The sequence below is a fragment of the Sus scrofa genome, chromosome X (genome assembly GCF_000003025.6).
Source record: "Sus scrofa isolate TJ Tabasco breed Duroc chromosome X, Sscrofa11.1, whole genome shotgun sequence".
Taxonomy (NCBI): Eukaryota; Metazoa; Chordata; class Mammalia; order Artiodactyla; family Suidae; genus Sus; species Sus scrofa.
This window is the reverse complement of record NC_010461.5, coordinates 30,578,806-30,650,894: the sequence shown is the minus strand read 5'-3', so window position 1 is coordinate 30,650,894 and position 72,089 is coordinate 30,578,806. Positions and strand designations below refer to the sequence as shown.

Sequence of the window (72,089 nt, the reverse complement as noted above, 5' to 3'; positions counted from 1 at the left end):
TTGTTCACACCATAACTTCCCTCAGCTCTTGGAATTCAACTCTTGGCAGAAAAATAGGCCTAAAATGTTCTTTGGGGAGTCAGAGAGAAGGAGCCAAAAAGGACTAATGCTGATATTTGCAATAAAGTTTGAAGAATTTGATAAATGTTCCATTTATCCTAAACTAACCTTTTCACAGTCTTATATGAAAATCCCTTCATAATAAGAGATTTTATTTTTTATATTATTTTTTTTTAGGTCCACACCCGCGTCATATGGAGGTTCCCAGGCTAGGTAGGGGTGGAATCGGAGCTACAGCTGCCAGCCTATGCCACAGCCACAGCCACGCCGGATCCTTAACCCACTGAGTGAGCCCAGGGATCAAATGTGCAACCTCATAGTTACTAGTCGGATTCATTTCCACTGAGCCATGATGAGAACTCTTATAATAATAGATTTTGAAGGTAATTATATATGTTTGCCTAGACCTGGCCCCATAGCATGGACAGAGCCAAGTCTCTACTTAATGACTTTGCTATACACACATACACACACACACACACATTCATAAATATATACACATATCAAAACATATGCATATATTTATAAATATGCACATATAGATACACACACATTCATAAACATACACACATGCAACACATTCATAAACATACATACATACAAACAAACATGCGCTCACACACAGAAACCCTGCACTAATGCTTACATATCTTGAATACGCCGGATCTTCTAGGTAAAATGGAGAAAGAAATGCCCATGATGTTTTTAGCATAAAATTTATAATGAGACAGCTGCATGCGAATCATTGAAACTAGAACACACCCTCACACCATGCACAAAAATAAACCCAAAATGGCTGAAAGACTTAAATATAAGACAAGACACCATCAAACTCCTAGAAGAGAACATAGGCAAAACATTCTCTGACATTAACCTTATGAATATTTTCTCAGGTCAGTCTCCCAAAGCAACAGCAATAAAAGCAAAAATAAACCATTGGGACCTAATCAAACTGACAAGCTTTTGCACAGCAAAGGAAACCAAACAGAAAACAAAAAGACAACTTACAGAATGGGAGAAAATAGTGTCAAATGATGTGACTGACAAGGGCTTAATCTCTAGAATCTACATGCAACTTATACAACTCAACAGCAAAAAAGCCAACAAGCCAATGGGAAAAGGGGCAAAAGACACTTTTCCAAGGAAGATATACAGATGGCCAACAGGCACATGAAAAAATGCTCAACATCACCTATTGTTAGAGAAATGCAAGTCAAAACTACCATGAGATACCACCTCAGACCATTCAGAATGGCCATCATTAATAAGTCTACAAATAACACATGATGGAGGGGACGTAGAGAAAAGGGAACCCTCCTGCACTGTTGGTGGGAATATAAGCTGGTACAGCCACTATGGAGAACAGTTTGGAGGTACCTTAGAAAACTATACATAGAACTTTCTTATGATCCCGCAATCCCACTCTTGGGCACATACCTGGACAAAATATTCCTTAAAAAAGACACATGCACCCGCATGTTCATTGCAGCTCTATTCACAATAGCCAAGACATGGAAACAACCCAAATGTCCATCGACAGATGACTGGATTAGGAAGATGTGGTATGTATACACAATGGAATACTACTCAGGCATAAAAAAGAATGAAATAATGCCATTTGCAGCAACATGGATGGAACTAGGACTCTCACACTGAGTGAAATGAGCCAGAAAGACAAAGACAAATACCATATGATATCACTTATAACTGGAATCTAATATATGGCACAAATGAACCTTTCCACAGAAAAGAAAATCATGGACTTGGAGAATAGACTTGTGGTTGCCAAGGGGGAGAGGGAAGGAGCGGGGTGGTTGGGGAGCTTGGGGTCAATAGATACAAACTATTGCCTTTGGAATGGATTAGCAATGAGATCCTGCTGTGTAGCACTGGGAACTATGTCTAGTCACTTATGATGGAGCATGATAATGTGAGAAAATAGAATGTGTACATGTATGTATAACTGGGTCACCATGCTGTACAGTAGAAAAAAATCGTATTGGGGAAATAACTGTTTAAAAAATAATAATAACAAATGTTGGCTGAGCCATTTACTTTGTAATCTTGGGAAACTTGCATGACCTCTTGGGGCTTTGACTTCCTCATTTGTAAAGTGGGAATAATCATCTCAGCTACAGTACTCGGCTATTTCAAGACTAAAATAAACAAATAGATGTAAAAAAAAATTATAATGAGGAATTTCTACTGTCTCACCATTGAGATAAGGAACATGATGAACTAATGACAGCTAATTTGTTTTCCTATAGCAGGAGGGAAGCCCCAGACCTCAGATCCTGCAACAAGCATTGTTTTAAAAGAATGCCATGCCATATCCTCTCCCACTTAATCTATGTGAGCCATACACATTGGCATTTGTTTAGTTTCTTAAATGCTGTATCTTCTTCCTTCCTGATTCAAGACTTTGTCATTGTTGTTCCTTTCTCTCACCTAGTTAACTGGTACTCTTCTTCCAAGTTCCAGAGAAATAGCTGTTCCTTATGGAAATTCTAACTGGAACAAGTGATAGGTGAGCTTTTCCTTTTATAGTCTTTTATAACCTCGAGTCTATTTCTTTTATTGTGCTTATCAAAGTTACAATTATAAATTTACTTTTATGAATATTTAATGAAAGGTTGTGTCCCAAACTAGACTGTAAGCTAAGAAAGCAAGAGCTACCTAATTTATATAAAATTTTCTTGGAGTTCCCATCGTGGCACAGTGGTTAATAAATCCGACTAGGAACCATGAGGTCGCAGGTTCGATCCCTGGCCTTGCTCAGTGGCTTAAGGATCCAGCGTTGCCGTGAGCTGTGGTGTATGTCGCAGACGTGGCTCGGATCCCCCATTGCTGTGGCCGTGGCATAGGCTGGTGGCTACAGCTCCGATTAGACCCCTAGCCTGGGAACCTCCATGTGCCGCAGGATCAGCCCTAGAAAAGGCAAAAAGACAAAAAAATAATAATAATAAAAATAAAATAAAATTTTCTCCCCTGCACCTAATAGAATGACTAGCACATACATAGCAGATGAACAATAAGTATTTGTGGATTTGATGGAAGATTATCCTTTAAGATCAGAAAGCACTAAGCATCATTTCTTTGTACTGGAATGCATTCAGCTATAAAAAAGATGGCCAAATATGGCTCCAAATGTCAAGAAAATGTACTGGTTTACATAGAAAGTCCTCATGTGGGATGAATTTCAAGGAAGGTTTGATTCAGTAGATCAATAGGGTCTTTAAGAACTCTGATCCTTTTCATCTCTTTCCTTCTGCAGCATTATCTTAGACCTCCCCTCCATGGTCACACGATGGCTGCCCAAAACTCCAAAGGTTACATGCTTTAACGTCCATATTCAGAAGAAAAAGTAACTGCCACAGTAAAAGAAAGAAATCTACATGTTTCCAGTAACTGGTCGGGCGTATATCATACATACAGCACTGCACCAATGGCAGTGGCTAAAGAGAATGGAATATGCTGACTGATCTAAGCAAATTCAGCCTAACCTCTTGGCACTAGTGATCTCATAAATAGGTGGATACCTGAGAGAATATCTTGGTAGTCTGAAGAAAAACAGAGAGATAGATGAGTAGACATTGCATAAACTAAAATGTGCCATCATGATGTTATGTAACTGTGAGGTACATACCGGGTTACAGCACAGTAAAAGGGTTACAGAAAAGTGATAAGGGACCTCATGGAGTGTTATGGACTCAATTGTGTTCCTCTGCCCCAGAATTATATGTTGAAAGCTTAACCCTCCAGTAATTCAGAATGTGACTGTATTTGAAAATAGGGTCTTTAAAAGGGTCATTAAAATGGGACCATTAGGTTGGGTCCTAATCCAATGTGACCGGTGTCAATGTAAGAAGAGGATATTAGGGAGTTCCCATTGTGGCCCAACTAGTATCCATGAGGATGTAGGTTCAATCCCTGGCATTGCTCAGTGGGTTAAGGATCCGGTGTTGCCATGAGCTGTGGTGTAGGTCGCAGATACAACTCACATTCCACGTTGCTGTGGCTGTGGTATGGGCCAGTGGCTGCAGCTCCAATTTGACCCCTAGACTGAGAATTTCCATATGCTGTTGGTGCAGACATAAAAAGAAAAAAAAAGAAGAGGCTATTAGGACGCAAACAACACTGACAGAGGAATGACGATCTGAGGTCACAGCAACAAGGTGTACATCTTCAAACCAAGGAGAGAGGCCTCAGAAGAAAAACCAACCCCCAACACCTTGAACTAGACTCTGGAATTGTGAGAAAATATATTTTTGTCATTTCAGCTTCCCAGTCTGTGGAATTTTATAGCATTGCTAGAAAACTAATACATGGGGTAACATAATTTCCAAATTAACCAGCCAACTACCATAGAACATAGTGAAAGTATAGTGATAACACAGGTAACACAGATATCATTCATGGGTGTCATACATTAACATGACTTTTCATTGGACTCAACTTTCCTCCATTTACACACAGCTTTCTATGAAACTCTCATGCAAGAGAGTTTATAAACTCTCATATCAGAGTTTTAAGATATTCAAATTCCTGCTCTTTTTATACTCAGGCTTTTATATTACTACTTGTTTATAATCAGGTTTACATGATCCTCCTAGAAGATTTAACATAAGAATCTATATGTTTCTGGAGTTCCCATCGTGGTACAGTGGTTAATGAATCCGACTAGGAACCATGAGGTTGTGGGTTTGATCCCTAGCCTTGCACAGTGGGGTTAAGGATTCAGCATTGCCGTGAGCTGTGCTGTAGGTCACAGACATGGCTTGGATTTGGCATTGCTGTGGCTCTGGCGTAGGCTGGCAGCTGAAGCTCCAATTAGACACCTAGCCTGGGAACCTCCATATGCCATGGGTGCGGCCCTAGAAAAGACAAAAAGACAAAGGAAAAAAAAGAATCTATATGTTTCTACTTAAAAGATGTTTATAAATAGTAGATACTTGTCTCTTGAACATAACAGAATAAAAGCATGTTCACATTACCTAATCAGCAAGAGAAAGCAAGGTCTTCCTAAAAAGGTCTCCCTAAAAATTACCCATTGACTCAGCATCCCAGGGTTCTGGAAAGCCATTAGCCTCACAGTATAACTCTAAAGACTGTTGTCATAAATCCTTCTCTTCGGCAGATGTTCCCACTTTAACCATGTAACTGTTAGTAAATGTGAACTAACAACTATGTATTAACATTTTCCAACAGTTGGAGAATGACAGACAAATTAAGGACCCTGCATCTACATAGAGGCCAGAGGGGTTATTACAGAGTCCTCTAGATCAGAAGAGGAAGCAACTAGGACATAAACCTATTAGTCCTTGAAAGAGTTGAAACCCAAATCTTCTGTTTTCCCTGTCTTAATTTAGGATTCCTATATCAGATATGAACATAGTGCCAAAAACTCAGCTGTGCTATAATTTCAGATTTATGTATTTTTAGAGTTCATTTTAATTCCTGTTATGATCTTCCATCCACTACCATGCTGGTTATACTCCATTTGCCCTACCAGAGCCATTGTCACCTCTCCCCTGGAGAGAGGTTTTGTGCCCCCAGGTTTGGTTTTGTGCCCTCAGGAGGCTGACTTCTACAGGCTACATGTCCCACACTCCCAAGTTCTTGGGGCTTCCAAGTGGTTTTGACCAATGGAATGAGAAAGCAGATGGTAGTCAGTTCCCCAAATTCACATTTGTGCTGCTGGGCAGGATACAGGAACTTTTTGCTCTGCCGGCTATGCTTTCTGCCCTACTGGACTATAGAGCAATCTAGGAATTCTCAGTTAAGGTGATATCAGGCAGGCTGGTACAAGGCAGGTGGAAAGTAGTATTTCCAAATGTTAACAACCATTTTAGCTGAATCAGTTCTTACCAGATGAATGTCAGCCTTAGTTTTTCTCTAAGCCATAGTTCTCCCAGTGACAGTGAGTGTGAGGTCTCTGCCAGACTCTCCTGTGGACTACCTGAGGCACACTGACCTCACAGAATTACAACCCAATATTATTTTTTTGGCTGAGCCCACAACATGTGAAAGCTCTAGGACCAGGGACTGAACTCATGCCAAGGCAGCGAATGGAGCCACAGCAGTAACAATGCTGGGTCCTTAACCCTCTGAGCCACAGAGGAACTCCCAACAACTCAATATTTCTTAAAAGAGAACTAGAAAAAACTTTGATTCCGTAACTTTAATAAACATCTTAACTACTTGGAACCTCAATTTCTTCAACTAAAAGTGAAGATGGTACATACCTCATTGGATCTCTCTAAAGGTAAGTAAATTCAGCATATGTAATATGCTCAGTAATGTGAATGACACCTAGTTTAAGGATGGCACTGGAGCAACCAGTCTATGATCTAAAAGAGGCAAAGTGACATACATACATACATCTCCATACACACGGAGGTGTGTGTGTGTGTGTATACACACACACACATATATATATATATATATATATATATATATATATATGTTTAAATCAATACTTTGAATTTGTAATCAACATGAGCAAGTATACACTTGATATAGCAATATAGAAATCATTACTTTTCAAAATAATTTGAAATACTTTCTCTCATTTTATTCTGTTTGAATTTACTTTTTCCATGGAAAAGCCAGGATGGATCCATCCCATCTTTGTTACAAGATACAATTTTGTAAGGTTCTAATTTCAACCTTACCCCAGCAAAACCCTACCCACTCTCAACAGGTGCAATTTTGCTGGCTGGTTTTTCTCCTCCTAAATCAGAAAATAAACTACTTTCCTTTAGATTTTGAAAATGTTTGAAATAGGCAAGAAAAATATTTTTATTTTTTATTTTATTGAAATGAACCATCTGGCCACTTTATCCTATTCTATATCTAACAACCCAAGTTACTATAATATGTATTTATTGGATTCTTTATTTGTGAAAGTTGTGTGGTAACTATAAATTGCCATGAGTAGCCAGAAACTGCTTTTAACTGTTTCTTTTCCTGTTTTAAGTAATAAAAATCATCTTTAAGAACTAGAATTAAGAACAGATATGTGTATACGTATGACTGATTCACTTTGTTGTATAGCAGAAATTATCACAGCAGAAAAATCTTGTAAATCAACTATACTTCAATAAAACTTTAAAAAGAACTAGAATTAAGAAATTTACATGAAAATTAGATCATCAATTAAGAAATCTTAATTCTGCCATTAACTTATATCATGATCACCAACAATTTAATCAGTTTCCTCACCGGCTAAATGTAGGACTGGGATAGGTGATCCTTAAGGAACTCTTCCAGTTCAATTATTATATTTTGGTATTTCTAAGGTATTTTCAGCATAAAATAGCACCTAATATGAATTCAGCAATTATATCTTGGGCCATATGCATTTAATAATTATAGAAATTCTACTTTGAAGATAAGAAAGAAAACTATGAAGTCTATCTTACAGGCAGTTAGTAGGAGTCATAGCTTGAAATGTACATTTTGAATTCAAATCCTATAATTCAGTCAGTATTATCTTATTTTTATAATGATTTTCCTGAATAAGTTGAAAGCTTGAATGACTGAAAAAAAAAATTCACAAGCAATCAGTCAGCCAGTAAGTAGATAAGCAACAATTCTAGCAAATTTGAAAGACTGATAAGTGTTCAAAATGTGTCAGTTAAGAAATGTGGAGATATTTTCAATCCATTTATAAACAAACTATAAATATAACTGCATTTCTACAGAAGAGAACAATAACAGCTACAAGAAAGAACACCCTTCTTCTGCTTCAGTGGAACCAGAGACTGTTTTACTCCAAGGAAATATCAAGGGTGTGGCACCTGCTGCCTATTTTTCTTGCGTACTTCTTTGGCAAGTGTTTTTGTTTAGTGCTTATGGAATGCAATGGATGGTTAGCTCATAACCTGCAAATCATTCCTTATATATTATTCTTTAGAGTCCATAGATTGTTTTCTGAATAGATTAAACCAGTTTCCTAAAATTTACATAAGAACAGTGACTCTGAAATTTCTAATGGTGGAAGTTCCAAAAAGATTCACAAGCTAGGAGGATCTTTAATTGTAAGTAAAAAAGACTAGGAAATATAAAATAACTGATGAATAGCTATAAATTTAATATATACTTTAATTTAGTAAAAGGAAACAGCAACAGCCATCTCTGTGGCTGCATTATGAGGATGAAGGGAATTGTATTGACAAAACTGTTTTTCTTAAATGTGAGAAGATATTGCTCTTTGCTAGCTATTAATCTCATCAAGTCTTTACAAGAAATACTTTTTCTGAGGCAGTGATGACATTTTCTTTCATACCATGCAATCCTTTTCTATGTAGGGTGCTGTAAAAAATAATCGTTGGGGGATAAAGAACTTGAACTTCACTTCTATTTACTGATGCAGAAGCATCAGTAAATAGAAATGTCAGTAATTAGAATCAGTAAATAGAAATGACACATCAGTTCTATTTGAATACAGCCTGATGTCAGTTCTTCTGAGTCATTGAAATTAAATCTCAAAGTACTTCTTTCCCTGGATAGAGCAATAGAAAAAATCCACCACCAATGATTAAGATAAAATTTTACAGCCAGTGCTGTAGTGTCAGGTCCCTTGACAATTAGGCATTTCAAAACTGTTATATCTACTATTTTCAGATGACATGGTATCATAAACAGAAAACCCTGAAGATTCCACACACACAAAAAAAAAGTAGACCAAATAAATGAATTCAGCAAAGTAGCAGGATACAAAATCAACACACAAAAAAGTGAGTTGCATTTCTATACACTAAAAAAGAATAATTTGAAAAGGAAATTAAGAAAACAATTCCAAAAAAAAAAAAAAAAAAAAAAAAAAAAAGAAAACAATTCCATTTACAATAGCATCAAAAAATATAAAATACTTAGGAATAAACCTAGCCAAGGAGTTGAAAGATTTGTACACTGAAAATTATAAAACACTGTTGAAATGAATTAAAAAGAAACAAGGAAATGAAAGATATCCTATGTTTGTGGATTGTAATTTTTAATACTGTTAAGATGTCTATACAATCCAAAGTGATTTACTGACTCAATGCAATCTCTATAAAAATCTCAACAGTAATTTTTTTGCAGAAATAGAAAAAAAATCCTAAAATTTTTACAGAGTCACAAAGGAACCTAACTAACCAAAACTATCTTAAGAAAGAGGAACAAAGTTGTAGGCACCATACTTCCTGATTTCCAAATATATTACAAAGCTGTAGTAATAAAGACAGCAGTGTGATACCATCATAAAGACAGCTAATGAAATAGAACAAAGATCTCAGTAAAAAACCCTCATGTATATTGTCAAATGATCTCCAGCAAGGGTGCTAAGATCACTCCATGGGGAAAGACAGTCTCTTCTACAAATGGTGTTAGGGAAAGTGGATATCTATGTGCAAAAAAAAAAAGAAAAAGAAAAAAGAAAGAAAGAAAAGGAAAATGGAGTCTTACCTTACACCATACACAAAAACTGAAAAATTGAATCAAGATGGATAAGAGACTTAAACATAAGATTTAAAACTATAAAACCCCTAGAAGAAAACACAGGGTAAAATCTTTATGACATTAGACCTGGCAATGATTTATTGATGTGTGACACCAAAAATACAAACAACAAAAGCAAAAATAGACAAATGGGACTACATCAAACTTAAAAACTTTTGTGCATCAAAGGAAACCATCAACAGAATAAACAGGCAACTTATCAAATGGGAGAGAATATTTCTAAACCGTATGTCTGATAGGGGATTGATTTTCAGAATATATAAAGAACTATAACTCAACAACAAAAATAAAATAAAATAACCCAATTAAAAAATAGAAAAAGGACTTCAATAGCTATTTCTCCAAAGAGGATATATAAATGGTCAACAAGCATATTAAAAGATGATAAACATCACTAATTATAAAAGAAATGCAAATTAAAACCATAACGAGATATCACCTTACACTCATCTACTATCCAAAAAGTACAGAATAACATCTGTTGGAGAAGATACGGAGAAAATGGAACCCTGTGGACTGTTGTGGGATTGTAAAATGGTGCAACTGCTATGAAAAACAGAATGGAGGTTCCTCAAAAAATTAAAAATATAACTATCATATGATGCAGAAATTCCTACTTCTGGGGATATATCCAAAAGACTTAACAGCAAGGTATGAAAAAGGTATTTGCACACAAATGTTTATTGCAGCTTGTTCACAAGAGCCCAGAGGTGGAAGTAACCTAAATGTTATTGACAAATGAATGGATAAACAAATTGTGTAACACACACACACACATACACACACACACTGGGAAATTATTCATTCTTAAAAAGGAAGGAAATCCCATCACGTGCTACAACATGGATGAATCTTGAGGACATTATGCTAAGTGAATTAATCTAGCCATAAAAATATAAGTACTGCATGATTTCAAAAGTATCTTAAGTCAAATTCATAGAAACAGAAAATACAATGGTGGTTTCCCTGGGCTAGGGGGAAAGAAGGGAGGGGGAGCAGCTGTTTAATGGGTATGTAGTTTAAGATTTGCAAGATGAAAAAGTACTGAACTGTACTCTTAAAAATGGTTAGGATAGTGGAGTTCCCGTCGTGGCGCAGTGGCCAACTAGGAACCATGAGGTTGCGGGTTCGGTCCCTGCCCTTGCTCAATGGGTTAACGATCCGGCGTTGCTGTGGCTCTGGCGTAGGCCGGTGGCTGCAGCTCTGATTCAACCTCTAGCCTGGGAACCTCCATATGCCGCGGGAGCGGCCCAAGAAATGGCAAAAAGACCAAAAAAAAAAAAAAAAATTGGTTAGGATAGTAAATTTCAGGTCATTTTTTTTTTACCACAACTTTAAAAAATTATACTTAGATTAGTTCAATAAGAATATTGTCAATTCTAGGAGTTCCTGTTGTGGCGCAGCAGAAACAAATCTGACTAGGAACCATGAGGTTGTGGGTTCGATCCCTACCCTTACTCAGTGGGGTTAAGGATCCGGTGTTGCCATGAGCTATGGTGTAGGTCACAGACGCGGTTCAGATCCTGTGTTGCTGTGGCTGTGGCGAATGATGGCAGCTGTAGCTCTGGTTTGACCCCTAGCCTGGGAACTTCCATATGCCGTGAGTGCCGCCCTAAAAAGAAAAAAAAAAAAAAAAGAATATTGTCAATTCTAGCCATCCTTCTTACAAGAGAATATAACATGGGACTCTTGAACAACATGAGAGTTAGGGATGCCGACCTCTGCAGTCCAAAATCCGTGTATAACTTGACAGTCAGCCCTACAACACTAACCAAGTCTGTGAAATATATTTTTAGAGCACTGATCTGAGGAAATGTATTTTCAAATGAAGAATGAATGACTGTCACCCTCAGTGTTGATCGTTTGGTTGTCAGTACTACCAACATAATGTTCAAGCTCATTTTCCTATAATTTCAGCCATTTTTAGAGAAAGAATACTTGAAGTGTGGCATATTTTTATCTCCAAGAAAAATATTTAAGAATTTAGACTTATGTGAAATGACCACTACAAATAAAGATACTAATCTTTTAAATTATTTTTTGTCCATCCACAGCATGCAGAAATCCCCTAGCCAAGGATTACACCTGCACCACAGCAGCGACCTGAGCCAACATAGTGACAACCCACATCCTTAACTCACCGCACCACCAGGACACTCCAGGTCTACTAATCCTATCCATGTTAGGTTTGTTTTTCACATCATGGACAAAAATAATCCCCTCCTACTTACAGGGCCATTTTTGCAGGTCAGAAGGCTCTATCTACCAAACTGCCAGTAAACACAATACTATACTCTCTGTCATTGAGCTATTTCATATTCTAGTTATTTGGCCATAAATTAGTGTCCCAGTTCCTTGGAAGAAATTAGTGCGATTCAGGGTTCATTTCTTTTATTACAACCATAGGGATAAAATAAACTTCAGAAGCTTTTTTATTTTTTTGCTGTTGTTAAAATAGACGCCTCTTAGCAGCATTTTATGCAATGAAGAATTTTCTCTTCTCTTAAAAATATTTCTTATAAATGTGCATCTAACCTTTACCAACGGTAGAAATGTTAGCGTCATCCTTCATATTTTTCTCTTCCTTAGAAAAAATCACCACAATTTGCTCGTTCTACCAAATAATGTAAACAAATCTATTCTTTTTGACCAACAGCCAGTGTTGAGCTTGTTAAAAGTGTAGACTCTGAAATAACCTTTTCTGGGTTTATGCCCAAGCTCATCTATCTCTTAACTATGATCTTCAGCAAAGTGCTTAAGCTTTCTCCACTACAGTTTCCTAAAAATGTGCATAATAATAATAATTTCTATGGAATGGTTGTTATATTAAATGACTCATTATGTTAAAAGGTTATGTATTTGGCACATACCAACTGCTAAATAACATTAGGTTTTTTTGGTTTTTTTTTTTTTTTTTGTCTTTTTGCTATTTCTTGGGCCGCTCCCGCGGCATATGGAGGTTCCCAGGCTAGGGGTCGAATCGGAGCTGTAGCCACTGGCCTACGCCAGAGCCACAGCAACGCAGGATCCGAGCCGCGTCTGCGACCTACACCACAGCTCACGGCAACGCCGGATCGTTAACCCACTGAGCAAGGGCAGGGACCGAACCCTCAACCTCATGGTTCCTAGTCGGATTCGTTAACCACTGCGCCATGACGGGAACTCCCTAAATAACATTAGTTTTTATCAGTGCTGTCTCTATTATCATTGTCATAGTTTCAAGTCCTGTGATCTCATCACGGTAGAGCTATAATAATCACTGAATTGGTCCACTTCAATTCCATTCTCCAAATACCCTCTAGAGTGATCAATCTGGTATACAAATCTGACCACATCACTCCTACACTTACAATACATCTACAGCTTCCTGCCACTGAGAGGACAAAAGACAAAAGGTCCTAATAGGGCAAACAAGAGCCTCCATGATTGGATCCGGTATTATCTCTCCAGCGTTAGCTCATGTCATGCAGCTGCTCATATTACATTTCCAGGGTATGTCATGTTGTATTGTACCTTCATACAAGAGCTTTCTCTGGCCACCAAAACCCATTTCCTCACCTGTATGTTATGCAAAAAGTGCTGGGGAATCAACACTTCCCAGGAGAAACTTTTAATCAATAACAGAAGCTGATGTATAAAATCTCCTCCTCCCTTCATCCCTTAGTAATCACTTAGGAATAACTCTGACATGTATATTCTACATTGTCCTTCAGAATTTCCCAGCAGGATGACGCTCAGGTCAACTGCTTGAAATCAAACTTTTTATTCACCATCAACTCTTCACCATCTTACTTCCTCACTGGTGTGTCTTGGTGTCACCTTTCAAATGAACTACTTGTTTTCAAATCCCAGTGTTTGGGTCTGTTTTGGGGGAAATCCCAAACTAAGACCTTACTATGTTAATCTAGATAATTAACATTACTTGCAGCCAGACATCTCATGACTAAACACAATTAATTTTTTTTGCTCACTTTGTGAAGTCTACTGAAGACTGGTCAGTCCTCCATATTGTTGCCATGCCATCTGGAACACACAGTTTCCTAGGTCATGTCAGCAGTTAAAGCAGGATGAAAGAGGCACCCCTATTCTTAACTGCCTAAGATAAGAAGTGACTTATGCTACTTTCCTTTATTGTCCATTGGCCAGAACTTGTTATGTAGTCTAACATAACTGCAAAGCAGATTGTTAAATATAGACGGTAAAATTGGTGAGCATCAACTGTTTCTCCTCTACCCAGTCTCTCATTATTCTACAAAGTGCATTATGGCTCAATACCTCAGCCCTATGATATTAGATCAGAGATCTTTCCTATGCGATTTCCTAATGCTTTTTATAAATCTCTATTCATTATACAAATATAATGTATGTTTTTGCTGGTCAGGCTGAACTACCACCCAGCGAGTTCCTTAAGTAAAGAGATAATATCTTGCCTTTCCTTTACTCCAGATTTTCAATAGAAAATCTGCTTCTCTTGTCTCTATGGTCAATATTTTTAAAGATTCTAATTTTTGATAATCAGATTCCATAAGCCTTTAGGTCTATATTCCATAGTTGTCCAAATGGAAATTTATGACTAGGGAGAAATCAGAAAGAAGTTCAGGATGGTGTTTTATCCATCTCTCTGTCACATCAATTGTCCATTTCCTAGTATTTTTGGAAAAAGTGAGAAGAAATAGAACATTAACATAGAGATTAAATTGAGTGATTTTTACCTCTTATTTTCAGACTACCAATTTGGAAAATGGTTGTCCATATTTTATACTAATAACTATGGTTTATATTTTGCTGATTTCTAGTAGACATGGGTGATAATTCCTATGACACACTAAAATATTGTTTGTCTCTAATTTTTACCAACAATTATAAAATTATCGGGATTAACCCTTATTATTACAGTTACTCCTTTCTTTACAATATATAATCTTTGGGAGAGAGTCGAAATGAAACAATATATTTTATATTTACATAGTCCAAATAAAAGAGAAAAATAATATACATATAGGAAAGTAGAGCATGTGCGAAGTGGCTTTTATTTGAAGCAGTATGGCAGACTTGAGACCTTGAATATCTCTTCTAAGGAAAATAACAAAAAGTTGCATTGAATCTAAGCATCTTTTTTTTTAATGTTACCACTGATCTGGCAAGAAATAAAGAATAGGCAAATGACAAAAAATAAAATGAAAATAAAAATCCCAAGACATAAGAGAAATAAAGGTAGGTTTATCCTCAGGGCATGTGTAAACCTTGGTGACTTTGAGCAGAGCATTCTCTGTTGCCATGAATGACACAGGGACAAGAGAAGAGCCTCAGGCCTGCCCAAGGCTAGAGTCTGATACAATTCTCAGGTTAAAACTAGGATCCAGAAGGGATAGAACTTCCATATAGTGGTAATAGAAATAAACCAAGGGGGCAGCAAGTAAAGTTGCCTGTCTTGACATTCACCTTACATGGAAGAGGAATACAATCTTCCCTGAGAATATTTAAACAAATGCAGTCCTCACATATGTTTGTAGCCCAAATTCACATAACCAGAAACTTTAAGAAAAGCATTTGAAAAGTGCTCTGGACCCCCTAGTTGGGGAAAACAATTGCAACTCAGCCCACAAATAAGTCCCACAGATAACAATCTAAGAGATAGGAGATCACAGGAAAAAAATACAAAACTATGGAAACCAGTTATAACTAAGAGGCAGAATCAATGTGCAAACAATTTCAATGTTGGAATAATCAGAAGAAGAATATAAAGTAACTATGATTATATATTTCAAAACATGAAATAGAGGTTTGAAAGTATAAAAACAAAATAAGGAACAATTAACAAGAGCCTACTCTAGAGCACAGGAAAATCTACTCAATAGTTTCTGATAACTTATATGGCAAAAAGAATGGATATATTTATATGTATAACTGATTTACTTTGCTTACACCTGACACTACTATAACATTGTAAGTCAACTATACTCCAATAATTTTTAAAAAATAAATAAGGGACAATCAAAAATAAGAATTAAGATCTAAAATAGACTCAAAAAATTTATAGAGGCATTCCCTTGTGGCTCAACAGGTTCAGGATCTCCAGTGTTGCCATTGCTGTGGTGTGGGTTTAGTCATTGGCCTGGAAACTTCATGCCAAGGGTGCAAACAAAAAATAGCCAAAAAAAAAACAACCCCAAAACACACAAAAAAGCAAAAAAAAATGTAGGATATAGCTAAAGCACTACTTAGAGGAACTTTTATCATAATAAACCTCCCCAAAATAGTGGGGAATAAATAATAAAGATCATAAATAAATAACATAGGAACAAAAGAGGCCAAAAAAAGAAAAACCCACAGAACAATTATTTGAAAAGACTAATAACTTACACAAATCTCTGATCATATTAACAAATAAAATAGAGAAGGCAAAATGGACAATATTAGGAATGAAAGAGATAACTACCGATACAACAGTGGTTAAAAATATAAAATAATATTATGCAAAATTTTGTTAATAAATTTAAAATACTATATGAAATGAGAAAAAGTTTTGAGAAAAACGAAACCTAACTGCACTGGTTCAATTAGAAAAAATAGAAAACCATTAAAATCCAAAATCAGTAGTTTAAGTTATGCTACCAAAGAACGTGCTATAATCAGATGGCTTTGGAGATGAGTTCCAGAATACATGAAATAACAAAGCATTCTAATAATAAACCAAATTTTCCAGTAGACAAAAAGAAGGAATATTTCCTCCAACTCATCTGATAATGACATAATATCCTTAATAGCTATTATTAATAGTGTTTTTAAAAGTTAGAGAACTGGACTCCTTGGAGAAATGTCTGATTCTTGGACTGGGACTGAAAATGTATATAATAAGCCTGGAGCATCTTTTAGTGGCAGAAAGAAAGAAGTGTCAGAAAAACAAAACAAAAGAAAACAAAATAGTTCAATGGTTTGGGTACTCAAAGGAACACAGGAGCCAACATTTGAGTATCAAAGTAAGGGACACATTATTGAAATGTAACTCAAAGTAGAAAATAAGTATCCATGGATCATAGTGATATTAATAAATAATTAATTAGAAAATTAAGGGATAAGAAACAAGTCTCTAATGTAGAAGAATTCCAAATAATTTATGTGAATATTCCTCCTTCAAGGGAGGAGGAGCATAAGTCTCGATTCCTTTTTTTTTTTTTTTTCTGGCCACCCCTGCAGCATATGCCTGTTCCTGGGCTAGAGATCAAATCCAAGACACAGCTGCAACCTACGCCACAGCTGCAGCAATGCTGTATCCTTAATCCACTCTGCCACAGTGCTAATTCCAAGTCTCTACTCCTTAATGGTGGGCTGTGTATAATGACTTTCTACCAGAGTATACTATGAAAAGTTATAGGAACATTTCATGAATACAGAAGCACTATTCATGAAGAAAATAATGACAACCTGAATATAGTCTTGTTGAAAAAAAAAAAAAAGCTCCATCATTACTAAATTGGTATTATCCCAGGAATTATTATTATTATTATTATTGTGATTATTATTTGTCTTTTTGTCTTTTCTAGGGCCACACTCAAGGCATACAGAGGTTCCCTGGCTAGGGGTCCAATTGGAGCTGTAGCCACCAGCCTACGCCAGAGCCACAGCAACACCAGATCTAAGCCGTGTCTGTGACCTACATCACAGCTCACAGTAACGCTGGATCCTTAATCCACTGAGTGAGGCCAGGGATCAAACCCACAACCTCATGGTTCCTAGTAGGATTCGTTAACCACTGAGCCACAACGGGAACTCCCCAGGAATTATTTTAATATTAATAAAATATGAATAAAATTATCTACATTAAGAGACTATAGGAGGGAAAAAACACATGATCATATAAAGAGATCAATAAAACACCTTTGATAGAATTTAACATTGTTTCCTAATAAGAATACTTAGAAAACTAGAAATAAAAGGAAATCAATAACTATGGAAGGCAGATGAGCAGTTGCCAAGTCTAGGTGACAGGAGTAAGGATGGAGATGTGGGGAAGAGGGATTGACTGCAAAGGAACATGAAGGAACATATTGGGGTGATGGTGGAGTCTACACAATATATGCATTAGTCAAAAATCAAATTTTGTTTTCATATTCTTTTGATAAATACTCAGAGGTGGGATATCTGAAGATGTATATTCGTTGTAGCACTATCTAGACAAGAACTAAGATATGGAAACAATTTATGTGCCCGTCAACAGATGAATGGATAAAGAAGATGTGATGTATATAGACAATAGAATACTTCTCAGCAATAAAAAAGGTGAAATCTTGCCATTTACAACAACATGGATGGACCCTGAGGGTATTATGTTACGTGAAAACTCAAATGGAGAAAGAAAAATACCATATGCCTATGCTTTCGCTCATGTGTGAAATATAAAAAACAAATCCAAAAAAATCCCAAACACAAAATAAATGAATAAACCAAACCAAACGCATAGATACAGAGAACAAAATAGTAGTTACCAGAAGGGAGGGGGGTAGGGTGAAATGTGTTAAAGAGATCAACTTCATGGTGAAACATGGAAACTAAATTTTTGGTGGTGAGCACACTGTAGTATATATAGAAACAGAAATATAATATGTACACATGAAACATCTAATATTACCTCAATAAAAAATAAATTTTAAAAATCATTGAATTGCAGACTTAAAGTTTGTGAATTTTACTTTATGTATATTTTACTTCAATAAAGCTGACAAAAGGAGTTCCTGCTGGGGCACAGCAGGTTAAGGATCTGGCTCTATCTTTGTGGTAGCACAGGTTTGATCCCCAGCCTGGCACAGTGGGTTAAGGAATTCAGTCCCTGACCTGGAATCTTCCATATGCCGCGGGTGAAGCCAAAAATAAATAAATAAATAAATAAATAAATAAATAAATAAATAAATAGGAGTTCCTGTCGTGGCTCAGTGGTTAACGAACCTGACTAGTAACCATGAGGTTTCGGGTTTGGTCCCTGGCCTCGCTCAGTGGGTTAAGGATCCGGCGTTGCCATGAGCTGGGGCTTGGATCTGGCGTTGCTGTGGCTGTGGCACAGGCCGGCGGCTACAGCTCCGATTGGACCCCTAGCCTGGGAACCTCCATATGACGTGGGTGTGGCCCTAAAAAAAAAAGATTAAAATTAAATAAATAAAAAAAAGAACCTGATAACTTGATAAAAGACACCTACAAAAACAAAAACTGACAAAAATGCTAAAACTTCTTATGTTCCACTTGTGTATTAACTCTGATTTCATCTGCTGCAGCAGCCACTTCTATGCTGCCTTTAATGAGTTTGTGCAACAGTTACTTTCAGGAGCTCCCTACCCTGGGGCTGCATCCTGTACCTCTCTTCCAGGAACTCATGCTGTTGAGGGTTACCTGCATGAGACCGCTTGCACTTACGCATGTGAAACCTAAAAATACAGAGTAGTTAACACCCAATGAGTCCAACTTTACCAACACGGTAAAAAATAAAAATGTACCAATCAGTGCTTGCCCCTTTCTTCCCCTAGCTTGACAGTTCTGAGATGTTTCTCCTATGTTGCTTCAGAAATTTCAAGTGTTCATGAAGAGATGGAACAACAGAAAATATATTTCATTTTTAGTTTGCAAACTGGCTCCTGTAGGCAAAGGGCAAGGAGAGACCAAACAAAAGGGCCGACATATAGGTAAGTGGCTTGTCTTGGATGGATGCAAGATGGGTGCATCTCTGCTCTCAAATACCAGAATCTTATATAGAGGTCTAAACAGAGTTTAGTCACGTATACCATCCGATGGTTTCAACACCACATTATGCTCTCAAAGCTGCCTCCTTGGAACAGCTAGTATGGGAATGGTGGGTGAAATGTACATTTCAAGGACAAGGGGGTGGGTAAGGAGCTTCTCATTTCTGAAATGGCAGCTTGCAGGTCAAATGGTGATCATGACCAGCTTTTAATGCAGACATTAATGCACTGCTGGTGGAAGTATAAATTGGGAAATAGTTTGCTAGTCTCCAATAAAAGTAAACAAGTGCATACTTGATGACCGACAATTCCACTCCTTAGCACATAATATTTGCATATAGGCCTTAAGCAATCAATGCTCACAGAATATTACAAGCAGCATTGCTCTTGAATGCAAAATATGGAATCAGTCCAAATGGTCTTCCAAAGAAGAAAGAACAAATATACATCATTGTATAAATATGCACTGGAATATTATGCAAGAGAAAAAATGAAAAAAAAAACAGCTGCATGCATCTGCATTTACAAAGTTCGAAAAAGAGTCACAGAAAAAGACATGCTATAGGATTTGTTTTATATAGCACTAAAAATGATCAAGCTAAATACTAAGTTGTTTATGGGGTAAAATATAAAGCAAAAGCAACAACAAATAATATAAATTTTGGAACCATAAGTACGTCTAGGCTGAAGAAAGAAAGGGGAGATCAGTGAGGAACACACACGGGGCTCGAAGCTGCTAATATTCTATCCTAAATTTGGTGTCAGGCGTGTAAGCACTCATTGATTTGTTATTGGTTAAATTTACAAACTTACCTTTTGTAAGTATGCTGTATTTCATAATAAAAATATGATTGCGAAGAAAAGTAGCTTTAGAAATGCCAGTTTGCTTAGAGGAAGTCTCTGTCAGATGTACACTTGCCTCTCTAGAGCAGAGGAAGTCATTTACAATATTTACAGTCATGTGGATACAACCCACTCTGCGGACCTAAAACTACACTGCACTACAATACCCATCCCCACCTCACCCATGCCCAGCAGTGTCTTCAGAAGTTAGAATAGTGTAGAGTTTCCTTTTCAGCGGGTTAAGAATCCAGCCTTGTCACCGCATGGCTCTGGTTACTGCTGTGGTACAGGTTCAATCCCTTGCCCATCGGGAACATTCCTATGCCACAAGTATGGCAACAACAACAACAACAACAAAAAAAAGTGTACACAAACCTAAGGGAAACTGAAAAATATGCCTTTAGCTGAGAAATAACCCACTACCTTCAGGCTATGGATGTGCATGTGAAAACTCCCTCCTAAAGAGTGTGAGGCCTTGGATGCCTTGTATAGAAAGATCAATGGTAGCTACTGCTTCTTTTTTTGTTTTGTTCTGTTTTTACCCGGGGCCCATGATCAAACCCATGCCAAAACAGCAGCTGCTGCAGTAACAACTAGGGACTCTTAACCTGCTGTGCCACAAGGGAGCTTTGCTACTGCTCTTCCCAGAGAATCTGGCTCCATTCTACCTCTCCCCTCTCCATTGTGAAACTCCTAGGCATCATCTCGTTCCCTCAGTTCGACAGGCTGTCATATACCTGGATTTTACTTCTGGCACTTAAGGTTGAAAATCTGTTTATGTGGTCTGCCTGGCTTCTCTCCAGGATACAACTTCTTATATTATTCCTTTATCTGCATTCCTTGCACCACCCATAAACATGCAATACTTTGGCCCAAGGCCTGAACCTGCCTTGCACTTTCATGAGGGAAAAAAGGGCATATACACCTGCTTTAGCTCAGCTCTTTTAACTACATATTCACATCATTTTTGTGATGCAAAAAACAACTGACTTGGATGAAACTGAGTGCAAATATTGGTCCAACTGTAATATCAAAACAATAAAGTTAATATTAAAACTATAAAGAATTTTTCTAGGATATGTACCTCTAAGTGAGATTACTGGATGAACTAAAAGCAGGAAAATAACTTTAAATTAAATGTATATATTATAACTTTTTCTTGTACAAATCATAATTTCTACAAATCTGTAGCTATTTTATACTTGCAAATAAATGGATATTAAAATTATTTCTTGTATTGAAAAAATAACTAGATCATTTCATATTCACTCTAATAATAGTTCCTAAAATGGGGTTTAAGGTTTGTGATCTTTTTTTAATAGGTTGGGATGTAAACAAAGTCATATCTCTTTTATTTTTCAAATTGATTGCTTAAAATTTCATATGTTCTAATTAGCAGTATGTACAATTTCTCCTTTTAGGGGGGCTTTAGCTTGCATTAACTAAGAAAAAGAGAATTTACTTGGCCCAAAGAAACCAATTCTTCTCCCAGAATCTACCCATACAAAGAGCTTCTAATACTATGGTGTGGTTGCCACAGTTGGACTTTGGTTCTCTGAGGTCTGATGGTACCTTGTCCACTGCTGAGATGAGGCCTTTGGTGATTTGGATCCTTTGTGGGACAAAGGGGTACCCTGGTCTAGGGTTCCAAATTTATCGGTGTGTGTGTGTGTGTGTGTGTGTGTGTGTGTGTGTACTTGTGTATATATTCTTAACGTTGCACTCACATTCTCAGCCCTTGTTCTTCAAAGTAAAATGAGACCTCCTCATAAAGGAGCATCTACTTACAATCTTGTGATATAGGGCCAAGACATTTCCTTTGAATAAGACTTCTTATTAGAAATCTCCGGAGTTCCCGTCGTGGCGCAGTGGTTAACGAATCCGACTAGGAACCATGAGGTTGAGGGTTCGGTCCCTGCCCTTGCTCAGTGGGTTAAGGATCTGGCGTTGCCGTGAGCTGTGGTGTAGGTTGCAGACGTGGCTCAGATCCCGCGTTGCTGCGGCTCTGGCGTAGGCCAGTGGCTGCAGCTCCGATTCGACCCCTAGCCTGGGAACCTCCATATGCCGCGGGAGCGGCCCAAAGAAATAGCAAAAAGACAAAAAAAAAAAAAAGAAAGAAAGAAATCTCCTAATATCTTTCATCAATAAATGATTATATTTACTAATATAACATTGTAAGTTAACTGTACTCCAATAAAATTAAAATTTAAAATGATATATAAAGTGTGACAATACAGTAGATATATGAACTAGGAGACTGTGTGTCCCTGCATTTATCTTTCACTTAAGATGACATAACTCATCTCTGGTTAACACAGTAGTCTTACAAATTTTTGGTTTGCATTAGTGTTCATATCACACTTTGCACAAAGTAAGCTTAGTATATGTTTTTAATAAATACTCCTTAGTTTTTTTCAGGCTCGCACCCATGACATATGGAAGTTCCCAGGCTAGGGGTTGAACTGGAGCTACAGCTACCAGCCTATACCACTGCCACAGCAACTCAGGATCCGAGCCACGTCTGCCACCTATACCACGGCTCACGGCAGTGCTGGATCCTTAACCCACTGAGCGAGGCCAGGGATTGAACCCGCATCCTCACAGATTGTTAACGGCTGAGCCACGGAGGGAACTCCGGAAAGACAAGTCTCAAAGTGGAGAAAGAGGTGACTAGCAATGCCAGAGGAGGAAAAGGGGTGAAGGGGGAGGGTCAGTCCTGAGTTGAAGTTTACTAACAGGAATAGAAAAAAAAGGCAATTTTTCTTTTTTTCTTCCATTTTTTTAAATAGTGGTATATGCATAAGATAAAGTTTACCGTTTTAACCATTTATAAGTATACGGTTCAGTGGAATTAAATTCACTCGCAATGATCATCACTATCAATGTCCAGAACTCTTGTAAAACTGAAACTCTAAACCCATTAAGCACTAACTCTACATTCTGTCCCTCCTCCCAGTCCCCCGCAACCATCATTTTACTTTCTGTAAGTTGCTTTTCTTTCCTTTTCTTTCTTTCTTTCTTTCTTTCTTTCTTTCTTTCTTTCTTTCTTTCTTTCTTTCTTTCTTTCTTTCTTTCTTTCTTTCTTTCTTTCTTTCTTTCTTTCTTTCTTTCTTTCTTTCTTTCTTTCTTTCTTTCTTTCTTTCTATCTTTCTATCTTTCTTTCTTTATATTTGGGCTACGCCCATGGCATGTGAAAATTCCTGGGCCAGACATCGAACCCATGCCACAACAGCAACTGGAGCTGCTCTAGTGACAACACCTGACCCTTAACCTGCTAGACCACCGGGGAACTTCCTGTAAATTGATTTTTGAATCATGTTTTTTTTCAAACAGACTGGTCACCCTTAAATGGTGGAATCATTTCAACTCTTCACTCTTTAGTATCATATATCTTGGTGATGTTGTTTCCAAACAGGTGTTTCACTTTTTCTTTTCTTTAAAAAAAAAAATGCATTATACACTTTATTTCTTTCTTTCTCTTTTTAGGGCCACACCTGTGGCGTATGGAAGTTCTCCGGCCATGGGCTGAATTAGAGCTGCAACTGCAGGCATACACCACAGCCACGGCAACGCCAGAACCAAACCACTTCTGCCACCTACACTGCAGCTTGCAGCAACGCCAGATACTTAACCCACTGAGAGAGGCCAGGGATTGAACCTGCATCCTCATGGACACTATGTCAGGTTCTTAACCCACTGAGACACGATGAGCACTGTGCACTTTTTTTACATAATGCTTTTCCAAACTTTTTCTTTTTATGGAGTCACTGTCAAATAAATTATTCAAAGTATAGTCAACTCTAACTTAATCCCAACTAATTTCTCTATTTCTGATCTCCTTTTTTTTTCTTCTTCTTCTTCTTTCAGGGCCGCATCTGTGACATATGGAAGTTCCCAGGCTAGGGGTCAAATCAGAGCTGCAGCTGCTGGCCTACACCACAGCCACCTCAACACTGGCTCCCAGGCACATTTTCGACCTACACCACAGCACACGGCAACTCCACTGAGCAAGGCCAGGGATCGAACATGCATCCTCATGGATACTAGTTGGGTTCTTAACCTGCTGAGCCACAAAGGGAACTCCTATTTCTGATCTCTTTACACTTAGAGCACTACTAATGACTACCACCAAAACTATCCTCGTTTATGCACACAACTTACTATTTTACATTTGCTCTGATACTTCCCAGAAGGGATGATGGGAAGACAAGAAAAATTTTACAAGACTAAAGATTGAGGCATTAGTGGATATGATGAGAAACTTGGACATGTTTGGAAAACCTTTTGGAAGAGCGAAGGGAAAAAGCCACTTCAGTAGTTAAGAAGTCTGATTTACAGATCCAGCAATCCCATGTCTGGATTTCCCGGGGCACTCTTGATTTTTAAAATGTTCCCTAGTTGTTCTTTTAGAACACTTAGTTGGCTAGATCTTATGTCCTAAATTTGGGTTTGATGACATGCTGGTTGTCATAGATCTGGCTGTGTAATGGCAAAGCCAGCCCCATATTCCGTAAAAGAGCAGTAGGAATATTATCCCAAAATATGCAGAGTTTTCAGTTTGGTGAAATTGCTCACACCCAAGTCAAATTTGACTTTACTTCAGGGAAAGATGGTTCTACATATTTTCTGGGAAGAGACAAGGTTATACACCAGTATTTGATGTCATAAAAATAATGGAGTATGGGGAGTTCCCCTTGTGACTCATTGGGTTAAGAATCTAACTAGTATCCATGAGGATGCATGTTTGATCCCTGGCCTTGCTCAGTGGGTTAAAGGATCTGGCATTGCTGCAAGCTGTGGTGTAGGTCACAGATTCAGCCCAAATCCCAAGTTGCTGTCTGTGGCTGTGGTGTAGGCCGGCAGCTGCAACTCAGATTCAACCCCTAGCCTGGAAAACTCCATATGTTGCAGGGGCTGCCTTAAAAGAAAAAAAAAAAAAAAAAACATTGTGTGTGTGTTCAGACAATTTGATTCACTGCTTGCTTACTCCAAAAAAAAAAAAAAAAAAAAAAAAAGCCAGAATGTGGATCATGTGAGAGACTAAATACAACAAAAGCAGAAAAAGAAATAAAAAGAGGTAAGATTTTCAAAATGGGAAAAGGTAGATCATGTATACATACTTTAGAAATGCCTTTTGATTGTTTTAATTTCTCTCTTTCTGTCTCTGTTTCTTTCACTGGATTTAGGGAAAGGGAGTATATACCAAAAGCCATTAGGAAAAAACCATGCATATAAAAGACTAGGATAAATGAAAGTAGAATTAAGAAGTATGCAATAACTGAAACTATTTTGCAGCAAGTCTACAAATAATTAAAAACACACCTTTTAAAATAATTTCTATTTTAGTTTTGCTGACTCCAAAGACAACTTTAATGTATTTATTTTTCTTATATTATTTGATCCTGCATTCAGAAACGAGTAGAGAATGAAATCCAGATTTGAGTTTTCTCCTAAAAGGAAACTTGTTTCTAAGAGAGAAATGTACTCCAGAAAAGGCAAGAGAAACAGCAACACACATTAATTCAGCCAATGAAAAATATGTTTAAAAAGGATTAAAACCCAAAGCACACACAACACACAATATGTGTTCTTTCCCCGGACCCACACAAAGTGTTAAAATATATGACCAAAAAATGTCCAGAGATTGGAATAAAAAGGACAGTGAATTTGGAAAAAGATTCAAAATGTGTTGAGAAAAATTGCAAAAGATATTGAATAGAATATATTAAAATATATATTCTGAATGTGCTTAAGAATCTGGTTTATCCGTCTTGCTTTATCAAAATTGGTGATATCTTGTCAAGAAAAAAATAAAGAGTTATCAGAAATCACAGTTTCACTTAGTTCACTCTAGACTGGTGGTGTCAAAACATAGAAAGGTGGTGTCAATCACCCCGATTGTCAATCACCCCAATTCTATGCCGGCTATAAAAAATTGGTCACTGCAAGAAAGGGTTACTAGCTTGTCTATCAGTCTTTTTAATTTTTTTTCATGGGCGTTCCAGAGGCATATTGAAATTTCCTGGGTCGAGGATCAAACCCACAACTCTGCAGCAACTGAAGATGTTGCAGTCTGAGTTTTTTTTTGGGGGGGGGTGCACCCGCAGCATAAGGAAATTCCCAGGCTAGGGGTCCTATTGGAGCTACAACTGCAGGCCTATGCCACACAAAAGCAACTCAGCAACTGTGGTACCAGCAACCTACCCTGCAGCTCATGTCAGTGCCCACTGAGTGAGGCCAGGGATGGAACCCCAGTCCTCATGGACCCTGGTCAGGTTCGTTACTGCTGAGCCATAATAGGAACTGCATGCAGTCTGATTCTTACCCACTTCATCACAGTGGAAACTCCCTGCCTGCCAATCTTAATTGCCAATTTTAATAATCAATAATTTGGGAGTTCCCGCTGTGGTGCAACAGGATTGGTGGCATCTCTGCAGCACCAGGATGAAGGTTCATTCTTGGCCCAGCACAGTGGGTTAAAGGATCCAGTGTTACTGCAGCTGAAGTGTAGGTTGCAGCTGTGGTTTGGATCTGATCTCTGTCCCAGGAATGCCATATGCTGCGGGTTGGCCCAAACAAACAAACAAACAAACAAACAAACCCAAGTCTGTGACTCTCTGTATTTGATGGTCTTTATCGGTGGGGATTAGGGGTCCTTTTGTATTTTGTTCCATGATGCTCTTTCAGGTAACTTGGATAACTGAATTTTTGCCTTTTACTTTGTGATCCCTAGAGTTTATTTATGTACCATGAAGTTGCTTAAATGTCTCTAAGTGAATTCACAAGAAGCCAGGGGTCACTCTCAGTGGAGAAGTATCATCATTTGTCTTCATCCGTCAATTAACACATCCTCAGAATCTTGGGACTATATTCAGAATGATAACTCACAGAAGTGGGTGAAAAAATAAAAAATAAAAAAAAAAGTGGTTTGGAACTACCGAATCAAGAATAGGAGTTCCTGCAGTTCCCGTTGTGGCACAGCAGAAACGAATCCGACTAGGAACCATGAGGTTTCAGATTCGATCCCTGGCCTCGCCCAGTGGGTTAAGGATCCGGCATTGCCTTTAAGCTGCGGTGTAGGTCACAGACACAGCTCGCATCTGGCGTTGATGTGGCTGTGGAACCTCCATATGCCAAGGGTGAGGCCCTAAAAAGCAAAAAAAAAAAAAAAAAAGAATAGGAGTTCCTGCTGTGGAGTAAGTCACAACTTCGGCTTGGATCTGATCCCTTGATCCCTGGCCTGGGAACTCCATATGCCTGGGTCAGCCAAAAAAGGAAAAAAAAAAGAAGAAGAATACACTGATGACTCTTAAGATGTGGAACCCTGACTAATCATTGCCAATGGGATCAAAATCAGTGACAATTAAAGCCTGCTGAGAAGTGGACATGAAAGAAACTCCATTCTCCTGGTCACCACATAATGTATTGAATAATAAGGAAGAAAATGGTGATTTTTTTTTTTCCCCTGCACCTGGGACATGCAGATATTCTCAGGCCAGGGATGGAAACTGTGCCACAACATGGACCCAAGCCACTGCAGTAACAATGCCTGGTTTTTTGTTTTGTTTTGCTTTTTGCTTTTTGGGCCATACCCAAAGCATATGGAAGTTCCCAGGTTAGGGGTCAAATTGGAGCTGCAGCTGCTGACCTATACCACAGCCACAGCAACGTGGATCCAAGCCACATCTGCGATCTAGGCCACAGCTCATGGCAATGCCAGATCCTTTAACCCACTGATTGAGACCAGGGATTGAATCGGCATCCTCATGAATACTAGTCGGATTTGCTTCCTCTCTGCCACAGTGGGATCTCCCAATGCCTGGTCCTTAACCCGCTGTGCCACAAGAGAACTCAGAAAAATGGTAATTTAAAAAATCATCTTAGCAGCTGTTTTATGCAGTTACTTGCAACAGAGGTTGAGCCCTGACAGACCTGAGCAGAATGATGTAGATCAGACACTTTCCAAACTTTAATTTGTATACTAATCATTGTGAATTCCACTAAACTATACATTCTGTTTCAGTTGGTTGGGGACAGGTCAGGAATCTGCATTTTTAGCTAACCCTTAGGTGACTCCAGTACTGCTGGCGTTCATGGACCACACTTGAGTAGCAAGGACTAAGAGCACTAGGGATGGAATGCACTGAATGAGCAGATGGAGAGAGGGAGAAAGGGATGGCACTGACAGAGAGAGAAGAGAGGATAGCTGGGGATTCTGATTAGGTAAGTGAGAAAGGCTTGCTACGTTAAGGTGTAACTTCCTTTCCTCATGATTTCTCAAGTTGCCAAAAAAGTTTCATAAATTTAAAACAATGGAGTGCTATTTGACATGTTTTTCTTGGAAATTTGGTGAAGGGGCTGACATTTGCACTTAGGTTGTATAAGGGTGGAATTGAGCATTTGACTAGATGCAGAACCAGATACACAGAAGAACAAAGCAGCAAGGATCTGGGATTTTGGATTCTGAAGGATCATGAATTTAGAGAGTCAAACAAAGTTTACCTAAATCTCCTAGGATTTAAGAGTCCTTAGCTGACATCTGGATTATGCTAATATAATAATTATGATTAGTGCTTACCATATGCCAGACATTACACATTATATAAATTACTTCATTAATCCTCACAACAATTCAATGACGTTGGCATTACCCTATTTTATAAAGGAGGGAACTGAGGTTAATGGCATGCCCAAATCCATATACTCAGTAGGTTCCAGAATGATTATCTTAACCTTGGTCTGGCTGAATCAAAACAATTCTCATTCTTATTTACCAAAGGCCAGAAAGTTTGAAAGGAAAGGGTGGGAAATGTGAAACAGGTAGGTTAAGGAAGAGAAAAAAAAATTCAGGGAATGACAAAATACTCTGATCTTTATATTGTTCTGATATTTCTACCTATACTTGTTTGGACCTGAATGGACTGACATTTTGAAATTTGACATACTACTGATGAATCAGGCGGCACTGTTCACTCACTTTACAGATAAAATTTAAAAGGTGAAATCTAGAGGTGAGAGTCACACTGAAATACAATTCCTAAGAGGATTTTTTTCCACTAGCCTAAATCCCTTCGCATTGCTGACATTTAAGACCACCTTTTGGAAATTCCAAAGAGAAATAGCTTAGCTGCATTCTTCTACCCGGAAGTGTGAATATAAATTGCTCCAGGTACCCTTTCTTCTTAATCCTTTTTTAATTTCAGCCTTTACTTCAATTAACTTTGAGCCATTACCATACTTGAAATGTATGGATTGGGGTTCATTTTTTTCCCCCCAAGATGATTGTGAAGGCTTCAGGCCACAAAAGAGAAAAGGTATCCACATTCTAATGGAAGAGAATTTTTTCACTACAACAATTTTGAGACTATGTTACAAAAAGTAAACACATGGGAGAAGATACAAAAGTGCCAATCATCATGGATGAAACTATTTTTTGAGATGAGAAACTGACACTGTTGCAGTCTAATTTGGGAGGGGAGTTTCTTGGCAGGCACTTAGAATTTTTCCATCAAGTCACAAGTATCTTCATTTAAATGTTCAAGAGTAAAAGGTCTCTATGAAAACTCACCAAGAAGTGCAAAAAGCTGGTTTTAGACTAAAATCTAGTCACAGAGAAAGCTTCTCTAATGAGCTCCAAAGAGAGTGACGGCAAATGTGAACAATTTCTCAGGATGATTCCTAATGATGATGATTCCATCTCTAACTTCCCTTGGCTTGTGTTTAAGTCAATACCTAAATCATGATTCAACACTAATCCCCCTCAAGCTTCACTAAGTATAATCTAAATCTGCTCATTCTACCTAAATATTCAACTATTCAGGGTAATCATTTCTGAAGCTTCCAGTGTTACAATTTCAATATAGTCTTCAAGCATGGGGCACACCGGGAGAGATGTAGAATTGATGTATTCTGATGATGGTAGCCAAGAATAACTGAAATGCCATCAGGATGAGAATATGCAGGTAGGCAAGCATTTGCTTCAGGGTAGCCAAAAGTTTGATTTATGGTTATAGAAACCAAGAAACCAGAAGTTTAAAAATACAATCGCGAAGTACTGGAAATGCTTATACCTTGTCGTTGCTCCATAAAGCACTAAGTGAATACAAATAAATTATAACTATGAAGGAATATTTGTGCTATAGTGATTTTGTTAAGAAAACAATCTTGAAAAAGATGGAAAAGGCACTTAAAATTAATCTCACTGGGAATATTCTAATTTCCCCTGTATTCGTACTTCCCTGGTATCTGACACACTTCTTTTATTACAATAAACATTTATTTTAAAGCTAATCATTCTTCAACTCCAGTGGCCTCTATGTTTTCACTTCCATGATATATTTCTTTTCTTTGTGGGCAAGTAAATTATTATGGTTGTAGGTACTATTATGAAATAACTTAAAGCATTAACACACAATGCGAATAGTGAATGTGCTTTTATTGACCTGAATGTGTCTGATTCAATATCATATGTTTTTAAATCATAAAAGACAGTAGAAAATAATAGAATTTAATTTTTTTGTATGTGGAATTCTTCATTTTCATCAGTTCTTTTTTTTTTTTTTTTTAGGAGCAGAAATTGCCAAAGAAGACATACAGATGACCAGTAGGCACATGAAAAAATGATCAACATCACAAATTATTACAGAAATGCAAATGAAAACTTCCATGAGGTACCACCTCACACTGGTCAGAATGGCCATCATCAAAAAGTCTACAAATAAGAAATGCTGGAGAGGGTGTGGAGAAAAGGGAACACTCTTACACTGCTGGTGGGAATTTAAATTGGTACAACCACTATGGAGAAAAGTATGGAGTTTCCTGAGAAAACTAAAAATAGAACTACCATATGATCCAGCAATCCCACTCCCAGGCATATATCCAGACAAAATTACAATTCAAAAATATACATGCACCCATATGCTCATAGCACTATTCACAATAGCCAAGACATAGAAACAATCTAAATGTCCATCAACAGATGAATGGATTAAGGAGATGTCACACACACACACACACACACACACACACACACACACACAAACAGAATATTACTCAACCATAAAAACTAAAGAAATAATGCCATTTGCAGAAACATGGATGCAGCCAGAGATTATCATACTAAGTGAAGTAAGTCAGAAAGAGAAAGACAAATACCATATGATATCACTTATATGTGGAATCTAAACTATGGCACAAATGAACCTATCTACAAAACAGAGATAGATTCAGAGACATAGAGAATAGATTTGTGGTTGCCAAGTGGGAGGGGGGAAGGAATGAGATGGATTGGGGGTTTGGAGTTAGTAGATGCAAACTAATACATTTAGAATGGATAAGCAATGAGGTCCTACTGTATAGCATGAGGGAACTATATCCAGTCTCTTGGGATAGACCATGATGGAAGATAAGCCAATAAAGGAAATACACACACACGCACACACACACACACACACACACACACACACACACACACGACTGGGTCATTTTGCTGTACAGTAGAAATTGGCACAACATTGTAAATCAACCATAATCTTAAAAAAAGCTGAAATTGTAATTATTAGTTACAATTATTTGTGATAACAGCCAAGAATTTTGCCACAACACAGGAAATCTCAATAATGCAATATGGAATGTACCATAAGCTGGAACTATTTTTGACCTTATTAATTATCATAAATAGCAGGCTTGCCTTATTATATCATGGTTTCATTCATATCAGCATCCTTGTAGCATGGACTTCAAGAATGGACTCATAGTCACAAGAGTAAATCACTGAAGTACTCTGTTTCTAATTTCTAAAGTATTTTGCCAACATTATTATATGCTACCCTGGAAAAACAGTTGTTGGATATCTCTAATCTTTTAATGGTTGCTTCATCATTTTCCTCTCCATTTCTTTCTTCCTCTCTATAGCAAATTAGTATATGGTATAAGAAGACCTTTCCAGCATCTGGGAAGAGAAGCATAACTTAAAATTGCAGAGCCAAATTGCCCTGTCCGTGTTGGATAAACCCTACTTTGCATGAATGGTGACTAGGATTCAGAAAAACTAGATGACACCTCCCCATTGCCTACCTAAAGAAGAGGCACAGGATTGACATAGACCAGAGGCTGCTGTGACAGTGACAAGTTTGGTGACTTGCACAATGTATGAGATTTGCTAAGCTCATTCCTGAAAACAGTAAATTATATTTACCTTCCTAACTGATTACATCCCCTCTGGTTTATACCAAAGGACTGAACCTTATTAGTTGTACCTTACAAATGTTAAGCTAATGTAGACATGGTGGCCTTGCTGACAGATTGTGAGCAGATAATATAACATTTACTCCTCTTTATTCACTTAAGACACATTCGAACTCTGGAATAATGTTCCGTCCCTCCATCTCTTCCATATACTTCCCACCATGACACTTCCCCACCATGACACTTTCCTGAGCAACTTCCCAATCTCTTCCATCTAACCTCACTTCTCACATCGCTCACATCGCTGCTCTGTTTTCTGGCCTGACTGATTCAACCCTGGGGCTGATCTCTTCCTTTACTTCAGGGTCTGGGAATGATTCCTTCCTGCCTTTCCTTGGCTATACAACTCAAGCAAAGTTACACATCAGAATTCTCGGTATTCTGTGACTCCAATTTTTATGGAGCTCCTATAACATGGGATAGAGTTTGAGGTCCTAACCTTTGTCTCACTGAGATCCAGGGATAGGCATGATCATGATGACACGGTGCCCAAGCTAGGCTGAGATGAAAGAGGGGAGCTCTGGCCTTTGTGTGGCATCATAATGAAGGGCCAACAAAGTCATTGCTTCTAAGAGATTGCAAGCAAATTTTCCTAAGCAAGGGAGTCCTTCTTCACAGTTCAATGTAGGCCCATATAATTTCTCAGATATGGGTCTATTTCAATTGTTTCTACTCCCTTCCTATATACACACACCTTAGCTGTCACTTCCCATCCCACTTCCAGCCAGATACCTTTTTTTTTCGTAGGTTTTTATTCAATGTTTACCAATTGTTGATATCCCTGCTCTATCTTTTCCATCTTTAGAGTAATTTCAGGTCCACCACTGATATAAAACCTTTGGGACCAGCTGTGTTGAGGTACTCAGACCTTTTCAGAATGTTGAAGGATACTATGGTTTATACAATGTAAATTAGATAACACAAAACAGGGTTTGTGGCTGCATATTTACTCACACTAAGTGGGATAAACCAAAACCATAAATAGTTTCATATCAGTTTGAATTTTTTTTTAATTCAAATGAGTATGTTACAAACTTATGAAAAGAAAAAAACTTTTTGTATTTTGAAGGTGAGTATTAAGGATTGTTGATCTGGAGTTCCCGTCGTGGCGCAGTGGTTAACGAATCCGACTAGGAACCATGAGGTTGAGGGTTCGGTCCCTGCCCTTGCTCAGTGGGTTAACGATCCGGCATTGCCGTGAGCTGTGGTGTAGGTTGCAGACGCGGCTCGGATCCCGCGTTGCTGTGGCTCTGGCGTAGGCCGGTGGCTACAGCTCTGATTTGACCCCTAGCCTGGGAACCTCCATATGCCGCGGGAGCGGCCCAAGAAATAGCAACAACAACAACCAAAAGACAAAAGACAAAAAAAAAAAAGAAAAGGATTGTTGATCTGTATTATTTTGTACCAAGTCTAGAAATAATTAACAGAGGAATGGAGGAGAATTTGGCTTTTTGTTGTTAAAATGCCTTATTTTTCTATTTTGGAGACAGTACAGAGACAATTTTATAGGTGGTACAAAGAAGGGTGGAGTCATTCAAGTAATCAGTTGAGAACAAGCCAGAAAAAAAAAAGAAGCAAAGGAGTGTGGGGGTGTGTGTAAGGGTTAGGGTAGGGGTTGAGGAGGAAGAAAGCCCAAATTTGAGGAAACAAAGATAAAGAAAAATATTGGATGACTGGGAATGGAACCTGTTAAAGGACAGGGAACAGAACTTGGAGGAAAAAAAGATAATTCTGAAGGCCTAGTCAAGAAATACTCTTAAATATTTTTTAAATGTACATTAAAAAACCATGAACATATATCCAGATAAAATAAAAATATCGTAAGCCTGGTCATCCCTATTAACCATTCTGGTTTTTAATTTTTCAGTATTCCATTAGGAACTGTTTTCAAGGAGAAGCACTTAAGCCTCTTTCTCCTTGTAAGGTTGGGAGGCCAAGAAGCCTGTCAGAAGTTAGAGGTTAAGGAGCCCAGAGTGCTCTAGCATTCTTTATTAGGGCAGTAAAGACCATGATTGAGAGTTAGAGGAAAGTTGCCACTTCTCTAATTTCCAAATGTAAGAAAACCGTGGGCTTTTATTTCACATTGGGGTGGTTCTTAATCTCATTTGACACTAACTGGATTGTTTCTTACATTCAAAATGCTACTTCTGTCAAAACGCAGTCAGCCCTATGGAAAGATGTGGTTAGAAGAAAGAATGCATGCGTGTATAACTGAATTACTGTTGTCCAGCAGAAATTATCACAACATTGTAAATGAACTACACTTAAACTTTTTTTAAAAAGGAAAGAAACTTATCTGCAAAAAGTACGAAATCCTGAAGCATCAAGGGTGGTGTTTCATTTAAAGAGAGAAGACATCTCTTTCATTCTTCAGATCTTAACCACTATTTTTGGGTTTCTCCCCAACTATTCCATGTAGTGAAAGATCTGAGAACACCCCTACCCCTAATGACCTATTCGATAAATTGTTTCCTTTATAGGAAAAAGGGAATATAATCAAAGAAATACAAGAGACAGAAAACCCACTAATCACAAGAGGAACAAGTCAGTTATAGAACTGCAAATTCAATTTCAAGGGGGTGTTTACTCTTCACGTATAGGGAAAAAATTAGTGTTTCCTTAAAAACAGGGACAAGGTCGGACTGGACTGAATCCTTAGCCTGGAGAACACAGTAAATTTGTGTAGATTGATTACTTAAAGATATGCCACTTTTCCTATGCCAGACCCTGGGCTAGGTCTCTGGGGGCACGGGAAAATGTTAACTCCCATGGAGGGATTCAGATCCAACTTGGCATAGCGTAAAGTCGATTGAGAATGAAAAAGGGTTTTAGACAATGTGCAAAGAACAGAGCAGCGGAGAAGCAAGTAAGGTTTACATCACATTTTGTGGGAGCTCTCATTCCCATTTTAGCGCCTGTGTTGGTTCCCCCAGCAAGCCACCTTCCTAGGGGGCTCGAAAGGAGGTGAGCCCAGAAAATAGAAGGCAGTAGTAGGCTGGCGAGGAAAGTTATGAAATAGGGAAAACCGGGGTGACTGGGTCCAAGACTGGGTAAATCCTGAGTTTGAAAAGAGAGGACGACACGCCTTTTGTCACTTTCCTCCACCTTCTTCCAAATCCTCCGGGGCTAAGAAATTGACGGGGCAGGAGGCGGGTGTTTCATCACTTAGAGACCCTCTTCTTGCTCTAACTGCCGCAGCCCCGGAAACCTAGGAATCCACGGCTGACGCCTTCTGGAAAAAGACCCACCCCAGCTCGCTAAGAAAAGGAAACCCACGTGACGGAAGGGAGTGGGGGAGGGAAGACAAGCGACCCCGGAGCGAGCGCGGCCAGGGGCGGGGCCGGGGGCCCCCGCAGCTTCTAGGAATTGCCCCGGGCAGCGGTTTGGGGTCTGAGGGCTCGCGCTAGGCTCTGTGAGCACCGCACACAAAGGTAGAGGACTTGCTGCGCGCCCACCGCGCACCGTGGGCAGAGAGTCAGGGGTGGGGACCGGCTCTGCGCGCACTGGGCAGAGGAGGGGCGGGCGTGAGCCTCTTCAGCCAGGAGTCAGAGCCAGAGCCAGAGCCTGACGCCGCCCGGGTGCGGGCTGCTGCCCCTCCCGGCTCGGCGCCGCCTACCGCAGCCGGGGAGGGGCCGGGGCGGAGCGAGCGAGCGGGAAGCGCCAGGGCGGAGCGGGCTCCGGCAGAGCGCTGCGCGGGGCTGGCGGAGAAGGTCCGCGGCAGGATCGGCGTCGCTACAGCTATCCACGACCCAGTTCCCGGCCGGCCGCCCCCCGGACCCACCTTCACGCGCAAGCTGAAAGCGCGCAGAGCCCCGAGGGAGCGAGTCCCAGCGCGTAGCGGCTCGGCTGCTTCCCTCTGTGGGAGATCGGGCTCCCGGCTCTCCGGACCCGCCTGGCGTCCTCGCCTCCGGCGGGGCGGGCCGGCTGCGGCGCCCGGGGCATGGCTTCGGCGGGCAGCGGCATGGAGGAGGTGCGCGTGTCTGTGCTGACCCCGCTGAAGCTGGTCGGGCTGGTGTGTATCTTCCTGGCGCTGTGTCTGGACCTGGGGGCCGTGCTGAGCCCGGCCTGGGTCACCGCCGACCACCAGTACTACCTGTCCCTGTGGGAGTCCTGCCGGAAACCTGCCAGCTTGGACATCTGGCACTGCGAGTCCACGCTCAGCAGCGGTGAGGGCCCGGCGCGCCGCGACCCCTGCCTCCCACCCCTAATCGCCCCGCGCCGGCTGCCCGGACAGCTACCGCTTCCCCCACCTTTCTGTGTTCCCCACTCTAGTCCGCCTCATTGCATTCTGGCCCTTTTCCGATCCTTGGGCTCTAGCTATCTCCCTGATCTCTACCCCCCCTCTCTCCCCAGTCCTGGTCGTCAAACCCGGTGTGATGTCCCACGCCCTATCCTTCAGTGGCCATTCCTCGGGCCCTGGAGTAACACGCATGCTATTTTGGGTAATTGTTATCATTTAAGGCGAGAACCATGTGGCTGTGTTGAATATGCAACGCCTTCCACACCCCCTAAAAAGAGACTAGCAAAAACGCCCCAACTCCACTAGCATGCTGCGTGTTCTCTTTGCCTTCCCCACTCTCTTCTCTCTGAAGAAGGAATTTGCCTGAGTTTACCTCTTGGTGCCCATGTTTCTGCCTGTTCTACTCTACTTTATCTGGGTTTTCCCTAATGAGTTTCGGTTTGGGTTTTAGTTCCTTAAATTTTTGAGGGATGTGGAGAGTTGGGAGAGGGACAGGCTTTAATTTCCTTTCCTTTTTTGGTGACACCGTCCTTGGTTGCGAATTGCTCTTCCTTCTCTTACACTCCAAATGCCTCCCCTGTCCTTCAGATCTTTCTCTTAGTGAGTTACTCACAGATGCCTGGAAAGTTGTGGCTTATTCAGCCAACACTAGAAGCGGCAAAGGGATGGGTGGAAGATGGAGAAGAAGGTAGTAACGGCGGGGCTTTACTGTTTGTTTTACTCTCTCCTTGAGCCCCACTTGCCTTCCCCTGCGCACCAGTTACGCCCTTAGCAGAAAGCTGCCAACTTCCAATTTCTTGGTGCAATCCGCTTTTCCTCGCTAATCTTGATTCTTCAGCTGCTGGTGTCTGGTGTCAGTCAGGGCAGAGAAAGGGGAATAAAGGAGAGAGGAACCTGGCGGTGATTTTACACACTTACACACACACCCCTGAGAAACTCATTAAATTCCTTCGTGACAGTTTCATGTCTTCTCTGGGACTATTTATAAAGCTATACTGGAAACGTTTCAAGTTCTAGTCAAGTTGAAATAGGACAAAAAGCCACTAAAATCCGATTTACTTTTGTCTTTGGTTTCTTGTTATAAGAGAAATTAGTTCAGTTGGTTTAATTTCTTCCATAAATTTTGTTGTCTGTTTACCAAAGGCTTTTTCTTTGATATTACCTCAAAATTTCCATTCAAGGATTTAGTCTTTGTTGCTTAATTCACTGTGGAGGGAACTGGTTGGCAGCGGGAGGTCAACATTTAGGTCTTTTAGTTCTTTCAGGGTTGGTTGTTTACAACTAAAGATAAAATAAATCGGTAAAATGCCTTTCTTCAGTAACCAGGAGATCCAAATAAACTTTGGAGAAAATATCTTTTCTTTCTTCTCTCCAATAGAAATGGAAATTTATGTAGGAATGCCAGCTTCAGCACGTTTCCTTAGCAACATGAGTCTTTTGCCCCTTTCTCACCGTCTCTTGAAATAATAGCCCCCTGATTGCATAGACTTTTCAAATAGGTTAGAGAAACCAGCTTCAACTCCCGTTTTCTTTTCAGGCCCCTGTCCTTTTCTTTTGGCCAGGAATGTGGGGAATGGGGAGAAGCCAGCTCGAGTTTGTTGAGCTTCTGCAGTGTTTGCTAATCTTTCTTTAATTGCCTCCAAACCCATTTATCTCTGCTTTTTTCCTCTCTAAGCTAGAAAATGGGGAGACACAGCTTAATGCAAATGTAGTGATAATAGGACTCTGAGAGGTAAAAATCAGAGGCTGGTACATTTTCTGATTTTTTCCTCTAAACCCATTATTCTACTCTCCTCTACTCATACCCCAGCATTTCTTTCTTTTTGCATTCCTGAAAATAAAATAGTTTTCATCCTATAAAAAGTATACTCCAGAAGCAAATGAGGGTGGTGGAGATGGTTTTGTTGGAGGCTCTCTGGAACAAGTTCTTGACTTCTTTATGTAGTAGCAGTTCGTTTTTCCTCCCCTAAATGGTTGTGTGGGAGGGTATAGGAGCAAAGGGAATAAGGAAAATTGCCTCATCTCCCCCCCATAATGTCTGTTTTCTCATAGTGTTTGGTGGTGGACTTGAACCTTCTCTCCACCAGTCTTTTGAAACAGGGGAAGCTCGAAGTGAAACAAGCAATGCTTTTTTTTTTTTTTTTTGCCAGATCCAAAGGGCAGGCAGCTTTTCTCAGTCTGTTTGTTGTGTTGAATAGCAGAAAGCAGAGAGGGAAATGCCTTCTCTGAAGATTTTAAGAAATCCACTTCATTGTCTCTCGAAATAAATTACCTTGGGAGGAACCACCACCGAGGACAGTTTTACTAAATGCCCTTTACCAGCATCTTCAGGGCTTAATTAAAAACCTTTGTCTTAATTGGAATTAAAACTGCCTTGAAGAGGCAAGCTTGTAAATACAGAAGGGAAATTTCAGGAATGTTTCTACTAATGACAATATGTCCTACTTAGGCCCAGTTCCTACGGAAACTTTCCCCATAGCCATTATTTTTAAAGCTGCATTTTAATTTTGGTACCAAATATGCGTCGTTTGCTGCTTATAACCTGTTTTTTTGGTTTTAAGCAAAAGCAGAACTATGTCTTTTGTGTCCTAGTGTATTGAAGGTTGCGTCAGCACTTCTAGTACGAACCAGTAATCCGTGTGTCAGTCAACCGTAATGCTTTTCTCTGGTGTCCCAGTTCACTGTATGGGGGACTGTCCAGGCATTCATCTTTAAGCTATAAATTTCCCAAAAAGACAAATGAGAAAATAGTTAACTGACTGTATTTGTGGTGGAAAGAGGAGAAAAATCCAAAGTATGCCTGTTAGGAAGTTTAGACTAGGTAGTACTCACATGGCTGCTGGCCACAGAATTTCTAAGGATGGTTTTTCCCGCTACTGATTTTGGCAGCCTTTTAATAAATCTTAAATATTATTTTTAAATGATAGTAATGTTTTAGACTTTTGCTTAGTCACATTTAGTTTTGATAACTTTTTTTCCTAGAATATAATTATTACGGTTTCACAGCCTTCAATTACAAGAAAATCCTTAGTGCAAACAGGATTACTCAAGTATATACAGAATGCCCACACCCTAAACTCAACATCAAATGTAATGTGTAACCCCTAGGGTGATTTTATGTTTCTTCTTTAAAATTTATAAACATGTAGCTATTTCACATAAAGCAGATTGCTTTTTTTGATGTCTGTGTTATTTATTGACTAAGCAAAATGCAAGGACGTGCAGATGGCCAAATGAAAACAATTTACTGAGAGTAATTTGGGGATATAACAAGTGGCATTTATCCATCTTTCCATCCATGAAATACTTGATCAAATAGTGCCTTTTTCAAGGAATATTGTTAACATAATTTGTGCACTGTCCTAAAAATAGCTGCATTTGTAACATGAGTCACTGGCAGTTTTGAAATGGCAGTGCACTGTATGCTAATACCAGGTGAATATTATTATTTTCAGTTGGCAAGAGGTTCTTTTAAGAGTGCTTTGTATGTAGCTCATTTTTTTAAAACTGTGGTATAAAAACCCACTTTAAAAGGCATTATAAGAAAACTTTCTTGGGGGGTAGTTTAATATAAATGGAACTGCCTTATCACCTGCATATCTTAGAAAATCTGAGATACAGTAATGCTGAGTTCAGATGCATATCATCTGTGCATATTTTGAATCCATACCTTAATTGGGAAATAGAATTTCATTGAGAAACTTCACAAGGTGATTTATTCCAGGAAAGGTTCAGCTTGTTGCTTGAAATGAGTTGATATTGATGCATGTTTACGAATAGCTCAGCTAGCCTGGAGGTCATGGTAGTTATACTCTCTTCTGGCTTCCTGAGAAAGAACAGAAGTAGAACAACTGTAATTTTATTTAACCTACACTGGTAGAAAATTATTCAAAGATTTAAGATTATTTGGCACTTAGCACCCAAACTTTCTTGATTAATAATCCAGAAAAAACCCAGTATAACATTTTAAGATCTTCATGATGATTTTCTTTTAAAGTCTCCTAAGATTCTCAAGTTCCCCAGATTGACTTTTACAAAGGACATTTTAATTTGTGGGCAGATATAATTCTTTTGCTCACATTTATAGAATGATCGTGATCTCCAGGGAGCCATTTAGATCAGTCTTTGTCAGCTGAGGGATTTGATGAGTGTGTGAGAAGCTTGGACTTTCATAAAACATTTCAAAACAAAACCAAAACAAACAAAAGCATATCTCAAGCAATAGATTTTGCCTGTTGTCAGGAATAAATTTAAAGAATCACTTTCAAGTTTCTGTTTAATAGGAAGCCCACTTAGCGAGACCATAGAGTATTACTGGATATATTACTGAAAAGGATTGTAGGTGCTCCTAAATAAGTCCCTGGAATACGTTACCTATATATCTCAGTGTACTTCTATATGAACTATGCTGAATTATAACAATAGTGCAGGAAGGCAGAGCAGTGTTGTGAAAAATACATAAGGCTTTGAATTCAAACTGCCCTGACTTGGCCACTTAACAATCTTGTGACATCATACAGCTTACTTAATGTCTTCAGATGGTTTGTCATGAAGATTAAATACACAAACATAGCTACTCATTAAAGTTCCATTTATTCCTTATTCATACATTCAGAGAAACAAACCCAAAGTAGTAATTTTTTGTCAATAATTGAGGAATTTTTTTCTCCTTAAGTGATAAACTTAGTTTGCATTGACTTATAAAGTATGTTTTTAGTTTCAAATTTAAATTTTGATTTGCATTACCCAGCATTTAACAGTACTCTCGGTAGATCATGATCAAAAATTTATTTTTTAATAGCTACCTTTTATACAGTATTATTCCAGGCCAGATATCTCAGTTATTTCCAATATCAAGTAAACTTGCAAGGGAGCTAGTGTTTTCCCTTTTATTATTGAAGAGACCAGGTGTTTTTTGTTTGTTTGTTTGTTTGTTTGTAAGTTTACCAAGTTCTCAATCAGTGATAGGTTTTTTTCCAAGAGTGTTCCACTTATTAATGCTGGAAAATTACCCCAAAAGTTAGTGGTATCAAATAACAATTACTTTATTATGCTCAGGGCTTTTGTGGGTCAGGAATTCAGATAGGGCATAGTGAGGATGGCTTGTCTCTGCTTCACTATGTCTAGAGCTGTATCTGAGTTTGAATGGCTGGAAACAAGAACATCTGGAAATGCAGGATCCTCCTCCAAGTGGTTTCACTGGGCTTGGCATATAGGTGGGAATGGCTGGGAGAATGGACTCAGCTGGAACTGGCCTTTTCTAGCTTGGTAGTCTCAGGCCTTTTCTAGCTTGATAGTTGGACTTCTTACAGGATGGATGGTTTTCCTGAGAGCGAGAGACCAAAGAGAACCACTGTCTGTTTGAACCAGCCTGGGAAATCGTATAGGATTCTCCACTCCAGATTGCAGTGGAGAAGAAATGGACTCTACTTCTTGATGGACCAGTGGCAAGGTCACATTGTAGAAGAGCACTTAGAGTAGGAAATTCATTTGGGCCACATTTGGAATGTATAGTCTGACACTGGAGTCCAACCGCAGATCTGTATTTTTTTTTTTTTTTTTTTTTTTTTTTTTGGGTGAGGGTGGGCTGCACCCACAGCATATGGAGGTTCCCAGGCTAGGGGTCTAATCGGAGCTACAGCTGCTGGCCTACACTACAGCTCATGGCAACCCTGAATCCTTAACCCACTGAGCGAGGCCAGGGATCAAACCTGCATCCTTACGGTTCCTAGTCAGATTCGTTCCGCTGCGCCACGATGGGAACTTGGGATCTGTATTCTTTATTGCCTCCGAAGAACAAAGACACAAATACATAGCTTCTTTCTTTAAGAACTTTGAATCGATTATATAAATAATGTTTGGCTGAAGCAAAAACTGCCCTCAACCAACACAGGGCTTTAATGATTGGTCACTTGTATGGGGCTACTTTGGATTTGAAATTAAATGAACTCAAGAACCTAACTTGTCCACAAATAGAGAATATATATATATATATATATATACACATATATATATACATATATATAAAACCTGAGGTCATCTTTGGCTTATCGTATCAAATGATCAAGGATCAAACTGATTAAAAATCTAGACTCTAATTTGCTACTTCACATTGCATGATAAAGTTTTAGCCTTTTTAAGAAAGTTTTGTATGAGTTTAATGAGATGGTTTATACGTGAGCGCTAAAATGTTACAAAATTCCAGAGAGAAACCAGGTTTTGTAGTGCTAGAAAGTTATGAGAAATGTTCTTTGTTTGCCTGTTTTTTCATTATTTTAATAGCATGATTCTTCTCCTGATAATTGCCCATATAATGAATCACAGAATCATAGTGCATTTGGAGTAGAAAAGATTTTTTTTTAAAATAACCCTGCCCAAATAAATCTATTGCATAAGAAAGATAAGAAAATGAAGCAAGACACAATATTAAAGATTCAATAGATTGTACTTGGCTGTAGTATTTTTACAGGGTGGGTTTTCAAAAGTTCTTATGATATTGCAGATAACTATCACTTGCTGTTTGAAGGATTGTTGAATGCTATCATGTATGGAACTATGGATGAAGAAGTTAAGGATTACATGGGAAGTCGATAATCTACTTTTTATAAGATTATTATCCAATTTGATTTCCCATAAGATTTAAAGAGTCTTCAAATTGCCTCATATTTCAATAAGTCTGTTAAGTATTAGATATTTATTATCATCAAATTTTACATTATTACCATGGCTAGACCTTAAAAATCAACAAAAATCAACAAAACCTTTTTCTTTAAGTTCCTCCATGATAGGGTACTTTAAAACAAGGGCTTAATTTTACATTGAAAAACAATTCCAAAAGTCTGTGGAAGCCAGCCATATGTTTCTTAAATTGATTGTATGGATATAAATTTCATTAGATCACCTTATTCTGGCTTTATATATTTTTTTTAAAAAGATACACTTATTTATCAAGAGACTAATTTTTTCCTTAAGTAGAATTTCATTCTCACACGCCAAAGGCAGGAACAGTTATATCTTACCAGTCTTTCCAAAGTATTGGATCATCTCCCTTGAAAATGAGACAAGGACACCTTTCCTTATCCTTTTTTTGCTCCTGTATTTGTTCAGGATTTTGAGACATTAGTAGACCATCAATTTTCTGTTCTATTGTAGTCTTGCCTTTGGCACCAAAGATTCCCATTAAAGCAAAACAAAACAAAATAATAAACCCTACAAAAATGAAGCATCCATGGTTCCCAAGAACCAGGGCAAAAATATCTAGATCATTTTTGTCTCTACCAGCTTATTAACTGTTGTGAGATTTAAAATGATAATTTAATGAGCCATGTTTCAAGATAATGACACAAACACTGATTCTGGCTTTTCAAAATAGATGTGTATTAGGCAAAAGGACATTAAAAAAATAGAAGTTGGGATCCCAAGTCACATATTCTCTATGCATAAAAGGGCCACCCATAAAAATAACTCAAATTTCCATCAAAGGGAGTCTATAAACCAAATGTTCAGTATAATGCATAGTGCTTTGTGAATGCAACCTGGAATCTATTCCTAGCACCAGTAGGTGGCTTAACAAGAGATAGAAGTGGCACTTCCCCTCTTTCCTGTTTTCTCTTATGTAGCCAGGGAATTAATTACATTCAATCATAATCATTGATTTCTTAGCTTGGAGTAGACATTGTCCTGGTACAAAATCAGTCTGGTGGTGAGAGCAAGGTGATGAATGAAACAAATGGTTTCTTTTAAACAAATTAATAAAATAATATAAATGTACAAAGTGCTATAAAGGAGGAAATAAATATAAATTTAACTTCTGAAAGGGGATAGAAGGGCTCTAACCTAAAGAAGCTTACTAACAGGGAACTAACTGGTGGGGGCACTAGCTTGTCAAATCTATCCCTCCATATTTACTAGGGGGTGTCTTAATACTGATCGTGGGTGACTGGCTGGCCATCTTCCATCTGCTGTTTGATTATTATTAGCCACACTAAACCCCTCACGAAAGCTTTTTAGTTGCTTAGAGACAGGTCACCCACTCCTAGTCCCGGCATGGGTTTTCTTCCTGTTTTTCCAAATCACCAAGTTTTCCAAATTATAACCTTCTTAGGTTTTTTTTCCAAAGAGTGGAGAAGGAACAATGTTTGATGTTACCAAACACATCACACTTTATAGATATATTGTGATTAGGAATTACTGTTGAAAAGTACCAGTACCCATTACATAATATTAGTTACCATCAAATGCTAATGAAAGCTTTCTAATATAATACTTGGTAAGAAACAGCAGTCATTAATGATGATGGTGTCTTTCTTTTTTGTCTAAATACTGAAACATGCTTTAATAGCAGGGCTTTTGCTAAACAGCATATACAATGGTTTTATTGGGGGGAAAACACCATATGTTATGGTATTTAGATAATAAATTATATTTCCACCAAACTTTCTATGATAGAATTCTGTGAAGCAGCTAAAGTATCCCTTTATTTGTAAAGACAAAAGAATGTGTATTCTCTTCTAACATCAACTCAAAAGGGCTTGAATGAAATTGTCATGGATTGAAAATCAGTACCTGTTTGGCACTTTTGGACCACCAGAATGTTCCAAAATGTTGGTTAAATTGACCTGCACTTTGATCATTAAAATTGTTGCATTTATGTATTTGGATGGTTACCCGGGGGCATTTATGTGCTTAAAGTCAGGTTGGAGTTGTATTTTTGACACAGTTTTTATTCATAAATGGGCCTAAAAAGTAGGACCTAAATAGTATTGTTGCCAGTTTGATTAACATGGGTTTTAAACTAGATGCTTCTTTGATATTCCCCTGGACTTTGTGTAGCCCAGTACTGTTTGTCATCTTATAAAAGACGCATAGTTGTTTGCCACAAATACTTGTTTGCATGTGAAGAATGTTAGTTTTGATATTAGTTGTTTAAAAAAAGAGATGGCCATTTGAATTATTGAAATTAGAATCTGAATTCTTTTGGCTGCCTTTGTGTCTATATCTCATGGAATAGTGGAAAATTAATGCAATGCTGACAGATTTAGGTCAGGATGCAACTTAGCCAAGAAAACAAAGTTTAAGCTCCCTCAGTAATGGTTCTGGTTTTCCACTTCATTTGCCACATGCAGACTAACTTTAAGAAGTTAAGTATATAATTTGATACCTCTGGAAATATTTTGGTTGTTACATCTATAGTTTCCTTCCTTTTACACAAAATAACAACATCGTTTTGGTTCATTCTTCATAGATGAGAATATAGCATTACTCTCTACGCTCTGAAGTATGTGGTGTTAATCTCAAAATAATCTCTAAAATAATTTTTAAATTACATTTGATGAAAATAATTAAAATGCCATAATTTCTGGCAAAGTGAGTTGGTTGGGAAAAAGGTCTTCAGTAAAGATGTGGATATCTTGGGGAATGTGGATTTGAAAGGTTGTTCTGTAACTGAGCATTTTTCCCTTTGAATATAAACCATCCCAATATTTCCAATTTCGGATGATAAAATGGAATCGGCAACACCAAGTTCACTTTCTGAGTTCTCACCAATATAACTAAAATGAATTTAAGGTTTTGCTATAAATATGTCCTACAAGTGAATGAAGGTATTTAGAAGAATAGAATGTTTGCTGGGGATGAGTGAAATGATCTAGTTCATGGGGGTGAATTAGGGCAAACTTGTGGATGACTTGTGAGGCAGTGCCAAGATGATAGAAAAGGTTACTCTTCTAGGTTGAAGATTCTAGGTTGAATGATTCTGATTGCAGTTATGGATAGCATTTTGGTTAATATTCTTTTGGATAATTCAGAGGTGAAAATATTAGTGCCTGTCTAGCAAATTTGAATGTGATTATGTTATTAAAATCAGTATTTTAATTTGTTGATGGGAATTATAGGAATACTGAAAATCGTGCATTAAAACATTAGAATACACTTAGGGGAGCACTACCCACTCCACCTGTGGGAGTTGAATTTATAAAGTGAAAAATCTGTTTCTTCACTGCTTTTTAATTATATTTAATTTCCTAGAAGAAGGGGCAATTGTGTGCTCAGGGATTTACATACAGTAGAACTAATCTCAGCATATAAACAATACCTACAAAGGTAAATAAATTAGCCAGTGTTAGACAAGTTAAAGGTTTTGAAATGAGATGGGTGGAGGAAAACTAGGCACTGGTGTGGTGCATTGACCTTGGCTCAAAAGTGTGGAAAATGTATCCTCATTTAGATTTTGCCTTTCCTGAAAATCAGAAGTAAATTTTGACCATGAATTCCCCAAGGGAATGTGAATTCTCCAATTTGGTGGTTATAATGTGGCCCATAGAATTTTCATAATGCAGTGGCAATTTCAGGCCTGTCTCATGTATTAGACTGTAAAGTAAGTCAGCACAATTCTGCAGAAAACTAAAGCATTTATAGACATTGGAAACTCTGACACCATCTAATAAAAATACCTTGAAAGAGGACTTGAGTTCCTGAGTTGCATACTAATGTTGGACTTGATATTATGACATAAGGACTGCCCCATTTTTATTCTGTAACTGCAGGGCAAAGTATAGCATTGTGTGTGTTTTATTTCTATATCTATGTAGTTATGTATATATTATATATAGAATTTTTCCTTTTTTTTTTTTTTTTGAGAGAAAGCTCACTTAGGGAAGCACACACTTAACTTAACCCTTGGCTTTCAAAGGTATAGTTCCAATGCCTCCAGTGTGTCACTGTGTCAGTTTTGGTAAAATACTCTTAAGTGGGACCTGACATATACTATGGCAGCCTCATTTCAAGTTTAGTTTCCAGATACAAAACATCCCTCCCAGCCCATTTGAGCCCTAGTCAGTTTATGTACGAAGGATGTACATTATTTCCTCAAAACTGATTATCACTTGTTCTCTCAGGTCTTAGAAACCAAGCTCAGATTTCGAATCAACTGCCCTGACATTGAACAATGACCAATTTTAATTGTGCAGAGCACTGCAATTTGTAAAACAGCACCATGGCCACTGATGTTCTGCAGAGCTGGTTTATGTTCACTGCTCCACTACAGTATCAGTATATCATTTATAGAAATGAATAAAACTAATGCAGAATAATAAATCTCTAAGGACTCAACACTTCATCTGACTAAATACTCTGAGGGCTATAAAACTGGGGAACTAAGATTGATATAGAAGTTATCCAATTATGGGAACTTAAAACAGATGATTTTTTTGGAGAAATGGGCTAAAAAATTGAGAATTTTATGGCATTTTAATTTGTTTTGCAAACACTGAATATGGGATAGCAAGTATTTGTGGCGTGCAAATCTTCCAATGGAAGAAAACCATTTGTGTAGAGTTTTCTGGTCATTTATTATAATATTAATGTAAAATTACCCAAGCCCTATAGTATGTAACAAATTATTTTATATATAGTTGTTAAATTTACATTTGGTAGATAAGTAAATATCTATTTGTGTAAATATGGCCTATTAGTTTAATGGACATTAGTTGGTATCTATAAATTTTTTTTCATTTGTTTTAATTCCCCATCTCCTAGTCTTGTTCATTAAGAGGACAATGTATAAGGCTGATCTGCCTAATCCCTGACTTTAACTCACCTGTAAGGCAGGTCCTAATATTTGGACAGTGGATTCTATTGTTGTTTACTGAAAGAGACAATGATGCCACATGTACTGTTCTCACCTCCAAAATGCCTAGTGTTAAACCTTAAAACCTGGCCTGCGCCTCCTTGAGTACAGTAGCCATATCAAGCCACTTTTTCAGCTTACTGATTGATGCTCAACTGGTCAGCGAGTTAAAGCTTTGGTCCTGGGCAACCTGCCTGAGTGAATCATTCCAAATGGATATAATGACAACAATCCCCAAACTTGGCACTGTCCGCCAGAGATATAGCCTCAATACTTCAGTCTAAGCCCCAGCTTCTGGCCAGAACAGTGGCAGACATATGTGGCCCAATTCTAGTCTCTCTTGGAAAATAAAATGACTTTTCTGTTTGAGCAGGCATAGCTATGGTTGTGGACCAAAGGGAAGGGTAGCAATAGCATAGGAGTGGAGATGCTGGTGACTGATACTCCTTTTTCACTTCTAAAATGACTTTTTCGTTAGCCACAACCGCAGTACCAAGAAATAAATATAGGACACATAGAAGAAAATAAGATCTGGTTGTGTTCATCTACTTTTTAGAACTATTTCCTGTGCTACAAAAGTGATTCCCTTCCTAATTAATTAGTCCCTTTAATTAATTAACTTTTTATTTTGTTTTATGGCCATACCCATGGCATATGAAAGTTCCCTGGCTAGGGATTGAATCTGAGCCACAGCTGAGACCTACTCTAGTGTGGCAATGCTGGATCCTTTAACCCTCTATGCTGGGCTGGGGATCAAAACTGCACCTCCGTAGTGACCCTTGCTGCTGCAATCAGATTCTTAACCTACTGCACCATGGCAGGAATTCCTTTTAATACTTGTTATTCTGATGGCTTCTATTGCATTTTTTTTTGCCTTTTTATATGAAACAAAGTATTAGTATTTTAAAGAAATTCACCATTATATGAAATTAGGATTTTTTTTTTTTTACAGTTTTCTATTGCTATGCTAGATAAGCATCACTTAACACTCTTGTTTACTTATTTGGCAGATTAACTTCATTATGAAATTATTATTGTCTGAGGGGCCTGTACCTAAAAGAAAGTTCTGCATTTTAAAATGGTACATAAGGTATAGACCAGGGGTAAGAAAACTAGCCCGAGGGTCAAAACCAGCCCACCTCTTTTTCTGTTGATAAAGTTTTATTGGGACGCAGCCATGCTTTTTCGTTTACATACTGTCTAGGGCTGTTTTCACACCACATGGCAGAGTTGAGTAGTTGCAACAGAAACTATGACTGATAAAGCTGAAAATACTTAATATCTGGTCCTTTATAGGGAAAATTTGCCAATTTTCTCTTAGTTTCAGTCTTTACAAAATACAAAAAAATCCATTTATTCCAGCTATTCTTTGAGGATAGTTAATGTAGAGAAAAGTGATCAAAATTCTTATTTTATTCTGTTTTTTGTTTGTTAAATTTTTTTTCTTTTTTCTTTTTTTTTTGTCTTTTTCTAGGGCCGCATCCACAGCATATGGAGGTTCCCAGGCTAGAGGTCTAATTGGAGCTACAGCTGCCAGCCTATATCAGAGCTACAGCAACGCCAGATCCGAGCCGAGTCTGCAACCTACACCACAGCTCATGGCAACGCCAGATGAGCAAGGCCACTGAGCAAGGCCAGGGATCGAACCCGCAGCCTCATGGTTCCTAGCAAGGCCAGGGATCAAACCCACTGAGCAAGGCCAGGGATCGAACCCGCAGCCTCATGGTTCCTAGTCGGATTCATTAACCACTGAGCCACTGTGGGAACTCCCCTGTTTTATTTTGGACTGAAAGTAGAAATAGTCAAATGTAAGGCATTTTATGCCTATTGGACTATGTGAAAGAGCTTATCAGAAAAAAAGCAATCTTTTGTGCTTTTACTTTTAAGATATTTTTTAAAGTAAGTGAATATTTAGTTGTATCTTGGTTTTAAACAAAATTAATACTTTCAAAATTCTTACTTATTTAAAGTAGATTGGAGGAAGTTGTTAAAAGCAATAGTCATTTTATGAAAGTAATAGTTCAAATCGAAAATAATAGCATAGTCTCTTAAACAAGGTCTCCAGAAATTCGATTGATGGCTGGATGGATTGATTTTATTTTTTACTTTGTACCTCAAACACTTTGATATAATGAAAATTTGATTTATTTTTCAGAAATTGCAACTTACAACTTTTCAGAAGGATTTCTATTATGTTAAAGTACAATAAAATTATTTTATGCATAAACTTTTTCAAAGAAATTTAGAGATTTCCAAATGTAAGGATTACTCTTTTTTTAATTGAAAGCTACATGCTTTTATGGAATTAAAAAAAATTGTATGGCTATCCTTTTAAACTCTAGTTGAAAGCCAGATATGCTTTTGTTTGAAGTTATATGGCTTTGTTACAAATAGATGGCATAAAAAATGTTCTCTACTTTCTTGTGATTAAGCTTTATATTTTAAGAAGTGTGGATTTGTTCTGTTTTCCCCTTGTTTGTTTTTTTCTTGAATGCAGTGCAAGTTCTAGTTCAGTGCCAGCTATATATCCTGAATTTATTAGGAGGAGAGGATGTGGAAGAGGATACTTGAGGCAGGGTTATACAAGTATAAATAAAAGAAGAAAATCATAGGGCATTATAGGTTCCTCTACTTGTCCCTTATCCTGCAGTGGCAAAGAGTACACTTTGGAAGCTTTCTGGAGGGATAATTTCAGAGTGCAGCATGAAAATATCATGAATTCTTGACTTTGGTTAGACTGCATTGCAATTTAACCATGGATTAAAGTCTATTTTTATTTCCTACACATATGTTAAAGTGAGGGCCAGAAGAGGCAGCCTAGGCTAGGACTTCCAAACAAACCCATGGAAGAATGTTCTCCACAGTATCATTTTCTGTGATGCTTCCTGAAGTGAATAGTGCTTTTATATTCACTGTACTTCTTAGGGAATATATATATATAGATATATATATCTATATATATCTATATATATATATAGATATATATTGGCCTTTTTAGGGCTGCGCTTGTGGCATATGGAAGTTCCAGGGCTAGGGGCTGAACTATAGCTGCCAGCCTACACCACAGCCAGTAACTTGGGATCCGAGCCTTGCCTGTGACCTACAATACAGCTCATGGCAATGCTGGATCCTTATCCTACTGAGCGAGATCAGGAATCGAACCTGCATCCTCATGGATGCTAGTCAAGTTCTTAACCTGTTGAGCCACAGTGGGAACTCCAGGGAATATTCTACTTTTATGAAACAGAAAATGGGTCAGTTTTCTGTCATACTCTTTCTAAATCTTTATTTGTTAAGAAATGACAAATGCATTTCAGCGAGGTTTATGTTTCATTCAAGGCATGGGGGAGTCTTTCAGATTTTCTGTGTGCAGAGGCTTATACATAGTAAGTAGTCAGCATATGCTTACTGTTTCCATGTGTGAATGAAGAAGGAGGCTGAGGAGCCATTTAGAGTCTACTCTTGCACCCTGGAAACCCCCCCCTTTTTTTTTTGCCATCTTAACTATTTGTAAGTGTACAGGCCAGTAGTAGTGTTAAATACATTCATATTGTTGTGTAATCACTCCCCAGAACACTTTTCATCTTGAAAAACTGTCATTCTTTATCTATTAAATAATAACTCTCCATTCCCTCCTCCCCTCAGCCCCTGGCAATTAATTTCAGAAACCATCTCTGTGGTGGTTAATATCACAACTGTAAGATTAGAATGAAAGGAAAGAGAGGATGAAGAAACAAACAACAACAAATCTTCCTGATGCTAATTTGCTGGGAGAGTTGTTTTAGTGAGGGGGAGAGGGACAAAGGAAAAAAGTTGAGGTTTTTTTGTGCAAAGGAAGGCTTTCTAAGAAAGGATAGCAAAAAAAAAAAAAAAAGACTACTACAGCTTCATGCAACAAGATGGATGAATATCAGAGACATAAAAGCCAGGCACAAAATAAGTATCACAGATTTAAAAGCCAGACACAAAAAAGTTGGTATTTTTTTATATAAAGTTTAAGAACAGGCAAAATCAAATACATAAATAATGTCAGTCTATAGCCTGGGCGGAAGTGTAATTATTGACTGGAGAGGGGCACGAGAGAACCTTCAGGATGATAGGAATGTTCTATATCATAATCTGGATAGTGGTTACATGGGTATATAAATATAAATAAAAATTCATCAAGTTCTCTATTTCCTATACCTATGATGTCTGAAATTTATTGCTCAATAGAAAATTAAATAATAAAAATAGGTTGTGGAGGGGGCACCAAATTTAGTATCAATACTTAATAGAGTCCTTGGAAGAAAAGCATGGCAAACCTGTGATCTAAAAACTGTGCTAAGCTTAACATTAGAGCTTTTCTGAATTTTTGTTTAGTAATTCTTGTTGAAAAACATTTCAAATCCCAGAGGATGCTTAGCATGCAGTAAAATCACATCTATTTAGCTGCAAGGTGATGGCTGCTGAGCATAGTTTACTGCTTAAAAAAATAATGCCTTTCTTTTTACTTTCCAGATTGGCAGATTGCTACTCTGGCTTTACTCTTGGGCGGTGCTGCCATAATTCTCATTGCATTCCTGGTGGGTTTGATTTCCATCTGCGTGGGATCTCGAAGGCGCTTCTACAGACCTGTTGCTGTCATGCTTTTTGCAGCAGGTAAATATATTCATTACTTTCATACCAGTATTAAAGTTTCATGAACCTTTCTACTATCCTCCCTTCTCATGCAGAGACAGTATATGGTTGCTGTATTACATACAAATTGAGAGGCATTTGTTATATTTTAAGGTATATTGGCTAAAGGTTTATCATAGTATCAGTTTTCAGTGTGTTAAGCTGAAGACTTTCACAGAGCACAGTGGCAATTTCTAAACTTCTTACTAAAACATGAATAAATAATAGTTCTTAACAGGGCTATTGCCTTAGGAATTGCAGAAGATATATTTACCAACAGTCTTTCTTCACATCTAGTATTTTTTTCCTTCTTTTACTGCCCCCTTAGTGATCTTAAGGCAACATTATTTTTTTCTGACGTAAAACTGAAAAAAAATATTCTAATATGCGTACCCTTAAAGATATAAATCTGTCTTGAAATAAACATGATTATACTGAAAAAATCATAATGTATAACATGAACTGTCAGACAGCTATGTGAGATCAATATCATATTCATTAATTTAGCAACCATCTTTCTAAAAAAGCACAGCTTGGATTAAAATATCAACCCAGGTAAAATGGAGGTTTTACCAAAAGTCAAGGAGCTATTTAGGAAAGGGGCTTATAAGACTAAAGGCCCAGTATATTATTTGATGTGAGTTTAATTTTCATTTATAAGGATATCCTTAAATATTCTTATAAATGACTCAAACTGAAATATTCTTATGGTGCCTTCAATTTACCGTGTCAGTCATATCTGATTTGAAGACTGCAAAATAAGCCCCTGTGACTGTCAATAATGAAGACACTGACAGAACCATCTAGCCTGTTAGATGGATTTTTTAATGCTGTTTAAAATGGGAATAGATGAAATTTCTTAGGATTTGAAGGGTCATTTGATCTAAAAATATAAAATCAGAAGTGTTTTGCTGCCCCCTGCTGTTTTTGTTCATCTTTTTCTACTCATGACGACTGGTCAGAATATGTGTCATAAAAACAAAGGTCCACAGGGCTGAAAGAATTTAGAGGTAGATCTAATTCAAATCTCTTAAGTGACTTGCTCAAGATCACATAGTAGTTACTGGTGGACCTGGGGCTAGAAGGCTACTGAATCTTTAACTGGTGGTTCATTCACCACTAAATCCCTCATTCATTCATTCACTGTTTATTGGGTACCTGTCACAGACTGGACATTGTATTGAGACACCTATAAAACTAGCTAAATAGCACAACAGATACGTTCCAATAGAGTAGAGAACACTATTACAAAAAAATGTTTTGAAGTCTTAAGAGGTGATCCACAGTATCATTATTTTGGTGATCTCATATATAATAAGGGTCTCTATTGTGAATCATTTAGATTCTCCTAAAGATTCCATCACTATTCTCCAGTTTATTTCTTAGTTAATGTATTTACCATAGCCTTTTTCCTATTTTTAGAATGAAATAACTTAGATTTTTTTTTGGGGGGGGGGCTGTGCCACCCATGGCATGTGGAAGTTTCCAGGCCAGGAATTAAACCTGTGCCACAGCTATAATCAGAGCCACAGCAGTGACAACGCCAGATCCTTCAGCTGCTGAGCCACCAGGGAACTCCTGATGTAACTTAGATATTTTAATTGTGGAATAAGTTTCTTTTTGTAGCTATGATTTATTGACACAGTGGTTAGAGAATCAGTTATAATAGAATTCCATGATAAATTGTTCTGAAATGATATACCATTCTTTAAACTGGAATTATGCTTTGAATAATTTTTATAATGTTCAGATATTTCTTATTTATGAAGATATAGAGATATTCTAGACATTCTTTTATAAAAACATTATTATGCTTAGTTACTATCCCATTTGGCCTTTATATTACCTTTACTCAGATGTCTTTACTGTATAATGGCACATACAGAATCTATAAAGAAATCCGTTGTTTAAAGCACCTACTTAACATGCTTACAAAAGTAACTAGAAGTTCCAGTTTTTTCTTAAAAAGTTGTAGACTTTTTTTCCAAGTATAACAAAATTTATGAAAATGTGAAAATAAGTACTGATTGTAACAGAAAATACCGGCAATGAACATAAGTTGGGTTTGGCCAAAATAACAGTTTTGATTTGGCTCTAGCGGCCACAAGTATTAGTAAATTATAAAATAATGAGAGGAACCCCTACAGCAATATTCATACAGTGTTACTCTACTTTCTGAGACCTAAAATGAGCATTACATTGCTACCTGTAAAAATATACACGTGCTGAGATTTAGTTTTACTCATTCTCTTTTGAGACTGTGCTTTTGAAAGCTTTTTTGAAATAATCATTAGTTTAGTATTCACTTTGCAATAAGCAAGGAAAAACTTACTGGTTATCTGAAACACGTCATAAAAGATTTCTCTCTCCCATCTGCAAAAGCCATTAACGAGTTGCCTACAACTAATTTCTGGAAAAGATATTCATTACACATGCTAACCTATTTACGATTTGGATGTAAGATTAACAGAGTTGGAAATTTTGCATATTTGAAACAATCCTAGCTAAAATCATGGTTATTTTGCATGTTTCTTAGGAAACATACTTACTCTAGTGGTTGGCCTGTCTCAGCAGTTTAGTGAGTCTTTGTAAATGTGTATCTGGGGCCATTTCCCCTTTTTACTCATCCTGGTCTGCTTGAAAATGGTTTGTGTTTCTCTGCTCCTCAGAATATTTTATTCTCCAAATAATATTAAGCCTTATCTTGGTATTCTGTACACAGGACTATATCATTAATTCAGTATCATATGCTGTGCCTGGTACTAAAGGGGAATGAGTAAATAGTTGAAGGAGTGCTGGAAAGATGATTGAGGCATGTGGCTTATAATCCGATAGGTAAAACCAGGCTTGAAAACAGCTAGCTAACGGTAATTCAATTTTTACTAAACCATTTCTCTCCTGGCAATTTTTGAAGCAGCAAGTTTCATGGGGCCACAAATCTAAGACCAAAACAGCTCAAAAAAGTAATCATTGTAAAATTATTTCTTCACATATTCACATTTTCATTCATTTATTTAAATATATGTTGGGTGCAACTACACTATAATATGTATGCAACTATACTATGTTGGTGTTAGATAATATATTCTTAAGGGTTTTTACTAAAAGCTGATGATTAAGTCTTACAGACACAGCCAAACAAATTTTAAAGGTTTTTTTTAATCTTCTCTTTTCTCTGAGGTCCTTGACCTAGGGTGGGTTTGTTACCTGCTTGAATAATTGCTAGAAGAGCTAAGAGATGGCCATTACTGCAGCCCATCTAAAACACTGTCCCATGTTCCACATCTCTTCCACTCACTGGTCCTACAAATTTAGATTTAGGAATAAGATGTTATCTATAATAATAATAATGTAGATGATGATAATAATAACTGAGCTCCTACCACATGCCATACTGCTAGACATGTAGTCCATTCTATCTCTGCTGTAATAATTTTAAGATTAGGTATTTATTTTCCCCATGTTATCAGTGTACAAGCAGGCTCAGAAAGTTTAAGAAATTCCCTGGGGTTGTCTAACTAGTAAGTTGCAGAGCTAGGGTTTCTTTCTTTTTTCTTTCTTTTTTTTTTTTTTTTTTTAGCACTGCACATGCCGTATATGGAGGTTCCCAGGCTAGGGGTCTAATTGGAGCTACAGCAGCCGGCCACAACCATAGCCACAGCAATGCCAGATCTGAGCCATGTCTCCAACCTACACCACAGACTATGGCAATGCCAGATCCTTAGCCCACTGAGTGATGCCAGGGATCAAACCCACAACCTCATGGTTCCTAGTCAGATTCGTTTCCACTGCGCCACGACAGGAACTCCAAGAGCCAGGCTTTCAATTCAGGGACTCTGTCTTGACTTGAGAGCCCAAGTGATGTTTCACAAGTCATTTTTACTTGGGTATATATAACATGAAGAAAAATCAACCAAATCAGTTTAAATTTTGAATTCAGCTGCCAGTCGTGTACTGAGGTTAGAGTTCATCCTGTAACTCCAGTTACTCCATCTCTTGGAAGCAACACCTGAAGAAAGGCAACACCTCAAGGTGTCATACATAAAGGCCACAAACTGTAAATCAACTATACTTCAATAAAACTTTAAAAATGAAAAAGAATATTAAAAAAGAAAAAGACCACAAACTTATCAGCGCAGCATGACTCACTGAAGCATAGTACATCATGAAAACTGTGTACATGCCTGGTACAACTGACTATAGCATGTTTTCCATTGTGTAACTGACAATGACAGATAATACATAACGAGATTCTGATTACCTGGTTATCTAGTTCTCACTAAAGACTCTGTGGAATTAGAGGGATTGCTTCTTTCTGGGTCCTTTCTTTTTATTGTTTGGCTTTACAGATCTTTTTATGCCCCACTGGGACTTAGGATGATTGTTTCATTCTCTTTCCCCAAGAGTTTTAAGACAAATTGCAGAAAATTCCCCTTCTGTAATTTAGGTTTTGAATAACAGCATCCCCACTAATTGTATTAGTAAGGATGTTTCTGTTACATCTATAGAAAGCCCTCTGTAAATGACTGTATATGCAGAATGGGGATGGGGAGGTGGGTTCTGCACCTACATTCCATCTCTGATTAGCGGGTTGTGTTTGGCAGCCCTCCTTGCCATCCTGTCAGGTACACTGAGATGGCTGGAGGTATTTCAAGTCCAGATTTTGACAGAAAAAATCAGCATCCAGCTTATATTTCAAATTAAAAAAGAGTTCTTTATTCACAGATCTTTATCCAGATCAACCTGCTCTTTGGTTAGAACAATTTACATTATCACCACCAATAATTAACTCATTTCATATGTACTGCTTACTTTTAGTATAGATTAAATTTAAAAAAAGAAAATTGATAGCTTCATGTTAACCATTCATGGGCAAATGTTTTTTATTCTCCAAATGATTGATTCCTTTATGTAAATTTGATATTTAGGGGACTTGGCTGGATAGTCCTATCAATTTTGTATTTAAATTATATTCTAAGTTATTATCTTCTTTTTATACACTATCATTACTGCCTTAGAGGACACAACTCTTGTTCAAGTGGAACATCTCAGTACCCAATCTGAACTTCCCCTTAATTTATTTTTCTATGATAACATCTGAACTAAACTGTCAATGTGACTCCTTCCTTTCCCTTTCCTAGAATCCCATTACCCAGATTTTCTTTTATAGTCTTTACTTTCCTTGACCTTTCCCACTGATGTCACCTTAGTCATCATTATGCACAGGTATCCATGCACTGACTAACCTCCTTGGGGCCTGTCCTCCGTTCTCCTCCTGAAGTAAAGGTGATTTATAATTAGTCTGTCCTGCACACAAGCACATGAGGTGTAGGTCTGAAATACAAATCTGGTCTTGTCACTTGTCTTTTTAGTTTCCCCAGAGGCAGAACCTGAGACAAGGAATCAAGTGCAAGTACTTAATCTGGGACGTAAAAGAAGGGCTATGGAAAGTGAGACTGGGAAGAAAAGGCAGCCAGTAAGGAGTGCAGTTATCACTATAAACAGCTGGAGCTTAATCTTCCTGGAAAAACTCTGGAAACCAGTGTAGAACACGCCCCTCAAAGTTACCTCACTGAAAGGACTGGGGAATTGGACTATTTATAAACCAAATGCTAATAGTCATTGGTAAGGGTGATGGTGGAGATAGGGAAACAGCAGTGTTAATTTCCCAGAATACCGGGCCTGCCCCACCTTAAAGCAGAGTAGCTTTAGTGGCCAGAGGAAAAGTCAGGCACGGAAGTGTAGGTGCTGATAATTGGAAGTCAGGCCAACGTGTACTGGAATGATGAAGATGATAATATATGGATAGGGTACCAACAGTATCTCCACTTAAAATAACCTCTGAGATGTCTCCTTATAGAAAGCTGTCTATTATTTTCCTTAAACACTAAGCTTTTTGTAGTCTAACAAACATCTCTGTATGACTATGCCTTTCATTCTACCCCTGTGAATTTTCTAGAGGCACACCCTCTTATACCTCTATGCGTTATGAAAACTGTATCTTCCTAGAAGTCTTCTATCTTTCTCTTCTGAGTGTATCCTGTCCATCCTTTAAGAACCAGTTTAAATGATGCCTCATCTCTGAAGCCCTTCCTTCTGTCTCCAGGCAGAAGTGGTATCTGGAGTATCAACAGAGCTCAATAAACGTTATGAATGGATTATAAGTGAAATGCCTCTACTATTACTTTTGAATACATTTCTTTGTATCTACATGTCTGTCCCCACAATAGAGTATGAAATATCAAAGAGCAAGGACTGTGTCCTACTGTCTTAACCCTTTCACCTAGGATACAGTGGGCATCCAGTAAGTGTTTATTGAAAAATGGAAATATTCCCATGTTAGAAAATACTATTTAAATATTGGATGTTTTGAACACTTTAATATTGAAGACATTGATAGATAACCCCTTAAAGAAAATTAGAAATAACAAAAGGACCTCTAAATTCTCATCATGTTTCTGTCCACATGTTTTCTTGGTTGGTAGTTTTGTTACCTCTTTTTCAAAAAGTAGAGAGGTGGAATAAAATGAACTCCAAATTTTCTTCAAATTCTAAAATGCTGCACAATTTTACTTTAGGCCTCTGAGGTAGAGCCAATGCCTATTATGTTTCATTGATTGGTAGTAAAGTAGAATGGTGGTATTTTCTTGAGTTCTGGAGTCTAGGATTAATTGTTGTTTATTCCTTTGCAGCTTCTGTGGAAGGCAAGGAGGCATTTTAACCTGCATCTATATATTGCATTAAATGGAGAAATTATTTACAAATATAGTGTTATATATTTTTTTCTCAATTTTGCTATTACATGCATTTTTTTCTCACTGATTCCAAAGAGAGTAAAATAATTCAGAGGCATAAAGTGCTTTAGGGTATTTTCATCTGGCAAACAACACAGTAAAGTTTTACCTCGAAAAAGCTACTCAGGAGATTGGAGGAGGCCAATGGAGCCTAATGCAGTTGTATTTTTACTTTTCCCACTAGAGGGAAACTATGTCATTATATTATACCATGGAGGCCAAATATTTGCTAAATAAAATACTAAAATGAAATTAAAAGAATATTAAAAGCAGGCTAGGTAAACACCCAACTCCAGGGACTGACTGAGTCACAAAAGAAGCAGTATAATCCTTTTAGAATATAATTCAGATCAGTTATTTCTTCTCTGCTCAAACTCCCATTGTAGCTGCCCATCACTTTGAGAATAAAATCCAGACCCCTGAGCATGCTTCACAAGGCTGTTTCTGAATAGGCCCCTGGCTGTCTTTTCCATCTCATCTCATGCTATTCCCTTCCTTGCTCTTCCTACTGCTGTACTGCATCCAGATGTCTTTACTGATGTTCCACAGTACCCAATGTGCTTCTGCTTCAGTTTTGCACTGCCTCTGCCCTCTACCCAGATCGCTTCTACCCTATTGGCTTGCACCCTTTACTTCATTCAGGTCTGTGCTCTAATGCACACTTCTCTGTCCTCTCCTCCCCAGAGAGGCCTGCTTCAGGTGTGATATAAAAGAGTAGCCTGCACCCTTCTGTCTTATTTTCTTGCTTTGTTTTTTCATGTCTTTTAGCAATACCTGCCATATTCTGTATTTATTTACTAATAATGGATGGCCTAACCATGAGGATAACAACTTTTGCTACCATTGCTTTAAATTGTATCACTTTAGAAACATTCAAGTTGTTTTTGTTTTTGTTTTTGTTTTTTTTTTTTGGCTTTTTGCCATTTCTAGGGCCACTCCCCCAGCATATGGAGGTTCCCAGGTTAGGGGTCGAATCTGAGCCATAGCTGCTGGCCTACGCCAGAGCCACAGCAATTCGGGATCTGAGCCTCGGCTGTAACCTACACCACAGCTCACAGCAACGCTGGATCCTTAACCCACTGACCTAGGCCAGGGATCGAACCCGCAACCTCATGGTTCCTAGTTGGATTCGTTAACCACTGAGACATGACGGGAACTCCTCAAATATTTGTTGAATGAGTAAATGAATTTTACTATTCCTAATTCACATTGATATTTCACTCATATCCTGGCAGAATTAGTCAGGAGGTGACAAGTGACCAGAGTCTAGAAACCGAAGGAGAAATAAAGTGCCTTTTTTTCTTTTTAACTTCCTTAGTAACTTAGGTGTTTTGTTTTTTTTTTTTTTTTTTTTTTTTGTAGTTCATGGGTGATAGTAGTGGACTTCTTGTAGTTTTAAGACATTTAAAACATAAATGTGCCCTTTCCCTCAAAAAGGCACAGAGCTATCTGAATTTTTAAAAATTAATACACATTTAGCACTTACTGGCTGGAAACATAAGAAGTGTGGATTATATAATATGCTGTTAGTTGTTCTGACAATGACTTTTTGAATGTCAAGAGATTCTCCTTTTATATGGATCTGTTTATTTCTCCATTCTCAGTAGTAATGTGGAAGTATGGAAGACAAGTGCTGGCCCAGAGCAGCATTAAGCTACATGGCAAAAATGATTGGAATTCTTATAACTGGTTCCAGAAAGGTCACTTTACCCCTTGTCAGAGCCTTATCAAAAGTGATGATTTTGAGGAATCATGTCCTCATGAGTTTTCTGTAGTTCCTCAGTTTTATGCCAGAGACAGATGATTGTTACGCAGATTTTCTAAGAACATTAATCATATTAGTAATAATGATATTTTACAGGTACTGAGAATAGATGAGTAGATTTTAAAGCACAAAATTCCAGATTAATTAAACACTATCCATCCTATGGCTCCTTTTTAAAAAAGGAATAAAGTGTATCATTTTTGCTATATTAAAATTTGTTCTTATCAAATTATTCACCTCAATTATTCACATTTTTGTTGTTGCATTTTTGGAATTTACAGTATTACTATTTTTTACTGCTGCACCTGCAGCATATGGAAATTCCCCAGCCAGGGGCTGAATCAGAGAAGGAGCTGCGAACAATAGCACAGCTGCGGTAACACCAGATCCTTTAGCCCACTGTGCCAGGGCCAGGGTTCAAACCCACTCCTCTGCAGCAACCCAAGCTGCCACAGCTGGATTCTCAACCCATAGCACCACAGTGGAGCCTCCTGGGATTTATATCTAAGATGAATTAGATAACAATCATTTTAACCCCAGATTTATATTACATATCAAGGGTTGACAAATTTTTAAAATTAAGGGCCAGATAGTAAATACTTCTGGCTTTCTGTTGTACCTCTTCAACTCTACCACTGTAGTGTGGACAGTACATAAATGAATGAGCTTGGCTATATTCCACCACAACCTTTTCCCCAAAATAAACAGATCAGATTTGCCAACCCCCGTCACACATTAATCTATCCCAGATTTTTCAGGAAAGAGATTGTCTATTTCTTGAGGGTAGAAGCCATCATATTGTAGAATACAAGACAGATACATCCCATAAATTCTTATTAAATTGATTTAAATAAAATGGGAACTATATAACAGTTGATCCAATAGAAAGTTATGACTTTGAATGGAAGGCATCATTTTTTACGAAATCCAGTGTCTCCTATGTAAAAATAACCATACAATAAATACCAACTTCATTTTATTTTTTTAAATGATTTTTATTTTTTCCATCATAGCTGGTTTACAGTGTTCTGTCAGTTTTCTACTGTACAGCAAGGTGACGTAATCACACATACATATATACATTCTTTTTCTCACATTATCATGCTCCATCGTAAGTGACTAGATATAGTTCCAAGTGCAGTACAGCAGGATCTCATTGCTTATCCATTCCAAAGACAATGGTTTGCATCTTCTAACCCCAAATTCCCAGCCCCATCCCTCTCCCTCCCTTTCCCCTTTGGCAACCAAAAGTCTGTTCTCCAAGTCCATGATTTTCTTTTCTGTGGAAAGGTTCATTTGTGCCATATATTAGATTCCAGATATAAGTGATATCATACGGTACCTGTCTTTCTCTTTCTGACTTACTTCACTCAGGATGAGAGTCTCTAGTTCCATCCATGTTGCTGCAAATGGCATTATTTTGTTCTTTTTTATGACTGAGTAGTATTCCATTGTGTATATATACCACATCTTCCTAATCCAGTCATCTATCAATGGACATTTAGGTTGTTTCCATGTCTTGGCTATTGTGAATAGTGCTGCAATGAACATGTGGGTGCATGTGTCTTTTTCAAGGAAAGTTTTGTCCAGATATATGGCCAAGAGTGGGATTGCTGGGTCATATGGTAGTTCTAGGTATAGTTCTCTAAGGTGCCTCCATACTGTTCTCCATAGTGGTTGTAGCAGCTTACATTCCCACCAACAGTGCAGGAGGGTTCCCTTTTCTCCACACCCTCTCTAGCATTTGTTATTTGTGGACTTATTAATGATGGCCATTCTGACTTGGTGGTACCTCATAGTAGTTTTGATTTGCATTTCTCTAATTATTAGAGTAATTCTTAATATATTGTGAATTCTTACTGCATTTTAGTTTTAAAACAAAAAAATACTGTCAATAAAGTATACTATTTAGAATAAGTAATGCTTCAGATTTTTTGGCTTTTATGTTTATTTGATTAAAGTGTAATATAATTTTATTCCCTATAAATAACATTTTTCTAATTTTGATTTGCTTTTCTTTCAGTTGTTTTACAGGTTTGCAGCCTGGTCCTTTATCCAATCAAGTTCATTGAAACTGTGAGCTTGAAAATTTACCATGAGTTCAATTGGGGTTATGGCCTGGCCTGGGGTGCAACTATATTTTCGTTTGGGGGTGCCATTCTTTATTGCCTGAACCCTAAGAACTACGAAGACTACTACTAGAACCAATAGTCTCAAATTAAAAAAAAAAATCAACCATCCAACAAAAGGATTACGTCTTCATCTTTTCTAACTCACTATTTTCTAAAACACTTGTGGAGCATCAAGCCATTTGCTCAGTTGATTTAATATCTTTTGCCTTTTGGCTGTCAACATCATAACCAGCTTTTACATCCATTTTAGGGACCTGCACAAATTAAGGGAGCTGATTAGACATAGGCAAATGCTGCAAACTTCCAATATGTTCATGTCACTTTTCTTGACAAGTGAAGGGTCTATATGACAGCAACCATTGTGAGAAACTAGTTGGAATGAGAAATGCCTGAATCTCCTATTGCCTGCAGGGGAGCAGCTGGCATAAACAGCATTTAGAAGTTCCTTTGCGCTGACACGGATTCCACTGTTAGAGTCCTTATTGCCTGCTTATCCCACCCAGTGACTACATTGGCTGTTGGTTATTTGCTTGAGTGAACTCTTGAAAAGTGAACTTCCCTTCAGCATCTAATGGGAGTTCTGAATGTAACTGGTTAATGGTACATAGTCCACCTTCAAGAATACGCTTTTTAATGGGAGGTTATGCTTTGGCAATCAGCATCTCCCTGGGAAGGGAGTCAAGACTTGGAGACATGTGCTTTTCATTATGTGGTTAGAAATTGTGCCTCAGCCATATCTATCTAGAATGAGGAAAAATTGAGAGTCCTTACTTTCCCTGGGGCAAACAGAAAGAAATATGCATGAGTTGCTTTTATCCTAAGTACCCTTTAAATCACTTACCAAACATTACAGCAAACAATTGTGCATATGTAACAAGCTTAACTATTTTTATAGAAGGTGAACCATTAGTATAAATGGTAATAAGTTGTTCCCTAGCCCTACACATGCATTTGCCTATTGCACATAAAATTAATATTTGCTCTTAGTGAAGTGATTTGAACACTAACCTTGTACACATTGTTTAGAGACTTAGATCAGTATTCACACTTATTTACCATACAAAAGTACATATACCTTAAAGCTTTTGCTCTATGTTCTCTACTGTTTCACTGGAAAGTTTTAATAGAATTGTATAAGAAGAAAAATTGAAATGGTGTTAATCTGAAAATTAAGCACTGTAGTTCAAAAGAGAGTAGCAATTAGGATGATCGTTTTGTTTAAAATTCATTAAAATAGAAGGCTGCTTTTTTCCCAAGTATTTTAAATGTCTTCATTAAAAAATAAAGGAATAGTGATAGGTTTATATATATATGTCTAAATGTCAGTAGAGGAGTAGAATTCATCTGGTTATCACCTGGTCCTCTGAGGTTAACTAATGGGCTGACTGATTTGTGCACACAAATATAGATTTATGGTAAGGGAATCATTTACTGACTGTTCAAATGGAAGGAAGTATCAGTAATAGGGAAGAAGTTTGCAACAAATCTTACACTGCAAACTTGTGTTAATCCTGTTTAATACACAAATTTGGATAGTTTAATTATAAACATATTTTTATATCAAATATACAGTTCTAATATAAAAGTTATAAATAATTATTTTTGTTAACAAAACAATATTTGGCCCTCTTGCAGAAAGAAGCATTGGAAAAATCATTTAAAATATACCTATGTTCTATTGTATTGCAAAATCCATAAAGAGCAGGACCACATCAATAATAATTTGCTTTACCTTCCAAAGCAGAGTTCTGATTTCAGCTTAAGAACTACTGCCAAAAACAACAGGGAAAAAAAAAACTATTTTATTATTCAAATATTTTTAAAAAACCCTATTATCTTGTGACTTTTCTATGGAATCACAAAGTAAATTTGAAGAACCAGGCATATTCTTATTTTAGCAATGACAGACAAAAGTGATTAAATGTATCCTAGAGAGAAACCTTTATAAAAGTATATGATTCTGTATAGAATCATAAGAAACTAGGAGTGGAAAATTTCCAGAAAGATGTTACTATTTATAGAATCTTTTGAAGCAATTTTCATGAGAAATAGTAAAATCTGGGCCAGGCTGTCTTGCAGTTAATTGCATATTATCAGAGCAGCATGAGAAATACGGTATTTGTTGGATAGGGATTTCGGCTACTAAACACTCTCTATTGTGAGAGAATATCTTTATTCCTGAATAATGGAGGAACAGTACTTTGGTGCTGACATCAATGAGGCGCTTTTCTTAGTACTAGTAGAGAATGCAGTGTGCTTTTAGACCAGTATCACATCTTGAGTCTCATCAGGTTTTCATTCTGTCAATATGAGAAGCTGGAAAGTGACAGAATATGGTATAGGCTAAGGCATACATATTTGCAGTGTACTGAGAAGTAGATTTCTTATATAACTTTTTTTCCCTTCCCAGTGAAGAGCCCTATGCTATATTTCTACCATCATTAATATTTGAGAGTGTTTTATTACTAACAAGTTCAGTATAACATGAAAGTTGTCATTGCTTATCCAAAATATTGTTTTGTCTGTCAGAATAAACAAAGTGAATTTTTTACCCACATTAACCTTATGTCTTTGCAGCTTTAGGTTTGTTTGATGTTTTCTTACAAGCAAAACTGTTAACTACAAACCCATTGTTTATTTTAGAGAGCGAGAGGTACACATACACACATATAGCATAAAGTACTCAGCAGGGCTAGTTATTTGGATTTCTTGCACAACGACTTAGCTTTTTGTAAGTTCAACATGTAAATTTTAAAGACATAAATATAGAGAGACCTATGTGTTTGAAATATAAATGATATATATGGATTAGCATGTACCTGTATATTATTAAACATGCAATGAACTGACTGGTAAGTGACGTCTAATTGTATGGCTAGCAATGTAATTTATTCAGACTGTATTTTTGTACAGAGCAGCACACACTAACCTATGCCTCTGTGTCCTCTTTAATGCCTAAAACTGTGCCTAGAAATTTCATCTGTCTTAAAAAATAAAATATACTTCATGCTGTTTATGCTATTAGTTTTACTGCTGTTCTATATTTATTATTTTTAAATATATGATATGTTTACTACTTAAATATGAATTCATGGTATTCTGATTATTTTTAAACAGTCCTCTAGGGAAAACCTGTTTATCACTCCAGTGGTTTTGAGTTTGCAGTTTCACAATCAGTTCTTCATTTCATGATTTTTGTAGCTGACATGAAGTTATCTATGTGGAAAAAATAAAAATAAAAGTGGTTTCACTGATGTTGTTTGACTTTGTGTCTTCTATGTTGTGTGGACTCTTGAACAAGTTTCTAAATTACATGTCTTCAGTTCATTTTCTCTTTTAGTAAATACATATTATTTAGAAAATATAGATTGATATAACATGTTTATTTTGTATATAAAAAAAAATTTTGGCTATGCTCATAGCATGTGAAAGTTCCCATGCTAAAGATCAAACCTGCACCACAGCAGTGACCCAAGCCACTACAGTGACAATGCCAGATTCTTAACCCACTGAGCCACGAGGGAACTCCCATTTTGTATATATTTTTAAACAATTTTTTTGTTTCAGATTATCTCCCCAAATCCTTTCTAGCCTCTGCAGCTGAGTTATATGAAGAATAAAAGAAAGAATATTAAATATCTTCATAAACTTTCTTATTTCGAAAGGCACAGAGGAGATAGAGTTGAGGCTATCTTCCCTACTCTAATCACACAATTCGAGGAGTAGTGAAAGTGTTTGATGCTCTATTTTGGTTTTTGTTTAGTTTTCAGTATTTGCAAGGTATGTTAAAGCAGACTTTCCTGCATTATTTCTTTTTTTTTAAAATTAGACACTACATTTTTGGTGCATGTGTGTGTGTGATAATAAATTCATAAAATATAAGTCCAAATTTCCCGTCACCGTTTGTGTATTACATAAATAGTATACTTGGAAAGAAATGTAAATTAGACTGAAAAATTTGCTTGTATGATTGTCAGAAAATTTTCCAGAAGACAGAAATAGGACCATATATAATTGAGCACTTTCTTGTGTTAATAAAACCAGTTTGAATATAAAATATATATTTTTGTTATGAAGACATCCTTTCATGTCTCATGAATCCTCAAATCTTGAGAGATTCACAGTATATTTTTCTGTTGAAAAGAAAACATTGTAAATCATTTGCAAAACTATGAGGTCTTTAAAATCAGACTTTCAAAAGTATGCACATTTAAGATATAAATTTTAACATTTTCTCAAATTTTGTCATTGTAGAAATTTTCCTTTTCAATAGCCTTATTCTAGTCTGATGAAGTAGCATAATTTCTTTGATGTGTTATATTTTCAGTATAAAGTACTTTTATTTTAATACAGAATTCTCATGAGCAAAACACCTTTACAAACATGTCCTGCTTGGTAATTATCCATGACCCACTTTCTCTGAATTTGGAAGACATGGAGACATAACTTGACTAGGATTTGACAAGGAAAAAACCATTGCCTTCAGAGATTTCACTGTGAACATAAAACAGGAAAACAATTCTAATGTGCTTTGCCATAATGGCCATGTAGTCAGTTCATGGTTTGTTTTATTAAAGTCAGGCCCATGCTTTGTCAACACAATGTTCCATTTTGATGGTCTTTAAGTCCTTTTGGTTAGAAAATGAACTGATAGTGAAATTATTTTTTATTCTGTATAATAATCTACGGAATACCTGGATTTCTAATTTATTGATCAAATTTTCATGTTATGACCTTTGTTAATAACTTTTCAGAAGTGCAAACTTAAATAAGATTAAAGGAGCAAATAAAAAATGAGAATTAAGCACATAATATTTTCATAGGAAGCACTAATTTATTTGAATAATTAAATTTGAATAATTAAACTTCTCTGTCAAGTATTGGGAACACAATGTCACGGATACTTAATGTCAAAGTTAAAATCAGACTAACAAAGCTCCGTGTAATAAAATGCCAACAATTTTTCTAATTTAAAGCAGGTTTGCAGACTGGGAGAGCCTCACATTTTTAAACAACTACTAGATGTTGCCATGAGCAGAAGGTCCATATATTCATACTTGGAAAACCTATTTTCCAAGAGTCACCAGCTAGGTGACTCGCACATTTATATTCCAGCCGTAAGTCGAATGGTTCCAAAGTATAACTAAGAGAACAGGAGCTGAAGTGTTCAAGTTGGAAGGATAATATGTGGTGTTTCTAAGCCAAGATTAACAGCACACAAAGAATGGTGTTCTTTGTAAAAATAAAGCTGTGTTGAGTGGTTCACCAGAGAAACTCGGTTTTGGCAAGCAATTATTTCCAAGGTGAATGACTTCATAGAAATAATGATTATAAAAGAGGCTTGGAACAAGTGCTGAAAAACCATGTTGTCAAACCAGCAGAAACCTTGAGTAGATCAATTTCTGCATGACAAGGATTAATGAAGAAAATAATATCTAAACTATGTAATTTATATACTAATTTTGGCATGGGTAAGGATATTCTGTGGGTGACCCAAAGGCATTTCTTATACTACAGAAGAGAGAAGGCATGGCATTACACTTAAAACACTATATATATGTGATGATGGTACTGAAGATTGCTCCTTGGTTGCTTTGAATTTAACGACATAAAGGTAAAATCAGAAATGAATATCATACAGCCTATTTAATTTTTTGATAAAAATTTTTCACAAGGGAGGATTCAAATAAATTGTTTTAAACGTGAATAGAAATTTCTCTTAAGATTATTATGAATGGGGAGTTAAATTGTTAAGAGTTAAATGGAGGAGAAATACTACTATGCTAGAAATACTACTATGTGTTAACTGAAAAGAGAGAGAATGCTGTCATCCTTGGCATCCTCTCCTAGGCAAACTTGGGGATTAAAGCATTTTTGGAGAGCAGTTCCCCCTTTGTGGCCATATCACTGTTCAGTGGTGATGTGGCAACTCTTGACATCAAGAACAAGTTTTCCAGTTTTTAACTTTTGGGTGATTCTTAAACATTATCTAGCCATTATGGTTGTGTTAATTACTTGAGTCATGGTGTGTCTGAAAAAGGCAAAAATGAGATGTTTCAATAAAACATTTAACACTAATGATCATGAAAAGTATGTTTCTCATTCAACTCCAAGCTTTGGGTGCTATTCACTGTTGGAACAAATTTGTCATATATCTGATATGATATAGAAATTCTTATGGAGGCACAATGTTTAATATTAAATTTCCAGTTATATTTTCTGAAGACCTCGATATTTTAAAATCTTGAATTAAGCAGAATTTTGGAAAACTCACTCAGAATATTTCTTTGCAAACCTCAATATTTAGCATTTACCTTTCTAGCCAACTTTTAAGACATGGAATACTTTGACTTATTTTCCCACATTTGCTTAAGGCATGGATAAAATTATTTTTGTCCCTATTTGTATCAGAAAGTCAATAAATATTAGTATGTGTTTGGGCAAGTATTTAAATTTTAGGGAGTTCAAGTATGATCCTAAACACTGATCCTTCTGCTACTGATTGAATGGCATCTTTGAATCAGAAATGCTCTAAAAGTTGAGGCAACAATTAAGACTTCTTATCAATCAAAAGCACCATTTCACTTCTGTTAGGCTTGGTCGACTATTGTGTTGTGTGGATGGGGAAGTACATACAACATGCTGTTTTCCTAAAGTTAGGCTTATTTTGACTTATGAGTATAAATATGTAGAAATTTCTTGACTTTTTATATTTAGAATGGTCTGAATATACATTTTTTATTTTGGAACCAGAGCATTTCTAGAATCATTTACAAGCTATGGAAATACAAAGTTAGAGTAAGTGCAAAGATTGGAGAAAATACATAAAGGAAAAGGAGATCAAATAGTTAGATCTTCCAAGTTTTACTGTTTATTCATAACTGTGTTATAGGACTGTTCAATTATGAGAGTAGAAACCTGACAGGATGATGTAATCAATTAACTCTGGAGTCTAGGCTCCACCCATAATGTTTTTTCTGAGAACAACAGAGGAATTGGCAGGCAGCCTTATTTGCACCATATAACCCTACACCCCCGGTCATAGGTGATTACATACAGCAGAGATGGTTCCTGCCTTAAGCTAGCCTCCTCTGTTTCTCTTGCCCATTAATTTGGAATTGGTCTCTGCATGTGGTTAGTAATAAAATGATTATACTATGGAGTTTTGGGGTATATGCAGGGATACAAAGAAAACCACAGAGAATAAAGGAATGAAATAGATATACAGAGAGAAGCAGTCAAGAGGGTCCCTGTAAGTTAAAGGGAGAATAAAAGAGTGGGTAGTCCTAGTCCTTGTGCTGCATGAAATACTCCTGTGTCCTTCCAATAATTTCCTGTTTTGCTTAAACCAGTTTTAGTTGGAACCAATAGAAACTCTTCTTAGACAAAGCACCCTTTGTTAAAGGATTCAATATTAGGTTGTACTAAATCTCCAAAAAAGAATTGGGAAGTACATGAAGATTTCCTGACACACTTCCTGTCCCACCCCAGGGGAAGACTCTCATTTTCCCCATCAAAATTGCTCCCAGTTGTCTCATTCACAGTAAACTCAGTGAAAATATTTTAGGGTAAAAAGTCCCGTGTGTATATTTTCTCCAGGATCAAAGTTATATGCTGAGGGGGAAGGATCAATAATTATCAGATGCGGAGTTCCTGTCGTGGCGCAGTGGTTAACGAATCCGACTAGGAACCATGAGGTTGAGGGTTCGGTCCCTGCCCTTGCTCAGTGGGTTGACGATCCGGCGTTGCTGTGAGCTGTGGTGTAGGTTGCAGACATGGCTCGGATCCTGCGTTGCTGTGGCTCTGGCGTAGGCCGGTGGCTACAGCTCTGATTCAACCCCTAGCCTGGGAACCTCCATATGCCGTGGGAGCGGCCCAAGAAATAGCTAAAAAGAGAAAAGAAAAAGACAAAAACAAAAAATAAAAAAAATAATTATCAGATGGCATGAAAGCTGTCCTGGAATCTCTGAAACCACTCATGGTCATTTCTCTCCCATCTTACATCTCAAATGAACTGGCAATCTACATCAGCCCATAAGAGCTGTCATGCTGCACAGCTCCAGAGAGGACTTTCACATGTATTCTCCGAGAATGCTAGTCCTGCTGACTTTGCGTGTTTCTTTGCACTTATGGCTTCCATTGAGGACTTCAGGGTTATACCTCACACACACAATATTATCAGCTAAGGTTTCCATTGCTTCCACTCTGGTGCTGCTTTGGGCTCAGGTGAGTCAAACCCAAGTAGAATCAAGTATGCTGGAGTGAACGTGTTAATTTTATTTGGCAAAAGAGTCTACTCATGGAATTTTCTGGAGGCATGGTCTGTATGGCTGCTTAAGCAAGACAACCTAATAGTTATTCTCGGATCACCCTTTGGCTAAAATAGTGGCTCCGCACGTGAAAAAGTAGTTACACATAAGCACAGACAACTGAACCCAAGGTCAAGGACTTAATCTCCCCCACATTTGTGCGCCCAACTCAACATAGAGTTA

General features: G+C 37.5%; 1 protein-coding gene across 1 annotated transcript; it reads left to right on the top strand.

Moving 5' to 3' along the window:
- On the top strand, window positions 35,662-66,851 carry TMEM47 (transmembrane protein 47). The gene is made up of 3 exons (XM_001925136.4): window positions 35,662-36,547; window positions 52,748-52,888; window positions 63,489-66,851. Exons 1-3 carry the CDS (start codon window positions 36,322-36,324, stop codon window positions 63,665-63,667), a joined length of 546 nt encoding a protein of 181 aa, XP_001925171.1. The 5' UTR covers window positions 35,662-36,321; the 3' UTR covers window positions 63,668-66,851.

Bases quoted from the DNA above. Each gene is read 5' to 3' on its own strand.
- TMEM47 (XM_001925136.4), top strand. From the start codon at position 36,322: ATGGCTTCGGCGGGCAGCGGCATGGAGGAGGTGCGCGTGTCTGTGCTG. The intron at 36,548-52,747 runs GTGAGGGCCCGG...TTTACTTTCCAG, and splicing joins CGAGTCCACGCTCAGCAGCG to ATTGGCAGATTGCTACTCTG. The intron at 52,889-63,488 runs GTAAATATATTC...CTTTTCTTTCAG, and splicing joins TGTCATGCTTTTTGCAGCAG to TTGTTTTACAGGTTTGCAGC.